Raw genomic sequence first — 70,454 nt, 5'->3', positions numbered from 1 at the left:
TGACACCCTAGGTGTCTGCACAATCGAATTGCATTCATTGTATGCATCACGTGCTCATTTTACTTGAAAAATGATCTTTTTATAAATATAAAAGGTTATATGTGTAAATATGATTTTATGCAAGGTCCTTTCTATAGTTTAATTTGAATAGGGTGTGCAATTATTGCTTTTGTGGACGGTGTATTTGCAAATTTCAGTGCAATCATTGCTTGGCAGGAAAACTTTCATTTCAGCCTAAGTTTAAAGTGAATTTACCTTGAAAAAAACAAAATTCCTTTGGATTCAAAATCCCTTCTATGTTTTTAAAAATAGCTCTTTATACTTTGGTCAAATCAAATTTTGCACAACATCAAAGTTGTAGATCTTGAAAAGTTGAACAACTATCATGTTGGGCACTTTTTCATCTGAGCTTTAGTTTAAAAGTTATCCTTGTTTTACAGTCTGGTCCCTAGAATTTTTAGAAATTGCAGACTAGTCCTTTTCCCCACCTCCAGCCTGCTTGCCTCTGTGCTCCACGTCGCCGGCAGACAGCGGCGCTGCGCCCGCCGCTGTGGAACGGCCGAGAGGCCACCTTCTGCCTGCTAGCTCCGCCCACGCGTCGCGCCCGAGCTTCCACCGCCGCTTTTGCCTCGCGCCGTGCCCTCTCCTCGCCTTGCCACGCGCCCAGAGGACTGCCGCCGGCCGCCACCTCGACGCCGCCATGGACAGTACGGGTTAGAGGTCGTCGCTCTCTCCTTTCACACGCATTAAAACAAGGAGGACCCCCTCCTTCTTTTCCCTTCGCTCATTTGCCGATTCCTCGCTCCCACGCCCCAGAACGCCGCCGCCGCTCCACCCGAACGCTGACGAGCTCACCCTCGCTGTCGAACCCCCTCCTCCGCCCTTCCCCGCCCTCAATCGACCCCACCATTAGCTTTGCCTCGACCTCGCGCAGCTCTCAGGCCTAAGCCCGCCCTCAGACCACCACCGGAGCACCCTCGCCGCCGTTCCTCTCCGCCGCCGACCCGCCTGCTTGCGTCGCGCCGCCGCTACAGCTCACCCCGACCCCGATTCCGAGCACTGGAAGGTGCAGCTTGGACCCCTTTAGCTCCCACGCCTATTTCCCCTCGCCGCCGACGAACCCCTCGCCGGGATATGGCCGGTCAACGCCTTGCCCCTGCTCTGACCTCGGCTAGGGATCTCGGGTGAGAAGAATAAAAAACCCAGGGGGTTATTTGAATAGCCCTAGACTCAGTTGAATAGTAGCAGCAAGGGCCCCTTTGTAATTTTTGCTGTAAACTTTGAAATTCCATAGAAATTCGTAGGAAATTCAGAAAAATATAAACTTTGATGTTTTGGAATCCTTGAGAGTAGCTCTATGCATTAGAATCAAAATATGGTGGATGTTTGTTGAAAGGTTTTGCTGTATAAATTTATTTGTGTCACTAGGTAAATAAAGACTAGTTGGTTTATCTTTTTCTTAACTGATGATTGAAGCCATGTATTGCTGTGAAATTTTTATGGTGGTTTGTTCTTGTAACTCTAGTATTTCTATAAAAATTTCGTGGTCAGTTCTCATGAGTGGGTGTGCCTTCGGCAGGAGGTGGATTCTGCCTTTTCAAAAATACGAACGAAATAACTTAAACATCAATTAATCCTAATCCCAGTCTCACAAAAACTCTATCCAATCTATAGATGGCTTCCCGACACGGTTCAAGAGCCTCCCACAGTCGGAACTCTGCAGCCCCTAGCGCAGGAGGACCGCAAAATGGGCATGGACAGGACCCTCTCAGAGAACACGAAGTGAGCCAGAAAGGAGGAGGAAACCATGGAGAAGTGCCACTGCCACCACCTCCACCTGTCGGGGACCTGGCACAGGCGGTAAACAATCAGACCCTCATACTGGAAGCCCTAGCCAATGCCATCGTCAATAAGCGGCCACGAGAGCAGACCATGAATGAAAAGCTGACAGCTTTCCTGAGAACCAAGCCACCCACCTTTGCCGGATCCAGCAATCCCTTGGAGGCAGATGACTGGCTGCGTGTGATCGAAAGGAAGCTCGAGCCATTCGAATGCCAAGACCGAGACAAAGTTCTTCTGGCAGCTCACCAACTCACAGGAACTGCCTTAGCTTGGTGGGAGAATTACTGTGCCGCTGCTGAAGATGCCACCACCATCACTTGGAACGAATTTGTGAAAGAGTTCCATCGCTACCATATCCCTGCAGCCACCATGAAGCGCAAGGCGGATGAGTTCCGCGCACTGCAGCAAGAGAGCATGTCTGTGGAAGAATACACCAACCAGTTCATGGAACTTACCCGCTATGCACCAGAGGAAGTGGATAAGGATGGAAAAAGCAGGACATGTTCAAGAAGGGATTAAGCCCAGAACTCCGGACCTTGCTTACCCCTCAAATATACCGGGACTTCAATACTCTGATGAACATGGCCATTCTCACAGAAAGGGCCAAAGCTGAAGAAAGGAAAGAAAACAAGCGTAAGTTCCTGGAAAGTAAGGCCCGCCAGCAGAACCGCTTCCAGAGACCAAGAAGCTCCAGCTATATTGCACCAAGATCTTAGGCCCCAATGCAGTATAGGACTCAGTCCCAAGTGACAGGCCCCCAGGCCCCTAACACAGAGTTTCGGAGCCAGAACACCATGAAAGCCTTGCAGAACAATGCCAGCCAAGTCACCACCAACAACAACAATGCTAGAGCCTGTTTCAACTGCCGTGAGACAGGGCATTACATTGCCAACTGCCCGTATGCCAAAAACAAGCCTGCTGCATCGGTCTTCTCCAACTCGGTGAATGGGCCTAGGCCACCTATATCCGGAGCCAACCGTGTCCCCATCGGTAGCAACAACAAGGGCAACAACAACAGCCAGCAGCCTTATGGACGAGCCCGCATCAACCACATCAACGCGCAAGAGGCTCAGGGTGCACAAGGAGTGGTACTTGGTGAGTTCCTAGTCAGCTCAACTCTGGCAATAGTATTATTCGATTCTAGAGCATCACACTCATTTATATCGTCAAGCTTTGTGGATAAACATAAAGTACCTACAGTACTACTAAAAACACCCCTATTAACCCGGACGCCCGGAGGTGACATCAAATGCCAATTTGGTTGTTTACGGGTAAGGATCAACTTAAGTGGGGTAGAATTTTTAGCCGATCTAGTAGTACTTAAGTCTAAAGGAATAGATGTGATTCTTGGAATGGACTGGTTGAGCCTACACAATGGTCTCATAGGTTGTGCTGATAAGGTAGTACACCTAACCAACTCAGATAGGATACAAGTAACCCGCCATACTGGGGGAAGTGGACCAAACCCAATGGTTTTCAGTATGGATGGGAAATCCCTAGGAGTTTTAGTTGTGAATGAGTACCCTGATGTTTTTCTGGAAGAACTCCCCGGAATGCCACCAGACAGAGATATAGAGTTTGTCATAGAACTTATCCCCGGAACCTTCCCTATTGCCAAGACACCCTATAGGATGGCAGCCTCAGAACTAGCAGAGCTGAAGAAACAACTAGAAGAGTTACAACAAAGTGGTTTTATCAGGCCTAGTTCATCCCCGTGGAGAGCCCCAGTCCTATTTGTCAAGAAGAAGGATGGAAGTATGAGGTTTTGTGTAGATTACCGTGCACTGAATGAGGTTACCATCAAGAATAAGTATCCCCTCCCTAGGATTGATGATCTTTTTGATCAGCTAAAAGGAGCCAAGTACTTGTCCAAGATTGATCTGAGGTCAGGATATTATCAGCTCATGATTAAGGGAAGTGACATCTCAAAGACAACTTTTGTCACCTGTTATGAGAAGTTTTAGTTTACTGTGATGTTATTTGGACTCACTAATGCACCTGCTTATTTCATGAACCTCATGAACAAGGTTTTTATGGACGAGTTGGATAAGTTTGTCGTAGTCTTTATTGATGACATACTCATCTACTCCAAAAGTGCTGAAGAGCATGAGCAACACCTTAGGGTGGTCCTGGAAAAGCTAAGAGCACATAGGCTATATGCCAAGTTCAGCAAGTGTGAGTTTTGGCTCGAGAAAGTAGCCTTTCTTGGTCATATTTTTACCGCAGAAGGAGTAGCAGTCGACCCCGAGAAGGTTGAGGCAGTTTCCAATTGGCAGCAGCCAACCAATGTTAGTGAAATCAGAAGCTTCCTTGGTTTAGCTGGGTATTATCAGAGATTTATTGAAGGATTCTCTAAAATCGCCCGGCCCATGACGGAGCTGCTTAAGAAGGAAAAGAAGTTTGTTTGGACAGAGTCCTGTGAAAGGAGCTTCCAAGAATTGAAGAAAAGGTTGACGACCGCCCCAGTGCTGACCCTACCGGATATCCATCGGGACTTTTGTCGTCTATTGTGATGCATCCCGACAAGGTTTAGGGTGTGTCCTTATGCAAGATGGGAAAGTAGTTGCATATGCTTCCCGCCAACTTAGGCCTCATGAGCAGAATTACCCAACACATGATTTGGAATTTGCAGCCGTAGTACATGCCCTCAAAATCTGGAGATATTATCTGATCGGGAATAAGTGTGAGATTTACACTGACCATAAGAGTCTGAAGTACATTTTCACCCAACCAGATTTGAATTTAAGGCAAAGAAGGTGGCTGGAATTGGTCAAGGATTACAATCTAGAAATCCATTACCACCCCCGGCAAAGCTAACGTGGTAGCCGATGCCTTATGCCAGAAATCTTATGGACCCAAAGATGCCCATCTGCAAGAGGAAATGGCACGATTGAATGTGTACATTGTCCCTCGAGGCTCTAGCCACAAGCTGAGTATCCAACCCACCCTGGAGGACAGAATCAGAAAAGCCCAAGGATCGGACAAGGATTTAATGAGAATCCGCAAACATACTGGAGAAAACAAAGCACCAGATTTTCGAGTAGACAAAAAAAGAACCTTGTGGTACAGGAATAGAATTTGTGTGCCCAAAGAAGGGGACTTCCGGCAAATGATCATGGACGAGGCTCATAACTCGGCATATTCCATTCACCCAGGGTCCACCAAAATGTATTTGGATTTAAAACAAAAGTATTGGTGGAATGGAAAGAAGTTGGACATTGCCCAGTTCGTGGCCCATTGCGACACATGTCAAAGGATCAAAGCTGAGCATCAGAAGCCAGCAGGATTACTACAACCCCTGCCTATCCCAGTTTGGAAATGGGACGAGATAGGAATGGATTTTGTGGTAGGATTGCCCAAGACCCAGAAAGGTTATGATTCCATTTGGGTAATAGTGGACCGGCTCACCAAAGTCGCTCACTTCCTACCCATACGAACCAACTATGGAGGAGAAAAGCTAGCCTAGCTCTATGTTAATAACATAGTAAAGTTGCATGGTGTGCCCAGCAAAATCGTTTCAGATAGAGGGACCCAATTTACCTCTAAGTTTTGGAAAAGCCTGCATAAAGCCATGGGCACAAAGTTGGATTTTAGTTCGGCCTATCACCCGCAGACTGATGGACAGACTGAAAGGGTAAACCAAATTATGGAGGATATGTTAAGGGCATGTGTCCTTACCTATGGTAAAGATTGGGAATAGAGTTTGCCCTATGCGGAGTTCTCATACAACAACAGTTATAAGGCAAGCCTAGGCATGTCGCCATTTGAGGCTCTCTACGGAAGAAAGTGCAGGACCCCTTTGATGTGGTCAAAAGTAGGGGAACGTACTTTAACCGGACCAGCTCTCATAAAAGAGACAGAAGACCGTGTGGCTGAGATTAGAGAGAAGCTAAAAGCAGTTCAATCACGGCAGAAGAGTTATGCAGACAAGCGAAGAAGAGAATTATGTTCTGAGGTTGGAGATTTTGTATACCTTAAGGTCTCTCCGATTCGAGGAACTCGAAGGTTTCAAGTCCAAGGAAAATTAGCCCCTCGGTATATTGGACCTTACCGAGTAGTTAAAAGAGTTGGAGCGGTAGCCTACCGTATTCAACTGCCCGAGGAAATGTCATATATACATCCGGTATTTCATGTGTCTCAGCTCAGAAAGTGCTTGAGGGTTCCTGAAGAAAAAATAGTACCAGTGGAAACAGTCGATCTGCAAAAGGATCTTCGGTATCAAGAAGTACCTGTCAAAATTCTGGACACTGTCACAAAAAAAACAAGGAACTCAGAAGTACGGATTTGCAGAGTGCAATGGAGCAGACACGGAGTAGGAGAAGCTACGTGGGAACGCGAAGATGCGTTAAAGAAAGAATTTCCCCATTTGTTCATAACTCAGTTGAATCTCGAGGACGAGATTCATTTTAAGTGGGGTAGGTTTGTAACATCCCGAAAATTTACCAAGACAAATCACTCGCTAACAATCATTTTCAAAATCTTTTTCGTCGCTGAGCTCAAATCATTCCAAATTCTTTCCTGCCCGAGCTCTTGATTCCCCGAAATCTTTTTCCGATGATCCGCCGTTCCGACACCTGAATTCAATCCCCGTCATTGTGTTCCCCTTTTTCTCGTTCCGCGTGCGCGTCGTCGACCGGCCGAACGTCGCAGCATGCGCGTGGACGACCTCCGCCGCGAATCGCACCAACAGCTCTCTCTCTCTCTCTTTCTCTCTCTCTCTTTCACTTTTCTTTTTTTTTCTTTTCCTCCCTCCTTCCCTTTCCTCCTTCTCCCTCCTCCTCCTTTCCTCCCACGCGCTGCACGAGTAGAGCTTGGCGCCCCCCCTGCGCCAAGCCCCTCCCTGGGCGCCGCCTCCCCCACTTGCGGCCGCTGCTTGCCGTCCCGCCCTCTGCGCGCGCCATACCCCCTTGGCCACCTCGCTCCTCGCGCTCGCCGGCGAAGCAGAGCCGGCAGCGCACACGGCGCCCCACCATTAGCCGCCGCCCCTCCCGCTTGCGCCGCCCCTCCGTCCTCTCGTCCTCTCGCCATCGCGTCCGCGCCACAGCACCATGCTATGCGCCACCGCCCAACGTCGCTTCATGGGTCACCGCCGGTCCCGCCGCCATTAACGAGCTACAGAGCTCGCAGTCCGCCGGCCAGGTCGCCGCCGCCCCCCCTGACCCCTGCTCTGTTCTGTCCCGAGGTAGAAGAAGGAGAGGGCAGTTTTGCCCAAAACCCCCTGCCCTTTCCTGATTTCCAATAAGAACCCCCCTCTCTAACTCTCTTCTAAAGAAGCCCTTCATGTTTCCCCTATTTAAGAAATAACCCCTCCACTATATAAACATAATCTCAAATAGGTCCCTGCTCCTTTTCAGAATACTTTGGATATTTTTAGAAATTTCAACCAAGTCCTTTCACTCCCGAGAATATTTACAAAGAAGCCCCTCTCTTATTTCTTCTAATGAAAAAGCCCCTCCACTATATAAAATATTTATGAGTAGGTCCCGGCCTAATTTTAGAGTTGCCCAAACATTTTCCAAAATTCTATTCAAGTCCTGTCACTCCCAGAAATAATTACAAATAGGCCCTCGGATCCTTATTTAGCCCCTAAACCCATCTTCGATCTATCATTTCATGCGCTAAAAATCCTCTGTTTGCCCCGAAACTTTACCACGCCATTTCTAACATAATTCCGGCCATGCGATTAAGAAATCTCCCAAAAATATTCTTTCTACCATCGTTTCTTAAGTTATTCCTGATTCGAGCTCAACGATAAAATGTTTATTTCTTTTTATTTATTGGGTGTTTATTTGTGTGCGCCGTAGATCATGGAGTGACCGAGGAAGAACCCTTCGACGAGCAGTATCGTGAGCAGGTGTGCGAGGACTAGTACCGCGACCCCGAACCCGAAGGACAGTACCTCAATCAGGACCTCCCGTAAAGCTTTGAAGACGGCAAGTTCAATCTCATCCTTTGATTGCATATTTTGACCCAGTTCTACAAACACAACCTATTGGCCTGCTTTACTAAATTGCATATGCTTTGACTACTAAAAACATAGTTGAATAGCCACCCCTTGATTTGTTATAACCATTCCTTGACCACCTAGATTAATGTCTAAATATGATTTATTCTATTTGGATGTTGATTGCTGCTAGAGCTCCACTTAGGACCTGGTACTCGTTTTATTACACTAAAAAATGGTTACAACATGCTTTATAAAAAGGAAAATGCGTGAGTATTGAGAAAAGGGAAGTTGGGTTATAAAGAATAAAATGTTAAGATGGGATGGATGAACGGCATTCCCTGGGTATATTGTCATGCGTTGGAGGCTCGTACCGTTGTGGTAGAGCAAGAAGGTTCGGAGATATCCATCCTATCACAATTAAGGACCGAGTTGATGTGTCATCTTGCCTAACTGTTGTCGGTCAAAACCGACCGGCGAGTAGCGACAGGCAACACGAAGAGCCGGGAGGCTGCCGGGGCGCTGGCTGGCACCGGTCCCTCGGTCAACAGCCCAGATCCTGGCACACGCCGACGCTTCCGGAGATGCAGGGCGTGCCACCTGACCTATACCCGATCAGGAAGGTGCGAACGTGCTTTCGACGATTTGCCTGCATGCACAAACACATGTAAACATTAGTCCGAGCCATGGTCGGCTCCCCGGGACGACTCTTACATCGGCTTTAAAGAGCCGATCGAGTCCCGGTGTCAGATCAGATTTGCATATCTGGATATTAATAGATAAAGCAAATAACTACAAAAACTGCTTCAATTAGATCTAGCTAATCCAATCCACGACGGTAAAAGCTTCACTGCTAGATCGGAACATCCTACACGTAGTTAGGCCTAACGAGCATAATAGATAACCAAACCTTAACCAGAATAGAGGCCTAAGAATAAGCGAAAGCCGATTCCTAGATCAATCCCTATTAAGATCAAGGCAAAGCATCTAATATGTCGCCGGATCGTCCAACCCGTTTGCAAGGCCTAACCTAGCAGATACAAAGCCGATTCTTAAGTATAAGAACAAACCATAATAGATTAGATCTACTAGATAGAAAAGAAGCAGGGTGTTATCTCTACGCGACTAACTCTATGCAATGAGAATTAGTGTAAGATTAATACATGATCACGTAGAGATACCATGATATTCGTAGATGATAAACAACAAGAGCATGATAAATTTACTAAAGGTCATGCTACGAACATCAGGATAACTAGCACTACTCGTCATCAAAAACGCTTCAGTACGAGTAATACCAAGGTAAAAGCAAGAACAATGCTGCCCTGATCGCAAGAAGTGATCAGGGCAGTGTTGACACAGAAGCGCGCCAACACACTCAAATGCGCTAGAACGCGCGAACGATCATCAACACGCCGCCGGGACGAAGGAAGAAAGCAATCTAGGGTTGGAAAAGACTAGGGTTTGAGAGGTAAAACTAATGCGATTTTTTTGTATTGATTCGATTGGGAATAACCTCAATCGGCCTTAGCCTTTATATTTATAGGCCGGGGAAGACGTACCCCTTCACGAGTAGGATTACATGAGGACTCTTTACAAAAAAACTAATTCTACTCGGACTGTACAGACCCGACCGGTCTAACCGGCCGGGCCGACCGGTCAGACCGGTCGGCCTCAGCATATGCCAAACTTGGCTGTCAACATATGCCCCCCTGCTTTTTGGTGAGATTCACAAGCCAAAAAGCAAGAACTATCCTGATGTACATGTTTTACACAGAGCATACAAGTCTTAAAACAAAACTAAGGGCGATATATAATACCGGCCGTCTTTGTCTTCATGCACTTTGCCATATGCTAGGATAAAATTTCTTCAAGTACCTCCCGTTGATAGCTCTAGGTAGTCGCTCACCTTGCACCGTCTCCATCATATATGAATTACCGGAGATAACCTTGATAATCTTGTAGGGACCCTCCGAACTTGGCGACCATTTGCCAAACTTGTTGCTTTTCATCCCAAGAGGCAAAATTGTCTTCCAAACTAGATCTCCAACCTGAAAAGATTTAAGTTTTACCTTTTTGTTGTAGGCTCTAGCCACCCGAAGCTTGTCCTTCTCAATTTCCTTCAAAGCCTTCAAACGCTTGTCGGTCACCTCATCAATATTATCCATCATCATATCATGATAATCAACAGCGGAGAGGTCATTTTGTTTTGCTAATCTATATGCGTCCAGATTCACCTCAACGGGTAAAACGGCCTCTTGACCATACACAAGCTCAAAAGGAGTAACCTTAGTAGCACCATGTCTAGATATACGATGAGCCCATAATGCTTCGGATAACACTTCATGCCACCTCCTAGGATTTTCTTCTATCTTCTTCTTGACAAGTTTGATCAAAATCTTATTACTAGACTCGGCCTGCCCATTGACCTGAGCATAGTATGGAGAGGAATTGAGCAATCTAATCTTGTAAGATTCCGCAAAGGCACGCACCTGTTTTGGTATAAATGAAGTGCCTTGATCCGTTGTCAAAGTTTATGGAATGCCGAATCTATGAATAATATGCTCAGTAATAAACTCAATTACCTCTTTATGCGTCATATTCTTCAAAGGAACCGCTTCGGTCCATTTAGTGAAATAATCCGTAGCAACCAACATGAAGCGATGCCCCTTTGAAGATGGAGGATTAATTTGCCCAATGAAATCCAACCCCCAACCTCGGAACAACCATGGTTTAATAATAGGATGCATCAACGCAGCAGGAACCAATTGCAAATCACCAAACCGTTGACATTCTTCACATCCTTTATAGTACTTGAAACAATCGGGTAGCATGGTGGGCCAATAAAAACCAGCTCTTCTAAGTAACCACTTCATCTTAGGAGCCGATTGATGAGTACCACAAATACCTTCATGAACCTCACCCATAGCAATCCGGGCCTGATCCGAGTCTAAACCTTTGAGGAGCAAATCTTCGGCAGTTCGACGATAAAGTTCGTCGCCAATTAAAACATACTTGAAAGCCAAACGCCGAATATTTCTCTCTGCGCCACGACCAGGATCTCTCAAATACGACATAAGAGGAACCCTCCAATCCTGGGCTTCGGCCGAGACGATTGAATCATCTTTTTTAGCCGAATCAGAACTAACAGCTGCATCACCGGTCAGACCGGTCTCTGGACCGGTCTGGGCGGTCAGACCGGTATCGCCGACCGGTCGGACCGGTGTGTCCAGAACCAGAAACTCGGCTTTCGTTTGCATCGGCTTGCGAATGTTGAAATATTTTTTCATAACATTATAACCAGATGCTTGCTGAGCCAGAGCATTTGCCTTTTCATTTTCTTCCCTCGGTATATGTTTAATAATAAATTCATCGAAGGAGGAAATAATATCAAGGCATTTATGAAGATATGCATTTAGAGAACCATTATAACACTGGCATACTTTAGATACTTGCTGCACCACCAGAAGAGAATCTCCAAAGGCTTCAACATGCTTCACGCCCATGGATTGCAAGAATTCCAAGCCAAATAGAAGAGCCTCATATTCAACTTGGTTATTTGTGCACTCTTCTTCCAATCGGTTTGAAAATTCAAAAACAGCACCATTCGGAGAAATAAGAACAGCACCAATCCCTTGACCATCATCACAAACCGATCCATCAAAGTACAACTTCCACGGTGTGCAAGTAATATAGCCGACTTCTAAATCATGCTTGTCATTAATCCGATGCTCAACAATAAAATCCGCTATAATTTGGCCTCTCATAGATTTTAAAGGTTCACAAGCCAAATCATACTCAACCAAAGCATAAGCCCATTTACCGATTCTACCACTTAAAATCGGTTTCTGTAACATATGTTTGATCACATCGGTTTGACATACTACTACGCAAGTACTAGATAATAGATAATGTCTCAATTTAGTACAAGCATAATAAAGAGACAAACATAACTTCTCAATAAATGTATACCTTGTCTCCGCATCAATAAGTCATCGGCTTAAATATGTAACAATATATTCCTTCCCTTCGGTCTCTTGAGTCAAAACAGCCCCAATAACCTTGTCTTCAGCAGCCACATAAAGTCTGAAAGGCACTCCTCTCCTAGGCGCTTTGAGTATAGGTGGTGAAGACAAATAAATCTTGATCTTCTCAAATGCTTCTTGCTGTTTTGCCCCCCAAGTAAATTCGGTTTCATCTTTTAACCGAAGAATAGGAGTAAAAGCATCGATCTTCCCGGACAGGTTAGATATAAATCTTCTCAAGAAATTTACCTTGCCCAAGAACTTCTGTAAATCCTTCTTGCATGTAGGGGCTTCAACCTTCTTCATGGCTTCAACTCTCTTAGGATCAATCTCTATTCCCTTCTCATGAATAATGAAGCCAAAAAAACTTTCCAGCCGATACACCAAAAGCACATTTGAGTGGATTCATCTTTAAACCATACCGTCGCATCCTTTCAAGAGCAATTCTTAAATCGGCTAAATGATGATCTAAACCGGCCGATTTAATAACAATATCATCAATATATACTTCCAAGATGACACCAATCAAATCATGGAAGATTAAATTCATAGCTCTTTGATAAGTAGCACCCGCGTTTTTCAAAACAAAAGTCATAACCACCCACTCAAATAAACCGACAAATCCCGGACATCTAAAGGCCGTTTTAGATATATCTTCTTCGGCCATAAATATTTGATTGTAACCGGCGTTACCATCAAAAAAACTAATGACACGATGTCCAGAAGCTTCATTGATCAACATATCGGCTATAGGCATAGGATATTCATCCTTGGGAGTAGCTTTATTAAGATCTCTAAAATCAATGCATACTCTAATTTTCCCCGAATCCTTTTTCTCAACGGGCACAATATTAGAGATCCAATCAGCATAACGACAAGACCGAATAAATCCAGCATCAAGTAAACGATTAATTTCAGTTTTAATTCGGTCATAAATAATGGGATTGAAACGCCTAACCGGTTGTTTATATGGTCTAAAACCGGCTTTAATTGGTAAACGATGCTCAACAAGATCACGACTCAAACCAGGCATTTCATGATACTCCCAAGCAAAACAATCAACATATTCCTTCAATAAATTAACCAAATCGGCTTTATATTCAGCCGATAAATTTTTGTTTGCAAAAGTCGGCCTAGGAATAGTTCCATCACCAATATCTACCTTTCTAAAGAATCGGCCGATGTAAACCCTTGACCCAGCTTTTCTAGATCATCAGAATCTTCAATGGCTTCACATATGTCGTTCGTGCGCACCCGATATTGATCTAGCCTCTGCTGCAGCCACTCTGCGTTGGACCGGTCTGACCGGTCGGAGTGTCCGGTCTGACCGGTCGGCCCTGTGCACTGAACGGGACAGGATCGGTCTGACCGGTCGGCACGGGCGGTCTGACCGGTCTCTTCTGGAGCTTCTGTTGTATTCATCTAATTTACATTAAATGATTTAGCCGATTATCCATCGGCTTTAGTACAGCAGAAACAAAACCATCCTTAGTGCAACTGATCAAATCATAATCGGACTGGTCCACGCCCAATAAACACTTGACGCTGTCGTGTGCACTAATGGAATCCGAATCGGCTAAAGCAACAAAGGATGAAGTGACCCCATGGACAATCTCAACCTCATCGCCGATCCACTGAACAAGAAACTGATGCAAGGTAGAAGGAACACACTGCTTTGCATGAATCCAATCCCTCCCAAGAATCAAATTGTAGTTACCTTGCACTTCCGCGACGAAGAAAGTTGTAACAAGCGTCTTACTTCCAATGGTGAGCTCCATGGAAGCAACTCCTTTGGCGCTAAGGGGCTCGCTCCCTCCAACACCACCAACGGTCATGTTCGTCTTGATCAGGTCTTCGTCTTGGCCATCGAGCTTCTTGTACAACGAGTAGGGCATAAGATTTACAATGGCCCCACCATCTATTAGCATGCGAGTCCCCGGCTTCCCGTTGATGTGTCCCTTCATATAAAGAGCCTTTAGATGATTATCTTTATCGCTTGGCTTCTAGAACACAGCTTCACGGGGCCCGAACTGAAGATGAGCCAAATCCTCCTCCGGAACCACGAAGTAATCCGAAGATAAGTGCACCACATTGATCTCCATATTGGTGCGCTCTGGAGACACTTCGTAGTCTACCAATTCCTCGTCTTCAGCTGTCGGAGGAACTACTGGGGCTTCATCAACAGAAGAAACCGAAACGGGCGGCACCGATTCGGCTGTTGCCTCTGCACTGGGCTCGACCGGTCTGACCGGTTGGTCAGAGCGGTCTGACCGGTCCTCTTGACCGGTCTGACCGGTCGGCTGTGACGGTCTGACCGGTTTTTCTGGCTGGTCAGCTGTCTTAGCTTTCCACACCTTGCTTTGAGGGAACATAGGCCTGTATCTGTTGAATTCCTCATCCCTCATCTTCTCCTTCTCCTGTTCCTTCTTTTCTTTGTTGAGGAGGCGCTGCAATTTCCTTTTTTGAGTATGAGTTAATCCTGAAGGGCACCATCTAGGCTGATGGTACTTATCCGCTGCACCCTTGCTGCTACCGGCCTCATGATCATTGGACATGACCGGCTTTTGTGAAGGAACATCAACCGATGTGTCTACATCCATCGGTCTTTTGCCCGTATCTCTTATGGGCACTTCGATTTCACCGATTCGAATAACATCGGCTTTGGGCTTTTCTGAATCAACCACGGTATTCTGCTCCCCCCTCTTTTCTTTGACGCGATACTCAAACCTTGGAACAGGAGCTTGACCCGGCTTCTGATGAGACCGGTCTGACCGGTCAGTGTGTACCGGTCTGACCGGTGCAACCTGCTGCCCTGGACCGGATTGGCGTGGTCCTAATCGGTCATGCACTGGCATCCTGGAGCTTTCCCCTTGATAATGTGGAGGATAAGGCATCGGGAAACACTGCATCCATATCTCCCCATGCTCCCATGCCGGATTTGTTGCATTTGAAGCCGGTGGCATCCACGGCATGGTAGCATACGTCTTTTGAGGAGGATATAACATGACAACATCACCTCTGTGCCTGTTGGATTCCCTCCTTGCGGACGCTTGACGATCTTGACGCGGCGGTGAACGCGGTCTCTTTTTTAACGGCCGATCGTTTTGAACGGCCTTTGTATACTTGTTCAACAACTGGTTGAAGGTGGGCTTTTGATTAGCAGTTCTTCCCAGCACCTTCACTTCGTTGGTCTTCCAAGTACCCACTTTCGGACGTTTCGGCTTGAAGGTCCGGGGACGGTCACCAGGGCGGTTAGACCGGTTGGAAGAACCGGTCTGACCGGTCGTGCCTGATCAACAGACCGATTTTCTGGTGGAGAACTTCCTTGCCCCCCGAGTCTGGGATTTCTGACAATGATCTTCAAAGTATCCTTGCCATCATTAGTTTTCTCTTTGACAACTTCACGAGCAAGGATTTTATCACTTGTATCCATCGGTCTTGGATCACCGATGACAACATGCTTCCCCTTAGCTCCTTCGGCTTGTTCCGGCCGAATGAGCACCTTTGGATTGTTCAATTACAACGTATGAACAGGGAAAGGAGCTTTGTCAATTTGCATCTCAGAAAGTACCAATCATCCTTCATTAATGGCCGATTGTACCTGTCGACGAAAAACATTACAATCATTAGTAGCATGAGATGTAGAGTTATGCCACTTACAATATGCATGTCGTCTAAGTTCATCGGGAGATGGAATAGCATGTGACAATCGGATGTTACCATTCTTAAGCAATTCATCAAAAATCCGATCACTCTTTTGAATCGGCTTGAGAGACGGAACCGAACCGGGTTTGGCCTTTGATGGCCAAACAAATTCAGCGGCATATACTTCCTTACTATCATCGTCCGAACCATCCGAATCAGGATCAAGAACATGTGTGTTGGACCGATGAGGCTTGAAAGTATCTTTAAGATTTTTATACTTAAATTCGGTGCCAATAGCTCGCATTTGCAAATGATTAACCGTAATGTAATCAAAACCTTCAAGTTTTTCCTTCAAGTAAGAACGCAAGCCATTAAACGCTAAATCCGCCAAATCCTTTTCTGAAAGAGATGAATTAAAACACCGATTTTTCAATGCTTTAAATCTTTGAAAGTAATCCAAAACTGTTTCATCTCGAGTTTGTTTAATCGATGTCAAGTCTAGCAATCGAACTTCGACTTCCCCACTATAGAAGTGATCATGAAATTTGCGCTCTAATTGATTCCAATTTAAAATAGATCCCGGCGCAAGTGAGGAAAACCAAGAGAAAGCGGTTCCAGTCAAAGACAAAGAAAACAAACGAACCCGCAAGGCATCATTAAGACCCACTTCTCCCAATTGCAAGACATATTGGCTAACATGTTCCCAAGTCGTACGAGAATCTTCACCATTGAATTTGACAAACTCGGGAATACGCCAACCAACAGGATATGAAATAAAATCAAACTCAGGAGGATATGGCTTTTGATATAAACGCGGCCCACCCATATCAATCCCAAGTTTAGATTTAAGTACTCCGGCTAAATCTTCTTTAAATCTACTAAAATCGGCCTGATAAGCACCACTAGCCGAAGTATTCAGAGAAGATGAAACACGTTGCATGGTAGGACTAGAGTAAGCCATGTTAGTGTTAGAAATCGGCCCTCGATGAGGTCCAGATCCCTGCTGTGACGTAGCATGAGGCCCTGTATACATCACCATCTCATTAGTTCGGCTAGGGACGGCCGAACTAGGGTTAGACATGTACGGTACAGAGCGCACTGGTTGCTGTCCTGTCATACCGGTCTGACCGGTCGAGTAACCGGTCTGACCGCCTGCACCGGTCTGACCGGTCGAGGTGATCGGTGGGACCGGTGGCGCATGAACAGTAGACGGCAACGAAGATTGCCCTGGAAACGAGTTCGGCAGCATCCCATAGAATTGATCTTGGGTAAAAGATGTGCCAGCCGAATCTGATTCCGTGAATTGAGCGCCACCCTCGACAGTTTTACCTTTTTTGAGCGCTGCAATTTCATCATTAAGCCCAGCAAGAATCTCTCCCGAAGCTACTTGCGCAGTAGATATTTTCGAATCTACCATGAGAGTGAATTGCCTAACTAATTCAGAGGGATCATTAGGAAGTACCTCGACCTTGTCTTGGTTTAACTTGAACGATGGCATCACGAACTCCCCGACCCTCTTGACTAGGCCTCCTCGCTCCTTCTTGAATCCCTGAAGAAACTTCTCCTTCAGGTGCTCTTCAGCGATGTGGTAGGCCTTGCGCTCCTCTTCAGTGAGCTCCTCCATGGTCGCCTTGATGATGTTGTCGTTGTGGATCTCACCATGAGTACCCATCTTCTTGGAGAATCTAGACTAGATCGGTTTTTTGAAACCAGATTAATCTATTCCCCAGCGGAGTCGCCAAAAAGTGTGTTGACACAGAATCGTGCCAACACACTCGAATGCGCTAGAACGCGGGAACGATCGTCAAAACGATCAACACCCGCGAAACCCTGGGCGGACCGGTCTGACCGGTTTCGCCGACAGGTCTTACCGGTGCAGGCAGGGGCTCGCTGGAAACCTAGAACAGCGAGCTCGGGAGAGACCCCATCGGAACTCGTGATCGTAGGGTTGCTCTGAGGTCGGCAGGCCACTCAGAACGTCTTCAAACGCCGCCGGGACGAAGGAAGAAAGCAATCTAGGGTTGGAAAAGACTAGGGTTTGAGAGGTAAAACTAATGCGATTTTTTATATTGATTCGATTGGGAATAACCTCAATCGGCCTTAGCCTTTATATTTATAGGCCGGGGCAGACGTACCTCTTCATGAGTAGGATTACATGAGGACTCTTTACAAAAAACCTAATTCTACTCGGACTGTATAGACCCGACCGGTCTAACCGGCCGGCCCAACCGGTCAGACCGGTCGGCCTCAGCATATGCCAAACTTGGCTGTCAACAGGCAGCATGGCGCTTACTTGGATGGAACCCTAGGATTACGGGTGGCGGTGCGCCGAGAATTTTTGTTGCGAGACGTGATGACGTTCTTCTTTTTTCATTAAATGAATAGGTACATATTTATAGTTTAGATGACTTGACCCGTAAGGCAAACTCTAACTAACAAAAGGAAACAATATATAATATCTAAATAACTAACTAAATCTGGACTCCTGCCTTTCGTCAATCTAGATCTTCATGAAGCTTCCAGATATCAGCCGAAACAATCGTGGCCGATCTTATTGTTTCGGCAATCCCCGTTGACTCCGAACGTATCTTGACGTGATTCCAGCAGCATCGGGAACCCCTGCTGTGGGGTCGGGCGAGGCAGACCTCCCACGCAGATGTCGGCTGGGATCGGCCGATGGCCGCATGTAGCACGTCGGAGGTGTCAACGAGTGCAGCCTCTTCCTGCAGTCTAGCTTCGTGAATAGACTGGGCTTCAACATGGATTAGGCCCATGACCCCATCTCAGCTTGACCCTTGAGTGCCCAATTATCATTGTATTTGGCCAAACTTATGATATAAGCCTGGCTAAGTGGACTCCTTTACCGTGGGCTTCTTCTGACATTTGGCCTACCAATCCTGGTCAAATTCTGGCGATAACACATGCCCCCCAAGTTTGGCCAAATATGACATAATCTTCTAAGCGCCAGCCATAAACCAAATAAGAACATCATCTCCTCAAATTGTCTTCTCAGGCCACTGATGGTCTTGCCCCCCGAGCCGATAGATCGGCTATTAGCCAACTAACTTTGTGACCGATTGCTTGAACCGACCTCACGCCTTCCTCAACAAATCTCAATGTTGTTGCAGACCGGTCCTAGTTTTCATATTCCATGGATGGCACTGACTTATGTGATCATCCTCGTGCTTCATCATCTCAGCATCAACACACACGACCTCTCTTGCAAAACAATCACTTGCCGAACCGACGCTACAAAGATCATTGTGAATCGGCTAAAAGCTGATGAATCATATTCGGTTAGCCAAACAGTCCACATAAACCAAACCATCATCATTGTGTTGTCGGTCAAAACCCACCAGCGAGTAGCGACAGGCAACACGAAGAGCCGGGAGGCTGCCGGGGCGCTGGCTGGCACCTGTCCCTCGGTCAACGGCCCAGATCCTGGCACACGCCGACGGTTCCGGAGATGCAGGGCATGCCACCTGACCTATACCCGATCAGTTCCTGCATGCACAAACACGTGTAAACATTAGTCCGAGCCATGGTCGGCTTCCCGGGACGACTCTTACATCGGCTTTAAAGAGCCGATTGAGTCCCGGTGTCAGATCAGATCTGCATATCCGGATATTAATAGATAAAGTAAATAACTGGAAAAACTGCTTCAATTAGATCTAGCTAATCCAATCCACGACTGTAAAAGTTTCACTGCTAGATCGGAACATCCTACACGTAGTTAGGCCTAACGAGCGTAATAGATAACCAAACCTTAACCAGAATAGAGGCCTAAGAATAAGCGAAAGCCGATTCCCAGATCAATCCCTATTAAGATCAAGGCAAAGCATCTAATACGTCGTCGGATCGTCCAACCCGTTTGCAAGGTGTGAGTTGCTTTGGAAAGGTGTCCGGCAGTTGTGCCATGAGCTACTGCGGATGAGGAGTCTGGTAGCATTAAAACTTGGATCCTTTGTGTAGGATCAAACCCACTCATGATTCCGTTAAGAAGGAACTGCTTTAAGAAATTCTTTTTCAAAACTAAACCCCTGCATGTGTAAAATCTAGCTTTACCGCAAATAAACCCCAGCCCTATCCTTGATTTATCCTGTGCATATCTGTGTTACCCCCTCCGTTGATGGGGTTGGACTTGTTGAGTACCTTTGTACTCACCCGATATATCTTTGTGGTTTTTCTCCAGAAGAAGATCCGGACTTTGTTGTTGAAGACATCGAGTAGAGGTTGCGTCCGAACCCCAACCTTGCCTGTGGTGTTGGCCCTCTGCAAGATGATTCTGCTAGCGCATCACTCTGAGCCCGAGCTGGAGACTGTCTGGGTCGTGCTTTGGTGTATCACCGTAGCTGTTTTATTACTTATTATCATTTGTATCGAGTGTCCGCCTCCTCGAAGGTTTGTACGATGACTGTACCATCTATTGAATAAATGTGTTATCAGCCTCCTAGGACTGATATTTGTATCACATTTGAGTCTCTACTTATGTGGGGACGCTTCACAAAGTTTAGCCATTATTGCATTTCCCATTCATGTGCTTGCAATGTAGCTATTATTTCCAGAAATAATAGGTACTCGTAGCTCTGATCTAGGCAGCATCAGTCCAAATTTGATCAGTGTAATAGTGAATTAAACTAGCTAGTGTTGTAACATTGAAAGGTGGATTTCTGGTGATAAAAATGAAATGCAGCTACTGAGGCAAACCTGCACTGTCCATATGCATCTGATAGTTGAAGTGAAAAAATAATACCTATATGCGAATGTTCTCATACACTAATACCTGTGCTAATTTGTCATCAACATCTGAGAAATCAGCACACTACATGTGTTATTCTAAGCAAGACATGAACCTTAGTTAAAACTGTCAGAATGAACTTGAGGTCGGTACTTACCATATGCGCTATGAACTTGAGACATCGGAATCGGCGGAACGGATGCAGAGGGTCCACCATCCCATGGCGCCATGGATGAAGTGGAATGCCTTGCAGGTTCTGCAAGGGAGTGTGCGCTGGCAGGAGGCGCGCATTGGTAGTACAAATGCGCCGGCCCAGACATGGCTCCGGGGGGGGGGGCATTACTGTGGGACAAGCGCCGAAGTACGGGGAGTGCTGCTCGTACCCGGAGTAAGGAAATGCCGGCGCATTGGGGCCTTCGCTGTCCGGCGGTGCGTTACTGAAACTGGAGAAGCCATGTGGCGGCGGTGGCATCCGGCGGCCGGTGCTTGGCTCGATGACGAGCTGAAGTAGGGGTTGAAGCCAGTAGAGAACCAGGGGTCCGGCTGTGGGTAGTTGCCGAACCCTTCGTCCCCTTGGCTGGCCATGGCACATAGCTGCCAGGGGTGCAGACCAGCAGGACGGGAGGACCAATGGAGGGTGTGGAGCGGATGAGGTTGGAGGCCATGGGGGAGGAGCTTGCTGGGGGGAGCACAAAGTTGCCCACGGACCCGGGGTGGAGCAGGGAACGGGGGATGGTTTGGTGGCAGGATGCCGGATCCCGCTCAAGGCAGCCACGCGCCGTGCAGCGGGTGAAGCATGGAGGCCGGCCGGCACACCAGAGCAAGGCAGGCGGCAGAGGAAAATGGGGGCACTGACCCTGGACGGCGGAGGCCTTGCAAGGGAGGGGATGAGGCCGGGACTGTGGAGGACACCGATTAGGGGCGGGTGGTGGCGGATCCGAAGGCCGGCGCGGCGGAGGGTGGGGGGGGCGAACACAGGCCAGCGGCCGCCGGTCCGGCCTCGACCTTGAGGCGCCTCTGCTGTGCGTCTTATGGCGGCGGTACGTACGCCAACCGCAGATCCGGTGTGTAGTTGGTGGCGGCCACCGGATCTGTGGAATGGACAGCAACACGGCGGCCGGCAGCGGCGGATTGCGGCGGTGCGTGGAGGGGAACCGGCGCCGTGGGAAGAAGGCAGAAGAGGCCTGCGGGGGGAGGCGGGCGCATCTTGCGCTGGGGCAGGCGGCGGAGGACGCCTAACACATGTGGCTATGGGCCCCACCAATGACCCCATCCCGTGGGCCCAAATTCCCCACTGTTAAAACCAAACACATGGATTTGATTACCGGGAATTTTTTTCCCCTCCCCCAACCAAACAAGTCCCTTAGGCTCGAACTTGTAGCACAGACACAGACACAGACCTAGACACAGAAGCGATGAGGTGACCTGACTTGACAATATGGATGTTGGTAGGTAGAGCCCTGCGGTCTCTAGGGTCTGGGCCTGTCTGATCTTTGCTAGGTCAACTCTGTAACTTTGACCAGTGTGCTTGCTGGGGAATGGATGGGCTATTTATGCTGTGAGAATTTACAACATGGTTAATAATAGAGCTAAATGATTGACTATAAGTCAAAGTATAAATGCCAAGTTATACAATAAGTAGTTTTTTTGTTTGTCTATAAAATAGTAATTAGTTCATACTTTACATTCTCGGTCCTATTCACTTTCACATCCACTTCTACTTGGACCCATATCTACCTGGGGCTCGTTCTCAGCTTGTTGCTTGCATGAGAGCCAAGTTATCATTTCTCTTCTTCCTTCTCTCCTCCACATCAGCAAAAGTGGTGATTGGCTTGGCTATAAGCCCATTATTGTACTTGCTCTTACGGATAGTCAAAGAGGCTATGGGCTGTAGGCGCGTAGCTAAAGTTTTCATTGCCGCCAAAAAGATTGGCGCTTTTGAGGATTTACTGAAGGTTTTGTTTTTATGACCTATGAGCAATGTTTTCAATAGCGGGCTATAGAATTTAGCGATAGGGTTCTCAAAACGCTATTAGTGCCGCTATGACACATTTTTTTTACGGCAGTTGTCATAGCGGCAGCTTTGCAAAACTGCTATAGCCCGCTATTTAAAACAATGTGTGTAAGTTGACTCCCTTGCATATGATGCCGAGACACCATTTACGCCCCGCCATGAAAATCGAGCTAGGCACCATCCTTTTTTATCCAAAATCTGACCCAATGTGATCTGGTCCAAAATTATAAATAAAAAATGGATTTTACCAAACACATCCCCAACCAACCACATGTCGGGTCGGGCTCGGGCCAAAAGATACGGCCCGCTGGTCAGGTCAGGTCGGGTCGGGTCGGGTCGAGTTCGGGATGAAGATAAAAACATTAGGTATTTTTTGACCCGACCCAAACTTGATAATGGATCAAGTCTAGCCGAGTGGTATGGATATATGACTAGCCATGGGAAGTAGAGCATTGTCAGGTTATTCAGTGCCGGGGCATGGGCATCTTGACGATTTGTTTTGTGATGACTGGTATCATGAGAATTTTTTGGTGAAACCAAGTTGGCATGATACGAATTGGGTAAGATAAGAATGCGAATGTGATGAAGTTTGAAAGCATCCATAAAGCAGATCTCAACTGTGGTGGAGGGTGTGTTGGAACACCGGCAGGAATTAGGATGCAGTGTTTTTGAGTGGTGGTAAGATCTCTTTAGGAAATTGCAACACTCTTGGGGAGTATGACGGATAAGTAGCCCTACAGCATCTTGGAGGCCAGTAAACAGGCCTTGGTGGCTTGGTCCTGTTGGTGGAAAGTGCCTCCGGAACGGACGAACACTACAACGGTGAGGAAAGAGCGCACCAGTCGAAGATAATAACTTCAAGCCAGAAACGAGGCTTCGCACAGTCAAATAAAATTCTCCCTCTGTATCCCATTCCATCCCATCAATGTACAGGGGTTTGGTATTTATAGGTGACGGTTCACCTACCACCCTATGTCATTACACTGTAATGCCCCCTAACAACTATATTCTCAGAATATTCCCGGGGCACAAGCGTATTTTTACATCATTTAGTAGATTACATCCAGGCCCCTTCTACCCATTGGGCCCATTATAGCCCATTTGGCCCAGACTCGCACATCATTGCTCGGAGGACAAGATCTCTTCGCAGCTTCCGAAGCGCTTGCTATCCGACGCCTTCCTTCGCTGGTCTTCAACTTCGCAATAGGCATCGTGGTCTTCGCCGTAGGCGCCTTAACTTTCGCCTCTCTTTGCTTGCCTTCATCTTCGCCTTTGGCGCCTTGGTCTTCGCCTCTCTTCGCTTGCCTTTGTCTTCGCCTTCGGCGTGCTAGTCTTCGCATTTCTTCGCTCGAAGCTTGAGGTCCTTCGATCGCTCAGTTTGCCGAGCGGGCAGAAGACCTTATTGTTGCATCCAAATTGTGCGTGGGCCTTTGGTCGATGGCCGAAGATGGCGCCCCCAAAAGTAGCCCCTCAGAGTCGTTGCCCATCCTTGAAGGGGCGATGACTTCGACTTTTTCTCCCGAAGCGCCACCCTTCGGCCTTCGACTGATCGCTTCGCGATCCGTCGAGGCCTAAGTCTTCTCAATTTTACTTGTTAAGCAAATGGACCAGACATCGAGGCGTATTGATAAATTCATTGATGAATTACTTAAAAACCTAAAAATAATTTTGACTTTTTCCATCGACGCGCCGAACGAGGCGTCTGGTGCGAATTTCCGTCATTGCCCCCCCCCCCACGCGCGCTCATTCCGTGAAAACTCTGGAGGGGTAAAATAGACTTTTCACGTTCCCCACCTCCTATATAAGTGAGGGCGTTCGGGCCGGGGGGGGGGGGTATGCTCCCATTGCCCCCCTGCTTTGAGCTCTTTCGCTTCTTTCTGTCTTTGAGTCTCTTTGTCTTCGACTGGCAATGCTTTAGCTCCTTTCCCTTCGCTAGCGCCACGGCTAACTCACCTGATCCTGCAATGGCTCCGAAGAAGAACAAGTTTCCGCCTACCACCTTCTTCGGCTAGATGAAGATGACTCTGGCCATGCTGGGAGAAATGGAGAAGCAAGGAGTTCTGACCCCTGGCCTCAGACGGGTTCCCCCGGAGGCAGACACCTATGCGAAGCCCCGAGAAGACGAAGTGGTTGTCTTTAAGGACTTCTTTCCCGCTGGGCTTCGCTTCCCCCTCGACCCCGCCGTCGTCGACATCTTCGCCCGGTACGACGTCTTTCTTCACCATATGACCCTGAACTCTTTTGCCCGCATCAACCTTTTAATGTGGTTGTCGAAGACCTGCCACATCGCCCCGACCCCGGAGAATTTCGCTCGGGTGATGCGGGTGCACTACAGGTTCCCCTCGACCCGGAGACGAAGCGCCACCCTTTGGTTGTCCGGAAGCTTGGCAATTTGGGAGACACCCCGAAGGTGGATGTGGCTCGCATCCCTGCCAACGAAGCATATATGACCGTCCTTTGCGTGGTGTCAAAAGTGCTCAGCATGCGTGACATAACAGAAGAATTCGTCGCATGCGGGTGCTTCCCTCTGAGTGAAGATTGGACCATTTCCTCCTGGGCTCCTTCGAAGAGGGAAGTTTATGGGCTTCCGATGCCCAACTTTAGTGAAGTCTTCGGACTTCGAAAAGAACTTAAGTATTTTTTCGCGAGGACATTAAGTACCTTTGTCTTCGTTTTCAGAAATAGATGTAGCGGAGGTGGAGACCCGTGCTGACGAGATGCTTGGACAAGTATCTGGGAATGAGTATGACTTACTGCTGTCCAAGCTTGCCGGTGCTCGAGGCAATCGGGTGTTTTCCTTCTTCGGCATCGAAGCCCCTCAATGTGCTGCCGGCAGTCTTCGGTTTTCGAGCAGCGATCGGGAGAGGAGATTCCTCGCCGAAGCCGGCTCCCCCTTCGGCTTTCCCCTTATGGAGAAATGCCTGATGTCCACTGGAGTGAGCCAAATTCTTCAAGACGTCGAAGACCTCTCTCTGAAGGCCTTCGTTGCTTCCCGCTGCGCCTCCCATCAACTCAGGATTGACAATGAGCGGACTTCGCATTTGGCAGGGGTAGAGGAGCGCATGGCTAGCCTCGAGAAGGAGAAAGCAGCTCTTGAGGAGGCCCTCGTTGCCACACGCGCCGAGGCAAAGAGCTATGCTGAGTCTGCCGAAATCTCCAGACAGGACGCTTGCGCAGCGGAAAAGGCGAAGGCCAGCGCTGAAAAAGCCAGAGCGGAAGCTGAAGAGGCCCGGAGAATTGCCGAAGATCAGCGTGCGCGCGGGAGGGACACTGTCCAGCGATGGCGCACTGCGATCAGCTCCGCAGTGGATTCAGTGTAGGCTGATATGCATGGGCTGCTTGGGAAGTTCGCCCATGACCCCCCAGAGATGTCGCAAGAGGAGACTGTCGAAGTGGCGGAGCTCTTCCGCTGGATTCGTGCCTCCTTGGCGATGGCCCGGTCTGGCGCCGACTTCAAGTGTGAGCTGTCCGCTGCAGTTGCAGCGCGCAGACACTTAGCGCCGCCATCTGCCGACTCCTTCCAGCAGAGAGTGGCAGCTCTTCAATGGGTATTCTTAAGGCTCAGCTTTGGCTCCTTCGTGACGTATCTTTTGAATGGCCGTCGCTAGATTCCTTGCACCCCGAGTCCCTTCCTACATTGCCGAAGAACATCGCCAAAAACTTCGTGAATATTTTCACGAGAAAGGCTGAGGACTCATCGACTTGGAACTGGAACGTATGGAAGATCAGGTAGCTCTTCGATTTCAGCGGAGTTTGATTGTTTTTCATTTTTCTTCTTCTAACTGACGAGTTTGTACCTTCTCAGATTCAAGAGAAGGCTGAGATCTTCGCGTGAGGTTTTCTTGGAGAGGCTGATGCCGGCAACCTGCGCAGCGGCGAAGGTGAAGTCCCTGGCCGAGGCGAAGGCGAAGTCCCGTTGCAAGGTGAAGACACCATGGGGCAAGCAGACGATGCGCCGAAGACCGGTGAGGTGTGATGGTCGAGAGCTGAGTGATGATGATTTCTTTTTTTATTTTGTAGTAGTGTCGCATTGAAAACAAAAGTATCATTGTATCTAACACCTTCGGTGTCTCCGCAGGACCCTGCGTTGGCCCCTGCGCGGATCACCGAAGGTATTGTTCCTTGGTGCCTGAACCGCGGGAATTTTTATGTTTCTGGTTTAACTTGGGAAAAAGCCCGTGCTCGCCACCCTTGGCTTTCGTTTGATGACTTTTGGTCTGATCGAGAGCGTGTATATGAATATCGGAACACCTATACGAAGTGTTTCTTTGCGGAATTTCAACGTGATCCCGAAAAGCACGCAAAAATTCTGTCTGAGCGCCGGCTTCGTCGTGAAATAAAATGACTTTTGGACACCGATAAGCCGTATAATGCGCCCATGGGCCTTCTAGAGCCAAAGCCGGAGCCTGTTGAAGACATGATTGCACCGCATGAATTCATGTTTCGTCGCAAAGGGATTTTTGACGAAGACTCTTCTTAATGTTACGGTGCCCTCGCTTGCAGGGGATGACTTTGAAGCGTTTCTTCGCCGGACTGCCGGAGAAATAATAGATATTGCGGTCCGCGAAATCATATCTGACTTGGACCACATTATCTTCGACGAAGAAACTTCAGATGTAACTTCGTGATTCGGTTTTTCTGGATTCTTCGATTTATTGCGAAGAGAAATAAAATTTGTACCTTTCTTTGCTTTCATGCGAAGTGTATATTTACATTTTCTTCGCTCTTATTGCGAAGTGTAATTTTTCTTGTAATGCAAACCACAATTTTGTGTATGCAATGAACATATTTATCTTTCCTCGTTTTGTCCTTCGACTGTGCAAACTTGCTCTTTACGAAGCGCCACCCCCCCTTTTGCACGGGCGAGAGGATGAACGTCATCGACGCCGCCGTCGAGTGTGTAAGTTTTGCGAAGCGCCACCCCCCCTTCGCTCGACTTGCGGGGGGTGACGAATTTTTTCCCGCGAGATTTCGTCTTTAGGCTTTGGCACAAGAGAATTTTACTAGCCTTAGAGTCTTTGCTCGTCAAGGACTTTCCTGCCTTATATTCGAGCGTGTAAGGATTTTTATGTCTTCGAATTTTTCGCCTTGGGCTCTTCACTCACAAGGGCTTCTCTGCCTTAGGCTTTTTTGCTCGTAAGGACTTTTATGTCTTCGAATTTTTGCCTTGGGCTCTTCGCTCACAAGGGCTTCTCTGCCTTAGGCTTTTTTGCTCGTAAGGACTTTTATGTCTTCGAATTTTTTGCCTTGGGCTCTTCGCTCACAAGGGCTTCTCTGCCTTAGGCTTTTTTGCTCGTAAGGACTTTTATGTCTTCGAATTTTTTGCCTTGGGCTCTTCGCTCATAAGGGCTTCTCTGCCTTAGGCTTTTTTTGCTCGTAAGGACTTTTATGTCTTCGAATTTTTTGCCTTGGGCTCTTCACTCACAAGGGCTTCTCTACCTTAGGCTTTTTCGCTCGTAAGGACTTTTATGTCTTCGAATTTTTTTGCCATGGGCTCTTCGCTCACAAGGGCTACTCTGCCTTAGGCTTTTTTGCTCGTAAGGACTTTTATGTTAATTTAGTTGGAAGTAAAGCTAAGGGGAGCGAAGCCCCTATCCGGGATTGCGTCTCGTGCTTACTTCTTTCAAGCGTCATCGCTTGCTTTGTGTGCCGATGACTCCCCTATTCGCTTGGCGAAGAGGGATAGACGCTTCGCCGCCTTCACCATATTCCTGTTCTTGCGAGATTTTTCTTTTCGGGGGACCTTGCTTATATTTCACAAGGGGTTACACAGGGTTCCGCCTCGTTAAAAACCTCACACCTCCGACGTCCAGAGTAAACGTGCGAAGGTTGTGTGCTCTTTCCTCACTGTTGTAGTGTTCGTCCGTTCCGGGGGCACTCTCCACCAACAGTTTGGCGCCCACCGTGGGGCTCGAACCCACGAACACAAGGTTAAAATAAAAAAGAATTGCAGAAATAAAGACTAAGCTATTGAGCCCCTTCGGTTATTTTCCTCTGCGAGCTCTTACACCATTCCTACACATAGTACTTTTGCAGCATGTCTTTGTTCCATGAGTACGGGTCTTCGACGCCTTCCATCGTGCAAAGTCTATAGGCTTCTGGTCTCACCATGGAGGCTACAATGAATGGTCCTTCCCATTTCCTATACATTTTACCCTTCTGCTTTGCCTTCGGGATTCTGCGAAGCACAAGATCTCCTTCTTGAATTTCTTTGGGCTTCACCTTCTTATTCTTCCACCTTCGGGTTTCTTCCTGGTACCTGCCAAGATTGATTGCAGCTTGTATCTTTCATGCCTCGATCGTGTCAATCGAAGGCTTTATGTCTTCTTCTGTTGCTCCTGCCTCTTCGGACGTTCTCCAAGATCTGAGTTTGATTTCTTCTAGCATTACAGCCTCTTCGCCATACAATAGCTTGAATGGAATAAATTTTGTGGTCCTTGATTCCGTCATGTTGTGGGACCAAATCACCCTTGGTAGCTCATCGACCCATTTTCCCTTCGGCAGCTCAGTGATGTTTTTCTTTATGCATGTGAAGACGATGCTGTTGGCCCTCTCAACCGCACCATTTGATTGCAGGTGATAGACCGAAGTGAAGCATAGCTTCGTCCCCAACTGTGTAGTAAAGTCTCTGAATGTGGCGTAGTCAAACTGCTTGCCGTTGTCTACGGTGACCTCCTTTGGTACGCCGAAGCGGCATACAATATTTTGCCAGAAAATTTTTTGCAAGGCTCCGGCAGTGATATCTCTGAGTGCCTTAGCCTCGACCCACTTCGAGAAATATTCCACTGCAACTACAGCATACTTGTAATTTCCTGGCGCCGTGGGCAGGGGCCCAACGATGTCGATGCCCCATCGTGCGAGGGGCCACACCGGAGGCAACAATTGTACTTCGTCTAGTGGAAACTTGTTGTATGGTGCATGCCTTTGGCAATTTGGGCATTTGCGGACAACCTCGTGTGCGTCTGTCACCGTCGAAGGCCAGTAGAAGCCTTCGCGAAAAGCTTTGCCTACCAATGCCCTCGTTGCAATATGTGACGAGCACATTCCTGTGTGAATCTCTTCGAGCAACTGTCTGCCTTCTTCGCGGGAGATGCACTTTAGGAGGGGCGCACAGACCCCCCTCAGTACAGATCTTCGTTAATGATTCTGTAGTTGAGGGCACGAAGAGCCATTCACTTCTCTTCCTTGTCGTCCTCCGGGATGAAATGCCCTCGAAGATAGGCCATTATAGTGGCCCTCCAGTCCTCGCTGGTTATGGCGTTGATGAACTTTATAGGCTCTTTGGCGCAATTGACAGAGCCCTGCTTCAATGTTTCGAAGAACACGTCAGGTGGCAACGGATCATATTGAGCTGCGGCCTTCGCCAGTATATCGGCTTGCTTGTTTTGTGATCTTGGGAAGCTTCGTATGCTAAATCCGAGAAAAAACTTATCCATGCTTCGGACAGCTACTAAGTACTTTGACAGCTCCGGCTTTAGTGCTCTATTGGATTTATTGATGTGCCCTGTGATTAGCTCAGAGTTGGATTTGATGGACAGCCTTCGCGCTCCCAGCGCTCTTGCCTTGCGAAGACCTAGGAGCAGGCCTTTGTATTCTGCAACATTGTTTGTGCACCCTTTGAAGTCAAGCCTCGCTGCATATTTCAACTGTGTGCCCGAAGGGGCAGTGAGGATTGCCGAAGCCCCTGCCCCATCTCTCTAGTATGCCCCATCACATTCAAGCTGTCATATTGATTCTAACTTTGGTGATTCTTGCGAAGGCATCGCTGGAGTCCCGTCTGCAATGAACTCTGCCAAGACCTGGGACTTGATTGATGTTCTGGGGACGAAGTCAATTGTGTGCTCCGCAAGTTTTGTGGCCCATTTGCCTATTCTGCCGGAGGCCTCCTTGTTTTCAAACATGTCCCGAAGAGGGAATGAAGTTGGGACTTTTTATCTTGTGACTCTGGAAGTAGCAACGAAGCTTCCGCGAAGCCATTACAACTGCGTAAGCCATTTTCTCCATTTCAGAGTACAATAGTTTCGAGCCACTTAGGGCTTCGGAGACAAAGTAGATCGGAACTTGCTTAAGTTCGCCTTCGATTTTTCGCTCTTCGACAAGCGCTGCGCTAACCGCCGCCCCCGAAGTGGCGATGTACAACAAGAGCTCTACCTTCTCCGAAGGGCTGGACATGATTGCCAAGTTTTCTATGTATGTTTTCAAGGCTTCGAAAGCCTTCGCTTGTTCTTCGCCCCACTGCATGTTGCCAGTTGTGTAGGAACGATGTAAGAGCCTGCGGAGGAAAATAACCGAAGGGGCTCAATAGCTTAGTCTTTATTTCTGCAATTCTTTTTGATTTTAACCTTGTGGTCGTGGGTTCGAGCCCCACGGTGGGCGCCAAACTGTTGGTGGAGAGTGCCTCCGGAACGGACGAACAGTACAATAGTGAGGAAAGAGCGCACCAGTCGAAGATAATAACTTCAAGCCAGAAACGAGAATTCGCATAGTCAAATAAAATTCTCCCTCTGTATCTCATTCCGTCCCATCAATGTACAGGGGTTTGGTATTTATAGGTGACGGTTCACCTACCACCCTATGTTATTACACTGTAAGACCGTCCACAGCGATAGGAGGAAATGGAGGAGTAAATCTACTGTTTGGCACTGTAGATGCACTGTTTGGCACTGTAGACAGAGAGGGCGTGGGAAACGAGGCAAGAGCAAATTTGCTCTTGCTCTTGCCATTGTGGACAGCCTAATGCCCCTTAACAACTATATTCTCGAAATATTCCCGAGGCACAAGCATATTTTTACATCATTTAGTAGATTACATCCAGGCTCCTTCTGCCCATTGGGCCCATTATAGCCCATTTGGCCCAGACTCGCAAATCATTGCTCGGAGGACAAGATCCCTTCGCGGCTTCCGAAGCGCTTGCTATCCGACGCCTTCCTTCGCTGGTCTTCGACTTCACAATAGGCGCCGTGGTCTTCGCCTTTGGCGCCTTAACTTTCGCCTCTCTTCGCTTGCCTTCGTCTTCACCTTTGGCGCCTTGGTATTCGCCTCTTTTCGCTTGCCTTCGTCTTCGCCTTCGGCGTGCTGGTCTTCGCCTCTCTTCGCTTGCCTTCATCTTCGCCTTCGGCGCGCTGGTCTTCGCCTTTCTTCGCTCAAAGCTTGAGGTCCTTCGATCGCTCAGTTTGCCGAGCGGGCAGAAAACCTTGTCGTTGCATCCAAATTGTGCACAGGCTTTTGGTCGATGGCCGAAGGTAGCGCCCGCAACAGGTCCCTCTTTCCCTGCAAAAAAGCTTAGAGCAATTCTAATAATCGGCGAGTAGTCAGCGAAAGCCAATCAGAAAAGAGAGAAATGGAGAGAGACAGTGGGACGGGCGTCTCGCGACCCGCCCGCGCACAGCCGGCGAAAACGGAATAGAAGGCTGCGATTGGATGAGATCTCTCCTATCTATTAAATGTCAGCGGGGTCCACCATTCTCACGCGCTCGGTCGCCGTGCCAGACGCCTGCAGGCGTGATCATTAGACTTGCTCTTATAGGGGTCAGCCAAAGTATCACTACCCCAAGGGCCAAAACGCAGCGACTCGGCTACCCCTTGCGACTTGTACTATCGAGCTCTCGACGGACAGTGCACCCGTTCTCCTGTTCCTGCCGATGCCGCGCGCGTCTTGTGAGCAGTACGCAGCTCTCAAGAAGTAGTGAAGCGGGAGAGCGCCCGTCCGTCGGTGTCCCTGTCCAAAAGTTGTCTTCTCGCCTTTTGCCTTTGCCCTGCCGCCCGGCCGCAAGCCTGCAAGCCAATAGGACAGCGCCCTGCCTGCAGCTAGGGCCTAGGGCGAGTGGGCGACTGCATGCGAGCTAGCACGGCCGCCTCTCCCTGGTCCGGCGGCCGGACCAGGGTGCCGAAGAGAGAGGGAGAGGAGGGGGCATGGCTGGCCGCTGGCGGTGGCGGGACAGCCGGCCGAGGCCGCGTGGGCATCTTGCTGCTGTGTGTACCTGGCTGCGCGTAGCCTGCTCCACCCACCGTGCATGTGTACTGACTCTAATTTCTCATTTGCCGGACCAGGGTGCCGAAGAGAGAGGGAGAGGAGGGGGCATGGCTGGCCGCTGGCGGTGGCGGGACAGCCGGCCGAGGCCGCGTGGGCATCTTGCTGCTGTGTGTACCTGGCTGCGCGTAGCCTGCTCCACCCACCATGCATGTGTACTGACTCTAATTTCTCATTTCCTGAGCACTCTCTAGCTCTAGCGCTTGCAGTCTTGCTCCGATCCGGCGCGGCATGTAGCACTGTAGCAGCGCAGCTCAGCTATTCGGCAGCCTTGTATAGTTGTGTCCCATGAGAAGCACTGTTCATGGCAGCGCTTGAACGGGGTGAAACGCCCTTGTTTGGTTTTAGTAATTAAATGACAACTTAGGTGGACTAATAAGTATTTATGTTGAGATACACAGGTGATTAGTCCACACAAAGACACTAGTATGAGCAACATGTGCCATGGAGGAGAAATTGCTAAGTGTTGAAGCTATACTCATATAGTGTGATGTAGAAACTTATTGCATATGAGACATGACATGGAGTCATGTGACCAAAGTGGAGAAAATCAAGACAAGGCTTCGATTGATGGACCGATTGCAATGGTGAAGGGCAAGTCAAGGCTTTGAAGCAAGGGACCGCGAGGCGGTGAAGCTTGAGCAAGACTTGGCACTGATGGACCGAGGCGACGGTGAAGAGCGAGCAAGGTTAAGATCGATGGACCAAAGAGGTCATGTGATGATATGGAGTGGATCATATCATTCAAGGAAGATCAAGCCAAGTGTTGACTCATGATGATGATCAAAAGGCTTGATAGAGTTTGGTGCTTGTGTGGCATCAAAGATGAAATGAAATGCGCAAGGCAAAGGTATGACTTGTAGGGCATTTCATTTCACCGGTCAAAGGTTGTGTAGAGAAATGCATGACCGAATTTAGGATAGATGGACATACTATCAAAAGGGGCAAACTTGTTTGCATACCGGTCATCTAGTGGCACTTGAGCGATTTAACATTGCGATGTTGCTAGGATCGAGTGGCGTGGTGAGAGCAAGTGAAAATTCTTTGAAAAATATTTGTGAAAATACTAACAGACATGTACATGGTGGTGTACACTTGGTGGTGTTGGCACATTTGCAAAGGAGAAGGTGTTGGAGTTGATGCTGATCAACTTGGAAAAGAAGAAAGGCATTTTGGTGTTCTCCAGACACTAGGATGGCTCTTGGAGTGGAATACTGCTTTGATCCATTGTGCTTTGGATTAAGTATTCATGTGGGTTGTGTAGCCCTCTGGGTAAGCTTTCCAAAATGTCCAAGATTATCGAAATCGGAGTTTGGAGCTAAAAGTTATGAGCGTTTTACCGATGGTCGGTTTTGCTGGAAATAGACCTGCGGACGGTCTGCTACTGGGGGGCGGACTGTCCGCTGGTTCCTGATTTGAGCTCGAACTGAACCATTCTAGTCACTGGGTGTTGTTCCAATTGACCTGCGGACGGTCCGGCCCTTGGGGCGGACGGTCCGCCACCTGATGAAAATTCTTGGACTAAAACTCTGCGGTTTCTGGTGTGGCGCACGGGTTGAACGGCGGACAGTCCGCCCCTGGGGAGTGGACGGTCCTCCGGTCACTTCCAGATTTAGTCAGAGACGTTGTTTCTCTGAGTGTTCGGGGGTGTTTGAACCGCGGACGGTCCGCCCCTAGGGAGCGGACAGTCCGCGAGAAACTGTAATGGTCGACTCTGACACGTATTAATTGTGTTTCTAGCCGTTGGTTTTGAATGGCGGACGGTCCGGTCTCTGTGAGGCGGACAATCCGCGAAACCTCTGATTTCACGAGATTTGAGTGTAACGGCTAGTTTGGGGCCTCCCTCTATAAATAGAGGGTGTGGCCGGCCATTTGAGGTTGCTGAGCACCTTGGGGACTTGGTGTCCTTGTGTGAGAGTGCTTGAGAGTCCTTTACTCACTCTAACTTGATAGTAATCATCCGATCGAGTGAGAGAGCGATTCTAGTGCGATTGCTTTGAGAGATTGCATCGAGTGGCACTAAGTGATCGTGTTGCAAGCCGGTGTGCTTGTTACTCTTGGAGGTTGCCACCTCCTAGACGGCTTGGTGGCAAGAGGCTCCGTTGAAGCCCGCAAAAAGATTGTGCGGTGCTCCGGAGAATAGATTGTGAGGGGTATTGTGCTCACCCCGCGGGAGCCGCGAAGAGCAACTCTAGTTGAGCGAGACGTGAAGAGCAACAAGTGGTCCGGCCGGATCATGTGCTAGAGCTCGGTGTGAGCACTCCACGTGGGAGAGTGTGACTTGAGAGTCACCACTAGCAAGAGGATCGGCGGCAACCTTGGAGATTGTCTCAACGGGGATTAGCTTGGTGGCAACCAAGTGAACCTCGGGATAAAAATCACCATGTCAATTTTGTCTACTCTTCTCGGTGGTTTGCATTCTCCAAATCACAAGCCTTGTATTTACATTCATGTATATCTTGTGCTTGTGTAGTTGCTCTCTAGTGATTAGTTAGCTTGTGTAGCTTGCTAATCATCTTCTTTCTTGTGTAGCTAGAAGTAGAGATCCTAGTGTAACTAGTTAGCTTGTGTAGCTTAATTAGTTGCTCTTGCTTAGATTGTGTAGCTAAGCAAGTTGAGCTCTTGGGTTTGGATTGTGTATCCTTGTCCTTGAGCATCTAGTGAGCTTAAGTTTGGCTTTATGCTTTTGCTCATTAGAATTGTGTAGGAGCTCCCCCGGTTTGTGAAGTACTAGTGTTTAGGCTTGTGTAGCTTGGCATTAGAATTGTTAGGAGAGCTCTTGCTAGCTTGGCACTCCATTTGCTTTGTGTAGGATTTTTTTGAAGGTGCCTTAGAGTCATAGTTAGAGGGGTGAAGTATTGGCTAAGCGAATAGTTTCAATTCTGCATAAGTTTCGGTTAGCCGGCACAATTAGTTTTAGAAAAGACTATTCACCCCCCTCTAGTCCGCCATCTCGACCCTTCACGGGGGACTAGCTTTTAATTCCAGCGTGCATATATGCATGCACGAGTGACGAGGCTAACTAGTAGTACAAATTGCATGGGGTAGCCCCGCAGTAGTACAAATTGCATGGGGTAGCCGACGGGGTGGGTACGCGGTCGGCGTGGCTCCGATTCCGTCTTGAGTAGGCTCAGTTTTTATTTATACTATGTCTGTATTAGATTACTCCTTAGTCAAATTTGACAATTTTTGATCAAATTTATAAAAAAATAATAACATCTACAATACTAAATTTGTTTCATTGAATTCACCATAACGTATATGCTGATAATGCATATATTGGATATTATAGTTGTTGCTATAGTTTTCTATAGACTCGGTCAAAGTTCAAGTTTAACTTAGGACAAATTTAATACGACATGTAAATAAAAATGAAGGGAGCATTTGTGAAAATGGAGCTGTCTGGATAGTATGCTTGGCTAGGAGGGTTCCTCCAGCTCCAGAAAAGAGAGTTTTAAGGTGAATTGTCCTTTTGTGCCCTTGGTTGCAAAACCACATCCTAATTACAACATTATGCATCTCACTAAGTGGCAAAGAAATTCACACCAATTCAATCAAATTCAACCTATTTTCTTGTTGTCCTAGTGTTTATGAAACAAATGAAAGAAGGAAGGCGGCGATGAGGCGGGAGGGGGGCTCAGGACGCGAGGGAGGCGGGGGTGGCAGTTGCAGGTGGCGGAGGGGGATCGGGATCAAGATTGGAGGGAGGTGGGGGCAGCTCTAGCAGGCGACGGTTGGGGCTCGAGACGGGAGTGAGGCGGGGGTAGCAGGTGTTGGAGGGGGCTCAGGTGGGGAGGAGGGTTGGGATGGCGGCGGAGTGGCTCGGGAGGGGAGGGGTCGTGATCGGAGGGAGGTGGGATGAATCATTTTTTCTGTAGTGAATGGCTTTGGTAGGTAACTAACCCAGAACTTCACATCTAGACCCAATTTGAGGGGTATGGAGTTGCAAAAGAGGCGCTCCAGAAAAATGAACTATAGCTCTACCAGCTCCATGGAGTTGGGCGGCTACACCAATTCTTGAAAAGTTGGAGTGTTTGGCTGGCTCCACTAAGCTCTAGGATGGAGTTTGTAGTTGGAGCCATGCCAAATATGATCTCTATATATAATTCCTCCGTTTTATTTACATACACGTCGTATTAATTTTCTTCTAAGTTAGATTTATCCAATTTTGATGAAATTTATAGAAAAATACAGTAATATTTACCATAGCAAATTTGTTTCATTGAATCGATATATATTTTTGATAATGTCGTTATACTTTTCCAATAAATTTTGTTTAAACCAAATCTAATGTGACATATAAAAAAACCCAGAGGGAGTCCAATACACTCCACCTGTCATGCACACAGCAGCACAGCAGCGTAGTACGTATGCTACTCCCTTGTTACTCTCTGCAAACTCTTGCACAAGTGACTGATGGGTGATGGCCGATGATGGGGTCGGTCGGTCGTTGGGGAGGTTTGGAAAAGATGATGCGAACGTCGCTTCGGGCCGGCTTGGACCGGTACGAGAGGCAAAGATCGTCCCACCAGCTAGCTGCTCGCCGATGCGAACTGAAAAGACTGCGCTTATCTTGCCTGCTTGGCCTGAAAAGAAAAGAATCACCGTGGAGAGAGATCGGGACAAGACAAGGAAGCTAGATAGAGAGAGAGGGCGAGGGGATTTGCATGGCAGGGCTGGATCGGAGTGGGCACGAAAGGCAAGCCGTGTACTGTACCTAACGAGCTAGTCACGGTTCCCCGATCGAAAGCTCGTCTCAATTAGCTTTAGCTTTCCTCGATCTTTGACGACGCACGATACGATCCAGGGCCCGGCCGCCGCATGCATCGCTAAAGTACAAGCACCGAGCGGAAAGGGCACACGAAAGGAAAGGCGCGAGACGGCGACCAGGGATCGGAGCCTCGCCAGAGGGAAGCCTGCACCGGCGGTGCACGCAACAAAAGCCGAGCGCACACATCTTCTGCGGCGCGCCCCTGGTTCCTCCATCCACCGGACAAAAGCGCCGAGTGGAAACGAACAAGCCATCCGCCCGCCCGCCGCTCTCTCTCTCTCTCTCTCTCTCTCTCTCTCTCCAATTCTTGTACTAGCTGAGAGTGTTGACGACATCTCGTCGGAATGCGCTAACTGAACTTGATCTATTTACAGACTCGATTCACTCGATTCAAATCGTGGATTTCTGGAGCCGAAAATGTGAGCACCCGGTCTGAATCGTTTTGTATGTGAGATGCGGTTCAGGGTTTCCAAGGGTGATCATCAGGTCCAGCGACCCTGGACTTAGAGGAAGGGTTGGGGCAGCACGATTTTCCGGGAGATAAGCCATGTAAAATAGCATCTGGAAGCATGGAGCATTTGCGAATTGCCATCCCATGAAACAAGCAGCCAAACAGGGTTGGGGCCGCAGGATTGATCCCGAGCTGGAGTAGCTGATCATCCTTTTTTTTCCTCTCTGATGTGAGGGATTCATGGCCACGCACGGCCCAGCACCCAAAACCCAACCCACGTGCAGCTTGCGGTTGGACCAGGCCTAATCACTTCCCAAACGCTAACGGAGCCCAGCAGACCACTGGGACCATGCCCCCAACCCCCAAACCCAACCGTCCCGCGTCGCAATCGGCCCGGCCCATCACTAAGCTGCCTCAGTACCTCGGCAGAACCTACTAGACCCTTCCGGTGGGGACCCGCGGGTCGTCCCAATTTCCTGGGGACGCGTCCAGTAAAACCCGGCCAGCTCATCCCCTCTGGCGCCCTTGTTCGGATCCTGCCGTCGCCGAGCACGTGGCAGCGTTCTCCGCCGACGGGACGCCGCGAGATCTCCGGGGTCCATCACCGCTCCCGTCACGTGGCCAGTTCCTCAGCCGCGGGGCCGCGGCCGCGCGTGATTCTTCTTCTTCTTCTTCTTCTTTTATTTTGAAAATGCCGAGCACCCGTGACGGGCCACGGGTTTGGGTCAAATCAAGCCAGCGCACGCGGCGCCCCCCCACCGAACTTTTGGAGAATTTTTTGCCGCGGGGAGGGGAACGGGGGCCGGGGGCCCGGCCCGAGTGCGTGCGCTGGAGCGTGCGTTCCGGCGCCCGCACGGCACAAGGCTACGCCGCAGACGGGCACGGCTCCGCTCGCTCTGTGGCTCTGGTTTCCTGGGGAAGTTCCGTGGCGGGATCGAAGTGTGCAGGCGCAAGGAGATAGGAATGCCACTCGCTGTCCGAGTGTGCAATCCGGAACGGCGCTCTTCGGAGCCAGTAGAGCACGCCGCTGTCCGCTGGCTGCTGCCATGGAAGAAGCTGCGAGGGGCAAACGGACACACGTATAATCCCTGTACTTTCCCGGGTCCAGCCAGAGGCAGAAAAAGCAGAACCGTGTTCTATGCTTCCAAGGTCCAGGGCCTTGGGATCAGCGGCGCGGCGCTTGGGCCTGGTCGCGGCTCCAGCCCCCGCGCGCGCGTCCTCGGCTTCGGCAGCGCGGCGGCCGTGCCCGCCGTCCGACGGCGACGAGGCCGGGGAGGATGAGCTTCTTCGGCCGCCCCACGGGCAGCCGCTGGAGGAGCGGCGGTGGCCTCGCCGCGGAGAGCAGCAGCATCGGTAAGAATCGATAGCAACCTTGCATTCCAGGCTTCCAGCACTTCTGCGCTCGCTATGCTCTTGGTGAATACGTAGTACCACCTACCTGTGCTGCGACCATCTCCGTTTCAGCGTGGAAGAGCAGTACAGCACCATCGATCATGCTCATTGCTCGCTCCACGGCGCATCACTTGAGTGCGTTCCTTTTCTTTCCCGATCATGCTCATTTTTTTTTGCTCAGGGTAATGCTCCAACCAATCGTCGAGGCGCCATCAATAATTAACAAAACGACACGTACGTATGGGGCAGAGGCGAACCCAACTACTCTACTGTTGCCACGCAACACGATATGGTTCGTAGACCAGACCCACCCGATCGGTCGTTGGCTCGGTGCGCCTAGGGGTGGTAATGGGCCATGGCCCGTCTCTTCACAGCCCAATAAAGTCCTTAAAATTTTTAGTTCAAAAATACATATGTTTGGAGCCCGGCCCTTTTAGGGCCCGATCTTTAGATTTTCTAGTTCAAAATGTTGGGCCCTTTACCACCCCTAGGTGCGCCCAAGACGCCAAGAGGTCATGCTCGGTACTGCCCCACTGGTCGCCCTGTTCATGGTCCGGATTTAGCGGTTTTTTTGAACCAACCCGTCCAGCCCGCAATCGAGCCAAACCGAGCGGTTTGAGACCGACGGTTTCGACGGGTTTCGACGGATTCAACCGTAGTTCCGAAGCACATATATTGGTAATCGCGTATTCGCGTAAGAAAGTTTCGACTTGCGAGAAAACTATCTTAGTGGTGGGAAAGGAGCAGAGCTTCTTCAGTGATGCCAAGGGCAGGTGGACGGGCGGAGCTCGGCCTCCGCGGCAACGCTGCGGGCGGAGCGACGCTTGCTGGTTGCTGCGGGTACGACCATTGCCGAGCGTCAGGTAGGTGGAGGTGAGGCAGAGGCTGTGGGAGGCAAGGTGCGCTTGACTGATGTCGCGAGACTGGTGCAAGGTGTCGACTGTCACATGGAGCTAGCATCACGAGCACCATCGGAGGTCCGCCGGCCCGCGACGCAGTACGGTACGGTGGAGCAGAGGCGTCGAGTTCGGCTGCCACCGCCGCCGCTGGCGGAGCTGAGGCGTTGTGTTGCTGCGACCGGGCGAGCGAGAGTGTCCGACGAGCGGCGCAGACATGCCGAGCTTGGCGGCGGCCGCCAGCGTGGGTGGAGCGGAGGCGCCGCACGCCCGCACCACCATGAGCGGTCGGGCCGGCGAGTGGAGGACGCCGTGGAGTGCTGGGAAGGTAGACGCAGCCAGCGAGGCGAGGCACAGGCTTGCGCGGCCTCCGCTGCAGTACAACAGCGAGCAGAGAGACTGAGGTTAGCAGCGAGCAGAGAGACGGAGGTTGAAGACGACTAGCCTATTACGCTAATGAGGTCTGCAACATTATCAACTGCCACTGGGTTAAGCGGTAGAAGCCGGACCAAAGCTAACCCGTAGGGGCATACAAAAACGGTTTGATACGGGCCGGTTCCACAGGTTTGGTGGGTTGGAACCGGACCATGTACAGGCGACCCACTGGCCACGGCAACCGGCCAACCACTCCAGCAACTTGGGAATCCGACGGCCCTGATCCCGCCACCGCGCGCCCGATCCAACGGCGGAGGCGCCGTCCGCGGGAACACGCCCCTGCGGCCGCGCGCGCGGCGGAAACACCGAAGTTTCCAGCCCGCAAACAGTTGCCATCGCCGTAATTAATCCCCCCCGTCCCGGACAAAGAAAGATAATTAAAAAACCCACCGCCTCGTCCTCGATTCCTCCGCCGCATCGCCGCCGTCTCCTCCGCCTCCCTGTCTGTCCCCTCCCCACCCCCATCCTGTAAAAGCACCGGCCATTGCCGCACCGAGCTTCCCTCCCCTCAAATGCCCGAGACCCCACCGCGGCGACGCGCCCCACCGTCCTCCGATGGCTAACGGGCTCCTCCTCCGCGCCGCCTCCCCGGGCCTCCGCCCCGCCGTCGCGGGAGCGGCCGGCTCCTCCGCTGACTCCGGCCGGGGACACGGCGTGGTGACGGTGAGCTGCTCCCCCGCTTGATTACCCATTTCTGAGGCTTCTGGTTCGCCAGGATTGCCTTTTTGTTCACCTGTGACTCTGTGAGGGTGCCCGCAGATCGGCGATTCGAGGCCGCGCGTTGGTGCTCTGCGGGTGGGAGGATCTAGCCGGTGAGTTGAATCAATTTAATCTATAATCCTGGAGCTTATGACTGTTGGTGCGCGATCGGACCAAGCTACGTGCACCTTTTTGCTTCGGTCGCTTGTGTTGCTACCTCCCCTAAATATCTGATGCGATGTGCAAATTTAAATGTTTGAACTATGAGCTCAGCCTTTTGGGTGCATCTCCTAGAGCTAGAGCCTTTTGCCTGTTCAGTTTGCTTGATGAACGATTCCTACCTGTATCCCGTATGTGTTAAGCTTGCGTCGTCCCAGTATCTGTTCCTCAACGTCGATGCCTCAAACACACGGGGGTGGGCTGTGCTGCGGCTGAAAATAGATCCGAATTTGGGGATTTGTGTATATCTCGGGACGTGTCGCTTAGTAAAGAACAGGATTCTACAATTTAGAGCAACCTTCCACTCTTTTAGGATTTGAATTTGCTGTGTCAGTGGTACACCCTTGTCGGGTGGAAACATTTTGGTGGATGGATGTATTTCTATCCCCCTGTGGAATAATTAAAATATTGTTAGTGCTTGTTGAGCTAGCGCTTGGTACAGCTGGACTTGGATCCTATTGTTAGGATGCCGATGAGCGATTCCGATTTAAGCCTATCCTAAACATCTCTTTCGCTTAAAGTATTTATGGTATTATGAGCGAGTTAGTATTGTTCAGTTGGTATGGTGATCTAGTTGGAAAATTGTAGAAGCAGTGCAATGATATTCTCCAGGTACGAAAGCTAACAGAGTTAACACTGTAGTAGACATTTAGCTACCTTTTCTCAATTTAATCTTGTATCTAGTATTTTGTGACCTGCATATGTTAGATAAAGTTGACCAATTTTATTAGCTAGGTGCCTAGGACTCTCCATTTTCCTTATATGCTGAATAATCCTGCAGAGAAAGATGATTTGACCTCTGGGTAAAAGCTCTAGCCATTAGAAAAAAGATGTCTTTATGATCCTCATTGTCTAAATTTAATGAGCTTAGGCAGCAAAATATTGAAATAAAGTTTTCTTTCACAGGAGAGAATTCTCATTTATCACAACAGCCGCCAAAGATCATTCTGTCTTGACCCGGCAACTTCTAGATTCGCGACATGATACAGTAGATGAAGTAGGTACAGAACATGATCCGTTCATTGAGTTGAAAGCGAGGTTCATGGACTTCAAACAGCGAAACTATGTGTAAGTAGATCACGAAGTATACAGCTTATCATTCACCTTCATATTTAACAGTTGTTTCTTTTTATTTATTGACACTGTTGTTTCTGAACTGTGGACAGGGAAAAAATTTCAAATTACCAAAGTTTGGCGCAACAGCAAACACCAAAGGTACATGATAGTGACTTTAGCAAATCGTTGTAATATTGACACTGTGGAGTCTAATGGGATACTTTTGGTTTTCTGTTCTCGTGTGCAGTTCATGGTGATTGCTTGTGCTGACTCCAGGGTCTGCCCTACCAGTATTTTGGGGTTTCAGCCTGGGGAAGCATTTACAGTTCGTAATGTGGCAAATTTGGTACCACCATATGAGGTATTATAATTATTTATCTTTATGTTGTAGTTGAGCTTTTAAACCAATGCATTTCGTTGTGGAAGTACTGACAGTAAACCAAATATCATAATACCAGCATGGGGGTTCAGAGACTAGTGCAGCACTAGAGTTTGCTGTCAATACACTCCAGGTACGAATCTATTGTGATATATATTTAATCACTGATTTGTCCCTTTTCTTCCACCTTGTTGAAGGAACATAAAAACATTATTGGGATTTGACACGTTTACATTCATTCTCTCAGGTAGAAAATGTATTGGTGGTAGGTCACAGCCGATGTGGTGGCATCCAGGCACTAATGAGTATGAAAGATGATTCGACCTCTGGGTAAAAGATCTAGCCATTTGTGTTACATGTTACTCTGATCTAGCCGATGTGGTCTCTGAATTTCTTCTTTATTTATTGATGCAGAAGCTTTATTAAGAACTGGGTTTCAATTGGGAAGAGCGCAAGGTTAAGCACAAAAGCTGCAGCTGGAAACTTGAGTTTTGAAATGCAGTGCACACATTGTGAAAAGGTGATTTTTCTCTTATAAGGGTGATGCATGATTGTGAGCCTTGAACTTTTACAAATAATGGGACCCAATTTAATGCACAAGATCAATTCAATTCCACAGCTTTTGCTATTTCCAACTCATCTCAAAATCTTGCTTGCTGATACTCCCTCCATATAGGATTTAGATGACGTTTTGGACAAGATTTGAGTCAGACATTGGGAATATAAATCATGAATAACTTTTAAGTTAGTTTGAAAAAGTGAAAATTATATGAATAGATTTGTCTTAAGAAACATTTTCATAAAAATATACATATATCACTTTTCAACAAATATTTTTATAAAAATAAGCGGTCAAATTTATGCTTTGAAGACCCTGTCACTGTCCTAAGCATCATCTATTTCCTATATGGAGGGAGTACTATTGTTCTTCCCTGTTGTAGTTTGTATGAATCCTAGGATTTGATTTGGATGTCTCATAGTAGTTTTACAATTCAAATATATTATAGCAAATACTCTGGCTACCATTTAATTGACATGACATGTCACACACTCCACCTGAGAAACTATAGCTCCCAGTGCATAATTGTAATTGTGGCTACAAAATGAGCTCCAATCATCTTTCTCCTCCGCCAGTCGTCTTCCTCCCCACTCTCTCAGCCTGTCTTGGTATTTATGATATCCATCCCAATGGATTTCGTGTAGTTTCTTACATTTTGGTTTTTGTGCAGGCAACAGTCTCTTGCATTTTTCCTCTCTTTAAATCCATTGCCGCATCAGCAAAAACGTCCTATGGGGCAGCATATTAAATGTTATGGAAACTAACCTAGTCAAAGCTTTAGGATTGCCCTTATTCATTATGATAGCTATAGTGTGATGCGTAACTAACCACATGATGCCTGATTCTCATATAATTGAAGTGCAGCACTTCCGTTGCCTGACATGTATTGGTTTCTTTTTTCTGTTACAGGAATCAATAAATAGCTCTCTTTTGAACTTGTTAACATACCCATGGATAGAGAAAAGGGTGAATGAAGGTACTCTGAACCTTCATGGAGGCTACTACAACTTTGTAGATTGCACATTTGAAAAATGGACATTAGTGTACCGTGAAGGACTCAAAGGCGGAAGCAAGTATGCTATAAAGAACAGGTCATCCTGGTCTTGATCAATGAAGGCCTTATTTACTTGGGTAAATTTCACTCTGCCCTCTGCTGTTCAGCATGGTTTTGCTTTGCCACCACGATGTTCATTTTCATTGCACCTTGCTCCGTTGTGGTACTGATGTTCTGCGGAAGGGAGTCCCTGTATCAAGGAATTGTTACATGGATGGCTGTTGACGCCGCCCATTGTCATGCATGGCACTGTGCCACTAGCTTGATACGCTTGAACTGTATGTTGTATCGCAGACGAACATAAATGCATCGACATTGTGGCAGTTATTTGATACAGAGACTCGCAACTGTAGAAGGACAAAATCACAATGGAGTGAGGTGCAACACAATGAACAATATGGTAGCAAAGTGAAAGTCTGTCGAGCTGCCGGGGACACAGTGAATTTTATCCAACTATTTGTATGTTGTTTTCTGATTGAAACCATTAAGTAATTATGAATAAGCTGCAAGAGTCGGTCATAGCACAAATGCATGTAGTCATCGCCACATTTGGCGTCACCGTGTGTTATTGTAACATTTGTACCATTTGTTGTGTATCATTGTAACTGTGAGACACAAATATTATAAAACATCTGTATCTGTTACTCTGTTAGTCTTATGGCTTAATGGTCTCGAAAACTTGGTGATAGAGCTCAAAGATTTGCAAAACCAATTGGAATAAGCAGGCAATGGAAGTTTTTGTGATTTTCTACATGTTACAACTAAAAAGGTAGCAGACATGTCACAGAGCCCTTCCCTTTCTTTCCCTTGTGTCTCCCATCAGGTCATCACTCACTCCTACAGTGCCAGGGTCCTACTAAACCCTTGCGAGGTGCCCCGAGAAGCGCTGCCGCTTGTAGCACTCGGCGGCGAGCAGCTCCTCCCGGCTGAGCAGCACGGCCCGGAGCGCCGCCTGCAGCGCCGGCCGAGACGACGTGCCCTCGCCGTCGTGCTGCCCGCCGACGTCCAGCTCCAGGACGCTCCGCGTCCGCCCGCCGACGGTGGCGATCTCCGCGCGCACCGCCCTGGCGCTGACGGACCGCACGGCGCGTCCCAGCTCGGACATGAGCCCCGGGCGGTCGGCGCAGCACACCCACGCCCTGACGCGCCTGGCCCTGTCCCTCTCACCGCCGGCGCCGCCGTGGCAGCAGCAGTGCTGCCCCTCCTCGACGCCGACCTCGTCGCCTTCCCCCGGGACGGCCACGGCTGCGCCCGCCGCCGCGGCGTCCGCCTCGCCCCGCAGCTCCCGCACGTGCCGCACCACCTCCCCGAGCAGCGCCGCCTTGTCCATCTGCATGCACAGATTGTCCATGCGTTCACCACCACGTCGCACGCATTCCAAGAACCGCTCTCTCGGGAGTAAGGCAGGGACTTACCCTGGACGCCGCGGGCACGAGGGTGCGAAGCGTGGCGAGGTGGGCGTTGATGCGCTGCCGCCGCTTCCGCTCCGCCTCGCTGTGGCTCCTGCTCGGCGCGCTCCGCGTCGCCGGCGGCGGCGGCGGCGAGCACTCCCCGTCCATCGCCACGTCCGCTTCGTCACTCCTGACAGGCACCATCGTGCGCTAGCACCTTTGAGCTTGGGTTCAAAACCGAAAACAGGCGGGAAGTCGATCGAGAGGGCTAGTGGATTGATCTCGTACGTGGGCACACGCCAACGCGACGGCTGATCTCGTTTGCCGCCGCCGCCGGGTGGTGCCGATCGGTCGAGCTCGCTGTTAAATAAGGGAGGCCCGGCCCCCGCGGCTGCCGACACGGCCGGCCTCGCTGCGCAGGCGCCGGCAGCGGCAGCGGCAGCGGCTGTGTTGGCGCATCGGCCTGCGGCGCGGTCGGGTCCGGAGGAGAAAAGTTGCTTGTGGTCTCCGTCGGTTTGACGACTTTCTCTCTTGGGAGGAAAAAAAGGCGATCGGCCGGCAGCCGCGACTGCAGCGGCTTCACGTCTGTCGCCGGGCCGGGGCGAGTGAACGAGACTACTGAGCTCTCGAGGTCGTGGTCTCGTGGGTGATCAACCGGGGTCCGAGTTCTCGCCGCGATCACTGCTGCGTTTCTTCGGAGTGAAAAGAAGCGTCTGCCGACGGCACGGCGCGGCGCCGCAACAGTCGGTCCTTTCCCCTGATCGTGTTGCACCGTCTGATACGCCGACTGTCGGTTCTTGGCAGATACCGGTGTGCTTATCCTTGCACGATCGGCCCTGTGCTTGTGGTATTTTTTCTCTCTGTACGATGGAACTTTGAGGTTTGCCATCTGTCCAAGTGTCCATTCCATCCATTCGTACGGATCCGGGGCAATTATTTAGCCAATTACCCTCTCAAGCCAAACGGGAGAGTTTTACGACTACGAGCTCATTTCTATGTACAGTATTTGTTGCAGCTCTGGCAGATGGCCTACCGAAGATACTATTACTATATGAGCTCTGTGCTGTCTGTTCTGGCCAAGCTTGCATGCGTTCCGAAGGCGAGGTACTGGTGCACGGGGACGGGCCCCGTCCAAAGAGCGCCCAACTGCTTGGCGTAAAACCCCAACAGTGGTCAAAACTTCCTCGAGCTTTCGCCGTCGCTTCCCAAGATCCAGTAAGATGGTCGAGGCCAGCCAGCTTTTTCACCCCGGCCGGCAAAACGGCGAGCAAAAGCGCGCGGTGGACGACACGAGATGACCACTCGCTTTAACCGTGTCCTCCATGGCGGCATGCCCCCCCGGCCCGGCACACTGTAACAACGAGCGAGCACCAGCACCACCCCCGCTTTAGGTTGCAAGAAAGCGACGAGCGGCCGAGCCCAAGTAAGGAAAGCGCGGTGAAAAGCTCTTGCAGGCGAGCACGCCACGCCACCGCCACATCATGGCGCGCACAGTGGCATCAGGTCTCCGGCGGCCTCGGTCGTCGGCCGGGTCCGGCGCCCACGGGCAGGCATCGACGGCGGCGGCGCGCGCGCATCTCGAGATCGGAGCCGGCAGGAGGATGGCATCGCGCATAACGGCGGAACCAGGAGGGGGGGGGATTTTTTTTAATCATTTTTAATCTAATATTTTATAAATAACCTGTACCGATCTAAATTTTCGAAAACTAGTCCTTTTGGTCGCGCCAAGTTACGTGGCGTGACTCACTGAAGAGTCATGTCACATGCTTTGGCGTGACCAAGCTGCCACGCCGGCATACGCGCGATGCGGCGGATGACGTGGCAAGGCGGAGTCACGCCACATGATTTGGCGCGACTGAGTCGCGCCATGCGCCGTGGCGCGACTCAGCTGAATATAGGCCCACCCGTTAGACGGCCTCTTTCTCCACCTCCCTTTCTTTTTTCCTTCACTCCCCACCCGACGTGAACTCCATGGCACCGCCTGTCGCTGTCCCCCTTTAGATCCACTCGATCTTCCACCCGATTCAAAGGGGAAACGAAGGGAAATCGATCCCTGAAGGTAGCTCCTCCACTCTATCCTATTGGTTTTCCTCCATTTCTTGGTTTTGTTAGGGTTTGAGTTGGCTAGAGTTTAGGTAGGGTTTGAGTTGAAATGGGGGATTGAGTACGAATCAGATAGGATTAGTTGTGGTGTATCGTGCAATTGAACGATGGTGACACTTTTGTATCGTGTAATAATTGCTGCATGTATCAATTTGGAGGTGATAATGTTGTTTAGATTTTTTATTACAAAGAGCTATAAAGTGTGAATAATAGTCATAGTAGCAAATCTATTTTATGCGTATTTTGGTAAAAAAATTTATGTTATGCTATATATAGTTATATTATCTTAATCATGTATGAAGTAATGAAGTGTGTTGTACTTATAATGAAGTAATGCCATATATTGTTATATTATCTTCTTCATTTTGTGTATATGTATATGTGTAGATGGATCGTTTAGTTCGTTTATTCTCGGGTGGGACGATTAAAGAAAATGGAGAGTTTGCAAGAATGAGGCAAGAAGTAGCAAGATTTGATGTGGCACCTTCATTCGATGATATAATGTGTCGAGTAAATTCATTATTCAAAGTAGAAAATAAGCATATGGAGTTAAGGCTTTGTGGTAGGTTTGATGCTGGAAAGGAAAGGTCACACTATGTGATGATGCCAATTGATTGTGAGAATGATTGGTTGTTTTACAAAGAATTGGTCAGAGGTTCGCAAAGTGGGTTGTGCAGAGATAGTGGTTGATGTGTGCAATCGTAGTATGGATGCCTCTGCTGAAGATGGTGATGATTACCCCATTGAACATGTAACTCAAGAAGCCATTTCACCGGATCATGATTCAGATGCACCCGAGGAGGAAGATAAAAGTTATGGTGATGATCTTTCTCATGACTCAGATGATGATGACAGTGGTGATGAAATTGAGTTTGACACATGACGTGCAAACAATAATTTCGATGAAGACGACTTTGACAATGAGGAGGTCGATGATGATGACATATCTCAGGGCTCGGAAGAAAATGAGGGTGGTGAATAGGACAATGATATGGTACTTCCAGAAACAGATGGGACACATATTTGGCAACAAACACATGGGCTGCCGTCGGTTAGGGTGTCCCAAGCATCTGCATTCGTTCCAAGAATAACCGAAGCAACTCCATTCGTGGCACGAACACCAATAGGAGATGAAATGGCAGAAGAGACAGTTAGAGAACATAGATAAAAAATATTTGGAAGACGTATACCTGTTGTCGGTCGAAACCCACCGGCGAGCAGCGACAAGCAACACGAAGAGCCAGGAGGTCGCCGGGGCGCTGGCAGGCACTGCTCCCTCGTCGACGGCCCGCAATTCCGTCACGCGCCCGGAGATTCCGGAGAATGTCGGGCGTGCCACCTGACCTATACCCGATCAGGAAGGTGCGAACGTGCTTACAACGATTTGCCTGCATACACAAACACGTGGAAACGTAAGTCCGAGCCGTGGTCGGCTCCCTGGGACGACTCTTGCATCGGCTTTAAAGAGCCGATCGAGTCCCAGTGTCAGATTGGATCTGCATCTATCCGGATATTGATAAATAAAGCAAATAAGTGTAAAGCTGCTTCAATTAAATCTAACTAATCTAATCCACGACGGTAAAAGCTTCACTGCTAGATCGGAACATCCTACACGTGATTGGGCCTAATGAACGTAATAAATAACTAAACCTTAACCAGAATAGAGGCCTAAGAACAAGCTAAAGCCAATTCCCGGATCAATTTCCTGTTAAGACTAAGGCAAAGCATCTAATACATCACCGGATCATCCAATCCGTTTGCAAGGCCTAACCTAGCAGATATCACGCCAACTCTTATGTACAAGAGCAAACCGTAACAGATTGGATCTACTAGACGGAAAAGAAGCAGTGTGTTGTCTCCGTGCAACTAATTCTACACAACAAGAACTAGCATAGGATTGAAACGTGACTGCACGAAAAACAACATGATATTCGTAGATGATAAGCAACAAAACACAATAGATCTACTAAAAGCCATGCTACGAACATCAGGATAACTAGCATTACTCGCCATAAAAAATGCTTCAGTACGAGTAATACCAAGGTAAAAGCAAGAACAACGCTGCCCTGATCGCAAGAAGCGATCAGAGCAGCATGGCGCTTACTTGGATGAAACCCTAAAATTAGGGGTGGCGGTGCGCGGAGAGTTGTTGTTTGCGAGACGTGATGACGTTCTTTTTTCTATGAATAACATAGGGTACATATTTATAGTCCGGAGACTTGGAAAACAATCTAAACTAATGTGTCCATATCGGACTCTATCTCTAACTCAATCTGAACTAAATCTAAGGATACATGGCCCATATGGTCCAAATGCTCGCGCAGGAGCCGATTCGTAAGCCTTCTTCAATCTCTTCATTAAGCCCATCTTGCTTTCGGCCCATAAATTAACCCTGTTAATTTATGGCGATAACAATACCCCAATTGACTACAGTTGAGTTGAGGCAGTTGAAGGCTGTGCATGTTGATGTTCCAGACGTATACATCTTGGAGTGTAATTGACATCTCACCGCTGGGAAGGTGGAATGTGTGTGTCTCAGGCCTCCACCGGTCCACCAGAGCTGTTAAAGCTGCATTGTCCATAACGGGGAGGCCCTCCTTGACTAGCCACGCCAACGGGAGGAATCCAGCCCGTTTTAGGTACGGTGCGTACATATCGTCCCACCGCAGAGGCTTGTGAAGGCGGGGGCGTATAGGCTTCAAAACCTACAAAAATATCAATGAACTTTATAATAAACTAAAATCAAATTAATAACTTGATAAAAATAAAAACGAACACAAGTTCACGTGCGTACGCTCTTTTTGTATCTTGCCATGGTGTCGCTCATCGTAATGCATCTCCAGGAGAGGGTGGCGCGGGTGGTGTGCCATCTACATACAAAAAGTAATATATAATAAGCAATCCCTTTGTTTCGTCAGACTTGTACTATGAACATTGGTTCATGAATGTAGCTGCATGTTGTGGTCATGGTTCATGAATGTTTCAAAGGTTCACACTCATGACTCAACCCTGGCCCTTTCAAAGTTCCAAAGCATAGCAATGGCCCAGGGAAAAATAGGTTTAGACATAGTAGGCTAGACTCATTGAGGGAAAAATGAGCACCGGAAAATTGAGATGGAAAATTGAGAAAAATAAGATTTAGCCATAGTAGCAACTACCAATATTCTGATAATTTATTAGCAAGTAGTAGGTATAAGCAAGCATGAGCACTGGAAATTTGAGATGGAATAACTAGAATCCTCTTACTCACCTCTGTAATCGAGGGAACCAGGGGCGGATCTGGATCCGGCGACACGAATGGCCCTGGCGGAGGCAACAATGGCGGCGGCCGGTGGCGGCTGGTGCTCCGCAATGGCAGAGGTAGGGGGCGGGCCGTGCAGGGCCCCGGCGGCCGGTCCGCAGGGGGCGCGCGGGTGCAGGGCGCCGGGGGCCGGTCGCCAGGCCGTGGGTGGGGGGCGGCTGCAGGGCAGGCGGCAACGCCGGCCGCGGGCAGGGGAGCTTGCTGCAGTGCTCCTGCGGCCGCAGGTGGCGAGCGGCTGGGTGGGTCGCGGGCGGCGGTCGGCCGGGTTCCCGAGTGCTCCTGGACACAAGATAGAAGATAGGGAAGTGAGGAATTGGACTAGGGTTTCTCGGTGGGCCGAGTCAAAATCGGCTGAGTCACGCCACGGCGCATGGCGCGACTCAATCGCGCCAAAGCATGTGGCGCGACTCCGCCTTGCCACATCATCCGCCACATCGCGCGTGTGCCAGCGTGGCAGCTTGGTCACGCCAAAGCATGTGGCGTGACCCTTCATGGAGTCACGCCACGTAACTTGGCGCAACCAAAAAGGCTACTTTTCGAAAATTTAGATCGGTACGGGTTATTTATAAAATATTAGATTATGCAAAAATATTTTAACACGCCCTGTTGTTTGGAAGCCCAATGTCCAGTTAGCAGCCCATCCCATGTTGCAATCCCTAGTAGATAGCCCAAACAAGCAACGAGCTGCAACCGGACGCCGCCGTAGCGGTCTGCAGACTCGCGGCCGCCGTAGCGGTCTGCAGACTCGCGGCCGCCGCCGCAGCCAGGCGCGCCGCACGGTCGTAGCGGCGCAATCGGGCGCCGGCCGCCGCCATGGCTATTGGCTTGCCCTCCCCGCCGGCAGGTGAAATCGCGAGCCTCGACGACGCCGGGCCGAAGCATCGTGCGGATTTTTGGCTGAACTCAATGATCTTGAAACTGGAAGGGGAGCTAATCAAATTGGGACTTTAAAGTGGTCTGGTGATACTAGATGGAGCTCACATTATGATTCTGTGTGCAGCCTAATAAAATTGTATAAACCCACATTCTTGGTCCTCAAGGACATTGCTAATACTAAAGGTCCAGGAACTTCACAAACAGTAAGAGGGAAGGCTGCTGGTGCTGTTACATTGATTATGTCATTTGACTTTGTATTTATTTTGCATTTTATGAAAGAACTGATGGGAATCACAGATTTGCTTTGCAAGAAGTTACAACACAAGTCTCAAGATATTGTGAATGCTATGGATGATGTCGCCACCACAAAGAAGTTGCTTCAGAACTTGAGAGAGCATGGTTGGGACAATCTAATTAGTGATGTGATATCTTTTTGCATGAAACATGGAATTGCTTATCCAAACATGGAAGACTTCTATGCAGACTTCATTCGATCTCGTGTAGCTAATGAAACTACAGTTGAGCATCACTACAGATATGATGTTTTTACAGTTGCAATTGATCAACAGGCACAAGAATTGAATTGCAGGTTTAGCGAACAAGCAACAGAGCTTCTCATGTTGTGTACTTCTTTGGATCCTCAGGATTCATTTAGTTTATTCAACATTGATAATGTGTGCACTCTAGTTTCAAAGTTCTATCCCGCTGACTTTTCGGAGCAAGAAAGAAGAACCTTGAGATGTCAGTTACGGCATTATGAGCATGACGTACCTACTAATCCAAAGTTTCAGAATTTGACAAGTGTAGCTGATCTCTGTCGGCGACTTGTAGAAATTAAGAAGGTAGAAGATTATTATTTGATTGATAGGTATTATCCATTCTACATTTCTACTCCTACAGTTCTACTTTGTTTAAGTTTAGTGGTCCCTTTGATCCAATAGAAGCACTAATCTGTACTAATCTTTCTCATTCATCGTCATTTTTGCAGATTGATTCGTCTTGTTCTTACTCTACCTGTTTCTACTGCAACGACAGAGAGTGCATTTTCAGCAATGAAACTTCTCAAGACAAGACTTCGCAACAAAATAGAAGATGAATTTCTAAGGGATTGCATGTTAATCTATATTGAGAGGGAGATTGCTATTAAGTTCACGACAGATTCAATTATTGATGATCTCTATGCGAAGAAGAACCGCAAAGTTCGACTAAAATGAAATCGGTTGTTTTCACTAACCCACCTTTTTGTAAAGTGTAGCTAGCTTTTGTAATATGGTTCCTGGCTGCATGAATGAACAATGAAAATTTGGTGTCAACTGTCAAGTACACCTAATCATTGTATTCTCCATATCCAATGAATATATATTGACTTAGCCTCTTGATCGTCGTGCACGTACGCGAGAGTGGGGGACACGGCCGCCTGGCCTTCAATCCCTTTTGCCCCGTTTCCGGATGGCACGCCGCGGTGTGCAGCCAGCAGGAGGGGGGCGCAGCGCAGTGTCGCGATCCTGCCGCCGTCAATGGCGTGCAGTGCAGGGTCCGCCGCCGAGGAGACATCGCGTCATTGCTTGTCCGGCAGGGGCGGGCCGGTGGCGAGTACGGGGTCGTGCAGGCATCGATCGCGTCCGTCGGTCGTCGGGGGGAGAACGCGGAACAGAACAGCAAGCCCGCTGGCGACGCTGGGTCCGCCGAGGACGATCTGCGAGTCGTCATCCCACGTCGTTGGGGGTCCCCGGCCGATTCATCCTCGGACATGGGCTGCCGGCGAGAGGTTTCCGGCATCTTGCGGCAGTTTTACTACTGCCTCCTCATCCTGAGCGTTCCAAGCAATTTGGCTTCCAGAGTGTACTGCTTCAGCTATCTCAAGTTCTCAACGGCAAGGTGTTGGGCGCAGATTTGACCGCAAATTTGGCACGAGTGTAACCAAGAATGCAAGTTACCTTGGCAGTTGCAGGACCTGAAAGCCATCAGAAAACAACCAGGTAAGCTCTCATGGGTTGTGATCCTCAGTGTACAAATGCACAGGAAAATACATCGCGCAATACTGCTGCACTAACCAGATACCCTGAACTTTTTGTTTATCTAAGACGACATCACATACTGCTCAGTTTATTATCTTTGATTCCGAGGAGTTTATCCGTGCATCCCTTTTGAGCAATTCAGGCAAATATAGTTTGATAGTCCACTAGTCATGCCGACCAATGCTGTAACTCTCTTCCATGGAAACCAGAAATATCAATAGCTTACTTGGAACAGAGCACTGTTGAGAACACACTTGTTACAGTAGAACAAGCAGCAAAGGTCTGACCCAATGTTTCTGCACCGCATCAAAACAAGCACTATAGCATCTGAGCAGCTATCGTCATTCATAAGCTGGAACTTACCCTTTTCTTGGTCTTCCAGAGCATAGGCGAACATTTAAATCTGCAACACATTGGTCCCTCACCATCTCGCCATCACCTGAGTCTTTGATACAGTATTTGCTGTATGTTTGAGCATGTAGGTGCAGTGTTTCCTTCATATTTTGGACCAAAAGTTGGGGAAACATTTCTTGCTGACGAAAACCAGTAGCCAACATAATTTCTTCATTCAAAGTAATTGATGTCTTCCAGATCATGAGAATCATAATCAGAATACTCCACAGACTTCCACAGATCATGTAACTCAGAAGTCACATGTCTCAATATAATCTGTCTTCACTAGCTAATTGCTAAGAACTCACACTAGAGAAAAAGAAATGGCTCCTGAATTCAAAAGAAAATGGAAAGGAAAACCTTGCAGAAACAATTTAATAAATAAACTAAATACTATCTCTTTTTTTCCCAAGCAAGTTGGGGTAGGCTAGAGATGAAACCCGAAAGAAATAAGTTCAAGGTTCAGGCACATTGATAGCTAGTCTCCAAGCGCTCCTATCCAAAGCTATCTCTTTAGAGATATTCCAATCCTTAAGGTCTCTCTTAACCGACTCATCCCACGTCAGTTTAGGTCTACCTCTACCCCTCTTTACATTATAAACTAAATACTAAATAACAAAGCATGAAGCCCTGAGCTATTCATAAAACATGCTTGATCCAATCATCCAAAACAGCCTATCAGCAAAGCAAAAAGATGATAACAGAGTGGTTCAATGGAGAAGGTACAATGTCCTGGTGAAATCATCGGTGTGTACACTTAGTCTTTTATCAAAGTTCAGCAGAATTAAATTGCAATAATTCTTATACAACTAACTAATAAACATTAAACATGAGCTATTTAGTATCATGATGAGAGAAATTAATAATTGTCATAAAGGCAATAGAGTTCCATCATGCCACGATGCAACAAGGACAGGCAAACTGCAAAATTCTGGTACCAGAAAATATTTCATGAGCAGAATTCACATTAAAAGAACAGAGCTTTAAACCATTTCATTTAATGCAACATTCCTACACAGAGCACATGTTACAATAGCACCAAACTCAAATGTACAATAAACAGTACCCGCCGCATTCACCTATCATTTTAGAACAACTCAGCTGTCTCCAGACCAGCTGTGAAATTAGAAAGTAAGCAAATACAACAGCTGACAGCTAAAGCATAATAGCAAGTACGTCAATGTGGCACAAACAGGAGATTAGCATTATCTAGAAAAAGGGAGAAATCTTCCACTGGAAAAGAAGAATTCTTCCATCAATAAGACCGCAATGCTCCTCATGAAAGATCCTATCAACATAAAATGAGAATTCAACCTGCTTCAGTTGATCTAAATGGCAATGTTATTGAATGCATATTCCAACTAATCAATCTGGTCTATGATCATAACCATCATCTTCATCATTAGCATTCACAGTTTCTTCTTGTTCTTACTACCCTTGGGGCGACCACGCTTCTTTGCACCCACCTTCACTCTCATTGGTTTCGCTGGCGGCGTCACGGCCGGAACCTCTACTGGTACCTCTACTACTGGGGCACTAACTGGTGGCACCCCATTCTGAGCATTATCCTGAGTATTACCTTTCACACCACCAGTGCCACCAAGCCATGGCGCATTCGGCTGATCTGGTCCCCGTGGCTGTGAATTGATCATTCTTTCAAAGCCAGGACACCCAGGGAACCCAACGGGGAAGAACCCCCAGGTGCAATAATACATGTCGGTGCCCGGCACAATAGGAGGTGGATCTGCCATTGCCTTGGCTACAAATGTCTGGCGGCAGCTAGGGCACAGCAGCTTGCGAGTCTCATATTGGCGGTCATACTGGTGCATGTGGCAGCAGGCTGAGCACACTGTCCAGAAAGTTGACGAAGGTGCGGCACCAGACTGCACTGCTGGGACTGTTGCAGCAATCGGCGTTTGGGGAGGAGATGGTAGCGGCGGACTTGGTTGTGTTTGTGAAGCAATTGGTGGTGGTGGTGGACTAGGCCGTGGAGCCGGAGCAACTGTCAGTGGTGCTGGCCGTGTTTGGGGAGCAACCGACCGCTGAGTTGGCCGCGGAGGGGAAGCAACCGGCGGCAGCGTTCGCCGCGGAGGGGAAGCGACCGGCGGCGGAGTCGGCCGCGGGGAGGGAGCCACCGGGGGTTGTGTTGGCCGTTGAGTGCGAGCAGCCGGCGGCGGAGTTGGGCGTGGGGAGGGAGCAGCCGCCGGCGGTGTTGGGCGTGGGGAGGGAGCAGCCGCCGGCGGTGTTGGGCGTGGAGAGGGAGCAGCCGTCGGTGGAGTTGGGCGTGCAGGCAGAGGAGACTGCGAGTGCGGCTGTGGTAGATTTGGAGCGGGGGAGTGGTATGCGCGAGCGGCGGCGGCGGCATCGAGCTCCGCGTCGAGAGCGGATTTACGAGGGGGATCGATTAGGAAAGCCAAGGCATCGACGACGAGGCGGGCGGCTTCGGCGAAGGCGGGCGAGCAGGGGCGGTCGGGGCGGGAGCGATTGAGGAGGGTGACGAGGCGGCGGTACTGTGCGTGGATGGCATCCGGGTGGCGCGATGCGGGATTCGCGGGGTCGAGGCCGAGGACGCCGTAGGGATCGGGCTGACCGTTGGGGCGGCGGTGGCGCTGGGCCGCCAGGAGGGTGGCGGCGGCGGCGTGGAGTTCGTCGGCGCCCGGGATGTGGGGATCGGAGGCTAGGGCCTGTGAGGCGAACTGCCTACACCCTTCGAGGTCGCGCGCCACCAGGAGCTTCTCGGCCACGCTCAACCACTGCTCCGCCTTCCGACGCAAGGCGCCGGCGCCGGCGCCGGCGCCGTACGGATCCATCGGCACGGCGGAGGGGTGGTGGGCTGGGGTTCCCGGGGAGGCGTGGATAGATCGGTGTGGGAGGAGTTGAGTGAGGGTAGCAATGTTCTCAAGTAAACATCCCCTAACCTGCGGTAATTCAGTGGGGGTTTATAGGATTACAACAATGAAGCACATAACCGGTTTGGGGGAAAAATACCCTTCCCCTCTTCTAATAATTTCGAAACAAGCCAAAGCATAAAAATGACTAGAGAAAATATCTAGTGCAACACCACCATTAAAAAAATATCTAGAGCAACATTTGGTTACTGTTTGAAGCTGTTTTTTCTTTTCTTTTGTTAAATACAAAAACAAATGTACTATGATATGTGCTAACTACCACGTCAAATAGTTAAGTTAGTGTTGTCGGTCAAAACCCACCGGCGAGTAGTGACAGGCAACACGAGGAGCCGGGAGGCTGCCGGGGCGCTGCCTGGCACCGGTCCCTCGGTCAACGGCCCAGATCCTGGCACATGCCGTCGCTTCCGGAGATGCAGGGCGTGCCACCTGATCTATACCCGATCAGGAGGGTGCGAACGTGCCTTTGACGATTTGACTACAAGCACAGACACGTGTAAACATTAGTCCGAGCCGTGGTCGGCTCCCCGGGACGACTCTTGCATCGGCTTTAAAGAGCCGATCGAGTCTCGGTGTCAGATTGGATCTGCATATCCAAATGGTAGTGGATAAAGCAAATAACTGCAAAAACTGCTTCAATTAAATCTAGCTAATCTAATCCACGACGGTAAAAGATTCACTGCTAGATCGGAACATCCTACACATAGTTAGGCCTAACGAGCGTAAAAGATAACCGAACCTTGACCAGAAAAGAGGCCTAAGAACAAGCGAAAGCCGATTCCCGGATCAATCCCTATTAAGATCAAGGCAAAGCATCTAATACGTCGCCGGATCGTCCAACCCGTTTGCAAGGCCTAAACTAGCAGATATTATGCCAATTCTTAAGTATAAGAACTAACCATAACAGATTAGATCTACTAGATAAAAAAAGAGCAGAGTGTCATCTCTACGCGACTAATTTCATGCAACGAGAATTAATATAAGATTAAAACATGACCGCGCAGAGATGACATGATGTTCGTAGATGATAAGCAACAAAAGTACGATGAATCTACTAAAAATCATGCTACGAAAATCAGGATAACTAGCACTACTCGCCATAAAAAACGCTTCAGTACGAGTAATACCAAGGTAAAAGCAAGAACAACGCTGTCCTGATCGCAAGAAGCGATCAGGGCAGCATGGCGCTTACTTGGATGAAACCCTAGAATTAGGGGTGGCGGTGCGCCGAGAGTTGTTGTTTGCAAAATGTGATGACGTTCTCCTTCCTTACGAATATTATAGGGTACATATTTATAGTCCGGAGACTTGGAAAACAATCTAAACCAACGTGTCCAAATCGGACTCTATCTTTAACCCAAACTGAACTAAATCTAAAGATACATAGCCCACATGGCTCAAACACTCACGCAGGAGCCGATTCACAAGCCTTCTTTAATTCCTGCTTTAAGCTCAACTTGCTCGCGGCCCATTAATTAACCCTATTAATTTATGGCGATAACAGTTAGTGATTGAGATAAACTTTCCCACGTCAAGAGGCGAACTACCGCACCTCAAGTGAATCGACACTTCCATCCTTACATTGGCTGTCAGTGTCCGTGAACTTGTTCTGTTGTGGTATCGTCCATCCTCTTCTCATCTTGTTTCTTCTCTACTATTTTTTCTGCCACGAAAAAATTGAGGTGTAATGAGGCAAAACAACATAAGTGGAGTCTCTCAATCTAATTCATCAATTGAGTTAGGCTACGGTGGTGGTTATTAATATCATTCCCTTCTTGACAGCATCATAATGAGGCTTTACCATAGTTCTAAATTGAGGCTACGTAGGTGGAACCCTTGATCCAGTGTAATCTAGATTAAACAATACTTAACTTCTAATATCATGTGTTCTCAAAAAAAATTCTAGTATTCGGCCCTCTCTCTTAGAGTTGTGATTTAATTTCAGGCTTTCACATGTTCTTGAAGTAATCGTAAGATTTGTTGCTCTAAATTCTATAAGCTTTCTTAGATAGCAAGAAGGAAGGGTTCTTGTGGTTCCTAGCGGATGGATGGAAGATTTATTTTTGCCTTTTCAAGTTCTATTCTTTGTGGTTTTATCTCCAAGAACTAGTTATGATTTGGTACTTTTAGGTGATCGTAGTAATGATGATATATATATTCTCGATGTGCTGATATGTTGTTGATGTATATGTTTGGAGTGGCACTTCGATTATCTAGAATGATTATGTCGCATGCACTTTTTAAAACTTGGTTTCTAATAATAGCAATCAACTCCTGCCCTTTTTCTAAAGAAAAAACTATGTACTTCATATGTATTCAAACCATTAGGATTTTTTGGGCTTAATTAACACATGACTCCTGTTATGTGCTTTCTTCTTCCTTCAATGAAAGTTCACCCTTTTATGACAGATGGGTTACAAGTTTTATGTACCTCGTCGTCTATAGTAAGTGATGCTAATTAAATGATGGAAGGCATACAAGAAATCACAAAAGAAAAAAAATTAAAGATAAATCTCCATTGTTATTGAATTTATCTAGTGTTTTATTCCATATGTCCTGAAGATATTAACTTTTCAGGATAGATTGATGCAGATATTGCTCCTCATTAAATGCTTCCAAAACCAACTGATTAACTGAAATTAACTGATAATCCAGCTCTTAAAAGGTAGGAGCTCGCACCAACTCTACAAAATTTGTTGGCAAACTTATATGATTTAATGGTTGGAGATGTTGTTAATAATTTATTGGTTCCCATCTCTTTTTGTAGAAGCAGCATAAAAACCATTTTAACCCAAACCATTAGTAGGGAGGCTGGCGATCGCGAGAAAACTCTAGAAACCATAGTTGTTGATCGAGCTCACGGTTGAACTGTCCGATCAATCTCCGGCCGAGATCCGACGGTCGAGCACATGAGGGTGACGTAGTAGTTTGGCCCGATTTGTGTTTAGAGATTCGTGTTTAGAGATGCCGGGTATAAAAATCTGTAATTAAAAATATTTGGAGACTTTTCCGAACGCTCTCTTTCTTATTTTTCGTCTCTATAAAACACGCCCTTTTTCTGATCTGAACTCTGACAAAAGCCACTTCAGAATGACAGAATCCATCGCATGCTAAGTTCACTCTTGAAGAAAGAGAATAAAAAGATCCCCTAATAAAAGGAGGAAAATCCCCTCAAGGCAGATCGATCATTGTGGCCCATCATGGACTGCATGTATAGGTTGCCCCTCTTGATTGAAAGACGGAGCAACCCCACTGAATATGAACCATCTTAATTTTCCAGGACCAGATCCTGTCCAAGGGGCATGCATCGGCCATGCTGTGTTGATGCTGCCGCTGATCCATAGCGCTTCCATCACTGCTGGTGCTGGTATGAGTTCTGCCATCTGCGAGGATGACAACTACCTGTTGCTCCACAGCGGTCGGCAAACAGTAGATTGCGAAATTTCATTCCACAGTGAAGCAGTCGAAATACAGGAGCAGGTGTCGGAGAATTTAGTTTTGCACTCTCTCTCTCTCGATCGAATCTCTGGAAGAACCTGCTTTACTTGTTATCCACATGGCATGGAAAAAGTAAGGATCATACCTAGGGTGTGTTTAGTTCATTTTGCAAAAATGTGTAAAGATGTAAACATGGCATTTGAAGTACTAAATGAAGTCTATTTGCAAAACTTTTTGCATAGATGGGTTGTAAATCGCGAGACGAATCTAATGATACTAATTAATCCATGTTTAATCAATAATTAGCGGATGGTTACTGTAGTATCACTGTTGTAAATCATGGATTAAGTAGGCTCATTAGATTCGTCTCGCGATTTACAGCCCAACAATGCAAAAAGTTTTGTAAATAGACTTTATTTAGTACTTCAAATTAACAAGATTCCTTTTCACTTTAATGCGTTTACGGCTTTTTTGTGTTTACATGTAAAAAACTAAACAGGGCCCTAGTGAGAGATTGTACTCCAAGTAGCCCTATCGATTCCAGAAAGTTGCCGTTAGTTCAGAAGTCCTTTCACACATCGATGTTCTGATGAGACACTTCATTTTTGTGCACGCACCTACCTTCTCTGAAAGCTGTAACATGCATGGCATCAGAGTTCCGACCCTTTATGCATGCCCGGTACTTGCCTACTTGGGTTGGGATGCAGTAGTCCGGTTGACAAATTCTCCAGATTCGCTAACCCGTGGCTTCGCATTTTTGGGCAATGTAAATGATAAGAAAACACAAAGAATCAAAGCATTTTGCTGGTACAGCAGAATCACTTGCCTTTGTAGCTCATTTCCTCAATGAGGTGTTCATACAAAGCAAATGGTGTTTGAAATAGTTGGACATACTAATGGTAGATTGAGAACTCCATACTCCTGAGTATATGGACTAGAGTATCTGATAGATGATATCCACAAGTAACTTTATTATCCATGGCGTGGCTATGGGATAGGAAGGGGAAAAGAAGATACATATAGACACCGTTTTGTATGTTGTTTTCCAATTGAATTTCACCACTTTTGCTAATAACAAAAAATGTATTTGACCAAGAAACACCATTGTATGACATGCTTGATTTGTACTATATGTCAAAGATGAAACAATAATGAATCTATCTCATATTCTTTTTCGATAACTCGCAAAGCTGAGCATCTTTTCTTCTTAGATGGAAAAAATCTACTTTATTTGTATTCAATGAAGCTTCAGTCTTGACATTTTTGTTGTCCAAACTCCAAAGACAGCCTAGCCTTCAGCCTTCATGCCAAACTTAAACATGTAGAAGGAAAGTGGTGCCCAAACTCGATAATTCTACCCACTGTGCCTAGCTACCAGATTCCACATGGCTCACTTAAGAGCGAGAAATTATTATGGTAATAGTACGTGCTAACGTACATGATCCATGACACGTTGACAACGCAAACCCTGGCCTAACACTTCCCGTGTCCTATCTCACAATAATAGAGCAAAAATCACTAAACTGGAATGATTCATCTTTTCTTTTCTGAAAAGAAGAGAAAGAATGCGCACGGTAAAAAAAAACTTTATTACAAGGTTTTTTTATTAATCCTCTATAACTAATTCATTCGCACCCTGGATTTGATCCCACGATTCACAAAATCAATTACTATCTAACATGGAAATATACACCATCTAGTTCACAAAATCAATTACATATATGTTCAGAGTCACGAAGTGAAAACAATTAATATATATGTAGTAAGATGCCCTATATATGTATACATAGTAGTAGCAGTAATAATATGCATGGTTTGCTCATTTCATCCTTACTAGGAAAATGCTCAGCTCCGGCGCGCCGCCACCACTTTCGCCGCCGGCGTTGCCACCCTCCTCGGGGTTGATCATGTAGAAGGCCTCCGAGTCCTTGGACCCAACGACGCGCTCGACGCGGGCGCGCACGTACGTGAGCTCGCCGTCGGGTCCCGCGGGCGCGCCGCCGCCGTCCTTCTCGGGGGCCGCCGGGAGCACGCCGGCGCCCATGGACACGCCGCGCAGCAGGCGCAGCACGTGGCGCTCGTCGTCGGAGGCCTCCTTCCTGCGGATGGCGTACCCGGATTTGCGGCCGTTGCAGTAGACGGCCCAGACGTACTCCTCCACGAGGCGGCGGCGCGCGCTGCGGGTGTCGCTCTCCAGCGCCAGCTTGACCACCCCGGACGAGATCTCCCGGTGCAGCGCGCTCGTCAGCATGGGCAGCTCGATCAGGAACAGCGGCGGCGCGCGGGTGTCCTCGTGGATGGCCAGGCTCACGCGGCCGCGCCGGTGCCCGAACAGCGTCACCGTCGTGGCGTGGTCGGCCAGGAGCGCGCGGTTGTGCTTGCCGAGCAGCGCCACCATCTTGCACCCGGAGGAGAGCATGGGCATGAGCTTGAACATCTTGAAGATCCCGCCGCCGCCGCCGCCGCCGCCGCCGTCCGAGATCTTCGTACGGCGCCCATTGGTGGACGACCGGAGCAGCGCGCGCAAGGTGGGGCCGTCGATGAAAGACGGCATTTTGGGGAGAGAGTTCGAGCTGGTGAAGTGAGAGCGCCGTGTTGCTTTTCTCTGAAGCAAAGGGGGCGCTCGTGAGGATATATAGCCAGCCATACGACAGGGGACGGGAAAGAAGTTGGAAGGTCTCGTTGCTGGGCTGTTCATTGACATTGCTATTGGAGTCTTACCGATACCCATGTTGGATTGTTGTACGTTGGATCTGAGTGTAACCTGACAACAGATGCTTCCACGGTTCCATCCGAGCTGTAAGTCTATAACAACCTATCTAGAGGCTTCACTATAAAGTTGTCATTCTGGACACATTGTTTCTTCCATAGAAAAAAAGATTGGCGCTCTCTCGATTTGACATGCGGAAGCACCCGGTCGGATAAAGGCAGATGATGGCAATGTTGATTGTGTAGGCCAAAAAAATGTAGGCTTCTGATCAATAGCGCAAATTATGTGTGGTACTATTATACGAGCGCAATGCAAAGAAGTGTGGTTTTTGTTAAAAACTTTAGATCGCCTAGGAGTAGGTCAGAGGGTTGAAACCTTTAACCGTGGAGAAAAATCTTGCTGGTACCCGCCGTTGCCACCTGCCATGGCGCCGCTGCAGACGTCGAAGTCCGTCGGAGTAGAGGTGCAGTGTCGGCGTGGAGCAGAGGCGGCTCGTCGCGGTGCCTCTGCCGGGACTGGTGGCGGCTTTCCATCGCTTCAGCGCCTCCCTCTCAGATCGGTCTAGGGTTAGGACGGTGGGAATAGTGGCGGCGACGAACCTCGTATCACGAGCCACCAACCCCACCTCTCTGTTTTATATGGCACTGCGCGATGGGGGCCCACCAGCCGTGTTGGGCTGGGCGTCCCCGATCAGGACGCGAGTCAAGGGCCCAGATGGCCGTTGGGCCAACTGGTGGAGATCAATCCAACATTCTCCCCCTTGATCTCACCTTATTCTTTCAACTTTATATCTTTTATTCCTTTTCATATTTCATCACAGATTAATGCATAGAGCAGCTTCATCGTCACGATCAGTTGCCGATAGATTCAGCAGCTACAATACACGTCTCTGTTCTGAAACAGATCCTTTAACTTTGGACCCTTTATTGTCCGGAAAACATAGGCTATACCATAAACCCATGTCGACTGTGTGTTCTCTATACACACTGGGCGGCAAGCCTTTAGCAAGCAGATCCGCAGACACTTTCTGTCATTTATACTCAATGCATTTCATCATGATTCCAGACTTTCTCCTTTACAACGTATAACTTTGTGTCAATGTGTTTGGCACCACACTTGACTCATTGTCATAGGAGCATACTACTTTAATGGTTATTGTTGTTGTCAACCATTATCAACTCCGGGTACAGATTCCCTTAACCATTTTGCCTGTCTCTCGGCCTCGTATCATGCTATACCATGCCTTTGCATCACATTGATGATAATTGTTTCATTTTGGAGCTTTTCCACACAAAACCTCCAAGTGTGAAAGTTAGTGACAATTGTGGATTTCGCTACACATTTCACATGTTCTACTTTTGTACTCACAATCTTTTGAGAGTACTTGATCTTTCCAACTTAGCATGAGGCCGACATTCTCAATTTTATTCCAGTGATCTATATCTGGATTGAACTTTTGCCAAAATAACCCGGATAAACAAAATATGTCAGGGTAAGTTCTTTACTTGCGCGCCTATAAAGCTTCCAGCAGCTGAAGCATTTGGAACTATTTCCATTTCACATTGGTTCCTGGAACACTAAGATTCCCAAAACTATTACCCTTGACGATAGGAATAGGCATGAGTTTATTCATATGCATACATCATTTCTTTAGAATCTTTTCCAAGTATGCCTTTGTAGTAACCATAATACCCCTTCCTTTTAACTCGATGAGTTTCAATTCGTAGAATGAAAACCCATCACCGAGATCAAAATTTGAGGACAAGAATTCTTTATCTGAAATAGCATATTAACACCACTACTATTGGGTAGGGTGTTATTTTTAAGTTGTGGAAATAAAATTTCTCATTCTTTAATTTTTTTAAAACTTTCCTTTAAAACTATTGACCTCCTCAATCTCTTTAAACCCAAATTTTCTTACTATTTCTATGAACTTTAGACACCACCATCTCAAGTCTTTAAATGGGTTTCTTATTGTGGTATCTCATATATTCTTTCTTTCCATGACAAAACGTCAAGTAGTGTCATGTAAACATTTCTTCTCTTTGTGTGATTTTTTTGTCACAAGCCTTACGTTATATCTTTCACCATTCCCTCTAGAGTCACATTTCTCTTTTTAGGTCCATTACAACCAACTGCTTTTCCATGGATTTAGCCCATAGAATTCTCGTGACTTCTTCAAATGAGGTGGAATCAACCTCCATTTCTTTTCTTGGCTCATTGTTTTATATATAGGGCTGTTGTTGCTATTTGCCAAAAGGCAATGGACTCTATAGGCTCTTGCATAACAAGACCCTTCTTTACTTTATTCATTTTTTTTGAGAGCTAACAACATGTGTTGTATACAACATCAGCACGTATAAGAAACTTGTTGTTCTTGAATCATCGAAGTGGGCACGTATTTCCGCTTCTCTTCAAGTCTTAGGTATCTACATACCATGCTCCCCCAGATTTTGCCATCTTTTGTAAAGATAGCGTATCAAAAAATCTCTTTATTTGGGTTCTATCTGTTAAAAATTTTATATGTGCTCTGTAAGCACCATCTTACTATTTTTGAGTGTCATCCAGCATGAATGCTGAAATTTAGCTATTTCTTTACATAGGTGTATCAGTATAGTGACCGTTGTACTCCCCCTGACGGTCACATTCATTCTTTAATAGATCATCTCTTGCTTTCAATGCACATTACAGGGGAGTATTTGTCTTAACTGTCTCATATTTCTCCCCCTCGAAATGTGGCTTGAACTTTTCTGCCACAATTTCGAAAACTATTCACAATTTTTGTGAATGAGGAAACTTTAATTACTTACTTCATCCATATGATTACGTCATGCAGAACAAAGTAATTCTTAATTCGTATGGGAGTACTTTTTACTCATTTCACTTTAAGAACTCAACAGAGTCCTTTATTTCATATGACAGTTCTTTTTCCTCATTTCATTTTAAGGACTCAACATAGTCCTTTATTTAAAACCTTTTGCAAGCCACGCTCGCATATCATTCTCATCTTGAGGTTCGTATGTAACATTTCATTCTTTTTAAACTCATTGAGTGATTAATCACTATGACACAATAGAAGTGCCCGACCAATTCTATAATAGTTTAAGAGCTACTCCAAAACTTTTCTCCCAGTGTGGGATAAACTAGCACATGAGTCATCACAACTTTCTCCCGCCATGCAGGATTAGCACTATGCCAACTTTACCCCGTCATGCGGGTATTATTTCATACGTTTGGTTCATATCAAATTCAGAAATAAATCTGAATATTCCATGACACACATGCTTAATCCGACGTTGGTCAAATTAAACATGTATGACTTATCACAACTTTGACTGAACTCAAAATAAATTCTTTTTGATAGAAAGTACATAAGAGATATTTTTCAAACTGAACTCTTATTACTCTATCTTCTTTTCTTTGATCAATATCCATGAGTACCTTTTTTTCTTTCTTTTAAGCCATTCTTTTACAGAGAATACATTTTCTGATGCAATGACTTTCTTTCTTTCTGAGTCACAAGTACCCAGTTCATTTTCTTTTGTCCCTTCAAGAAGGACTACATGCAAAACTTTGTCTGAAAAGATAATAATAAAAAAATTTAAGTTCTATTCTATATCACCGTTGGGCAAAAATAGAATAAAACATCTTTCCTCTACATTAAAATCGCATCACTGTTGGCCAGAAACAGAATTAATGTATGGAAAACACAATTAACTTTGAAACCATATATCTGTTCCTCAAAATTAAATTCTTCAGATGGTTTGAATTTAATTAGAGGATGATTAACTTTATTGCAGCGGAAAAAATAAAATACATTTCTTTACTTTAATAGCAGTTCTTTATATATTCTCTCAAAAACGTCACTTTGATGCAACATTTGCAAAAGATTTTAAACTTTAAGCTATGACTCATAAAATTATAATATTGTTATCATCAACGTTGGTCAGAAAATAACAATGCTATAATTAACTTTAAATTTCTCTTCTTTGAGAATTTTTTTTATGATTCCTTTTGTAAGGACAAACCAATGCTCAACCTTGAGACTTCAATTGGCGAAAAAATGCCAAAACTTTAACTTTGAATGTGTCTTTAACCCATAGGGAAAGACTCATTTAAGACTTTTATACTATTCTTCCAAATAAATCTTCTCGTTGGTTCCGACTTAATTGAAAGATAACATCATTGTAGCAGCGGAAAACTTTTTCTTTACAGATACAATACTTTGTACTCTTTAATTGTACTTTGTACTTATTTTCTCTCTAAACAATTTATCTCGTTGGTTCAAAATTGAATAGAGATAAAACTGTACAAAACTTACTCAAATTAAACTCTTTAACCATGCTCTTAAAATTTAATTGTCCCGTTGGTTCGAATTAAATTGAAGGAGCAACCATTTAAGCTTTGCAGCGAAAACATGTAGGAATTCTATTTTCAGAAGCATTACTGTACTCTTTTATCTCTAAACAATATACATGTTGGTGCAAAATTGAATAGAAATTAAAACTATAATAAAAAACATCAAGAAAAGCTTCTGAAATTAGAAAACTTGAAATTTTCTTTTCTGTTGAAGCAGCCCGCTTGCGATTTTGGCCCGCGGCCTGCTCGCGCACGCCATCCTGGGCCTTTGGCCCGACAGCCGACGACCGGGCCGCCAAACCGGCCCGGCGCGGCTCGCCCTCCTTTCCCTCACGGGCCGCATCCCGGCCCACGAGCCGCCCAGGCGCCGCTCGCCATCGGATTTCGATCCGACGGCCGTCCGGCCATTTCGGGGGACCAAAACCGGCAGGCGCCAGTGCTCCCCCCAAACCCTAACCATTTTCATCTCGGGCCCGACCGGCGGCGCCGCCGTCGGCGGCGCCGCCGTCGGCGGCTCTCTCGCCCGCTCGGTCGAGCGCCGCTGAGCTCGGCTCGGCGCCATGGCGCCGCCGTGCGTAGGCCGGCGACTTTTCTTCTCTCCTCCCCCTTTCCGTCCGCAGTGCACAGAGGCGCGCACGGAGCGGCGTCCGCCCGTGGCGGCCGGAGGAAAGCATCGGCGCCACCGCGGTGCCTCTCGTCGGCGCGCGCGTTCGCCCGTGGGTGAGCGCGCCGCCGTCGAGCGGCCGTGCGGTGGTGCTTGAGCCCGAGCTCGAGCTCTCGCGCTTGTGAAGCGGCGGCTCGGTTCCTTCACCGCGCGACGGCGGTCATGCATCGGTGAGCCCGACGCCTCTGGTGCTCTTCCTCCCGGCCTCGACCGGAGGTGGTGGTAGCGGTGTGACCCAGGTGAGTCCCGCCGCACCTCTTTCTTTTCCTAGGGTTAGGGTTTGACTTCTATTCTACGATTTGCATCGAAATCTCTCTGTTTTCTTTCGATTCGAGGTCGAATCCAACTTCCCCTATCTTGATCTACATACTAGATCCGGCTCTGATACTAATGTTAAAAACTTTAGATCGCCTAGGAGTAGATCAGAGGGTTGAAACCTTTAACCGTGGAGAAAAACCTTGCTGGTACCCGCCGTTGCCACCTGCCATGGCGCCGCTGCAGACGTCGAAGTCCGTCGGAGTAGAGGTGCAGTGGCGGCATGGAGCAGAGGCGGCTCGTCGCGGTGCCTCTGTCAGGACTGGTGGCAGCTTCCCATCGCTTCAGCGCCTCCCTCTTAGATCGGTCTAGGGTTAGGACGGTGGGAATAGTGGCGGCGACGAACCTCGTATCACGAGCCACCAACCCCACCTCTCTGTTTTATATGGCACTGCGCGATGGGGGCCCACCAGCCGTGTTGGGCTGGGCGTCCCCGATCAGGACGCGAGTCAAGGGCCCAGATGGCCGTTGGGCCAACTGGTGGAGATCAATCCAACAGTTTTGTGATAATTTTCCGGGCATAGATGAGAAATTTTGGTACAATATATGTTATCCATGATGTCAAACTACCAAATCTCACCCTTTTAGTGAAGCCTAAGGTTGATAGCACGACACACTTCATTTCTTCCACATCTAAGCAACCTATTCATGATGAACTAGTATATGATCCCTCCCAAAAAAAAAAGAAAAGAGCAGGGATCTAGGGTGAAAGCTGGATATCAAAACCACAAAAACCAGCAAACCGTGCTGTTATTGGTGTCAAACATTCAAGTTGGCTAGTTGCACTTCCTGACCCCACATTAATATTGAAATACTATATCAAGATGTTGGCCATATGTTGCCATGTCAATGTCGTGTCATCCAAAACCATTCTAAATTTAAGTCACGTTTGAAAAATGAATGATGGTTTTGATAGATGACAGTTGAAAACTGGACTTAGCCCATAGTTAAGGTTTAAACACCACATTTAAATTATTCAGTTAGCATTTCCCCGCAACCTAGTGAGTCGAAAAGCGTGGAAACACATCCTGTTAAGAAGCTGTGAATGGTACCTAGCTACGTGCTGGCCTACTCCACTTCCACGAAGGTTTCATCAACAAGGTCATTCTGGATCATGGAAGGCCGATAGGATCGATGGTGATATGCACGACGGGCGGCCACTTGGGGTGGTGCAGGATGGAAGAACGTGGTTTCCTCTTCCCATCATCCATGACCCTGAAAGTTTCCGTGCTAGGCTCTGTTCGCGTAATGGTGTTTCTCATCATCATCTCAAAACGCAGGGGCATTTTTCATATGCGCATGTGTGCACAGGACCTATCCCAGCCATTTATATTATTTGCATCAGGATTCGTGCTACAAGGGGGTATGTAGATAGGGAAAAAAATTGCTAGTGACAAGAATTAATGGTTATAGACGCACATCATCTATCATGAAAAAGAGAGATGTTTGAGATGAGTCATACGTGCACTGGTGAATGTGTCTTTGCCTTTTACCCCATCTCAAACAGCACTAGCTATAGATAAGAGGTCACTTCTCACTTGAACCTTCATTTCTCTCATCCGTTTTTTTTTTGTAACTGATAAACTGCATCTGCTTCATGCTTATCTCTGAATCCACGAAGCTGCCATTCAGTTTGCCTTACACCTGTGATCTGCCCGTCCAGTATAAAGCGATGTGGCCTGAGAGTCCAATCAGGATCAAAAAGATTAGATGTTTTTTCTTCAAAAAAGTTTAGATGTCAATCAGAGATGCAGAGGCTTGCACAGGCACGCATGTCCTGCACGTACAATGATTTCCTTGTTTCCTTGTCAGCGATGCATCGGTCGAGGCA

At 47.9% G+C, this 70,454-nt stretch overlaps 5 protein-coding genes across 5 annotated transcripts; 2 read left to right on the top strand and 3 right to left on the bottom strand.

The window, feature by feature from the left end:
• The first annotated feature begins 38,319 nt into the window (after positions 1 to 38,319).
• Positions 38,320 to 40,544, top strand: LOC120681569. Its single transcript, XM_039963103.1, has 4 exons — positions 38,320 to 38,813; positions 39,034 to 39,182; positions 39,344 to 39,388; positions 40,355 to 40,544. The coding sequence occupies exons 1-4, from the start codon at positions 38,599 to 38,601 to the stop codon at positions 40,525 to 40,527; spliced, it is 582 nt and encodes a 193-aa protein (XP_039819037.1). The 5' UTR covers positions 38,320 to 38,598; the 3' UTR covers positions 40,528 to 40,544.
• A 32-nt stretch (positions 40,545 to 40,576) lies between these two features.
• On the top strand, positions 40,577 to 44,801 carry LOC120681556 (beta carbonic anhydrase 5, chloroplastic-like). The gene is made up of 10 exons (XM_039963080.1): positions 40,577 to 40,846; positions 40,943 to 40,995; positions 42,008 to 42,169; positions 42,268 to 42,316; positions 42,405 to 42,518; positions 42,616 to 42,669; positions 42,784 to 42,866; positions 42,951 to 43,056; positions 44,005 to 44,226; positions 44,444 to 44,801. The coding sequence occupies exons 1-9, from the start codon at positions 40,739 to 40,741 to the stop codon at positions 44,200 to 44,202; spliced, it is 927 nt and encodes a 308-aa protein (XP_039819014.1). The 5' UTR covers positions 40,577 to 40,738; the 3' UTR covers positions 44,203 to 44,226; positions 44,444 to 44,801.
• LOC120681565 (transcription factor bHLH30-like) lies at positions 44,715 to 46,082 on the bottom strand. Its single transcript, XM_039963092.1, has 2 exons — positions 45,565 to 46,082; positions 44,715 to 45,479 (listed from the first exon to the last, which is right to left on the bottom strand). Exons 1-2 carry the CDS (start codon positions 45,742 to 45,744, stop codon positions 45,006 to 45,008), a joined length of 654 nt encoding a protein of 217 aa, XP_039819026.1. The 5' UTR covers positions 45,745 to 46,082; the 3' UTR covers positions 44,715 to 45,005.
• Positions 46,083 to 55,198: 9,116 nt separating this feature from the next.
• Positions 55,199 to 57,153, bottom strand: LOC120681547 (vegetative cell wall protein gp1-like). Its single transcript, XM_039963069.1, has one exon. The coding sequence runs from the start codon at positions 57,039 to 57,041 to the stop codon at positions 55,641 to 55,643; it is 1,401 nt and encodes a 466-aa protein (XP_039819003.1). The 5' UTR covers positions 57,042 to 57,153; the 3' UTR covers positions 55,199 to 55,640.
• A 3,931-nt stretch (positions 57,154 to 61,084) lies between these two features.
• LOC120681537 (protein MIZU-KUSSEI 1-like) lies at positions 61,085 to 63,199 on the bottom strand. Its single transcript, XM_039963057.1, has 2 exons — positions 62,410 to 63,199; positions 61,085 to 61,208 (listed from the first exon to the last, which is right to left on the bottom strand). Exons 1-2 carry the CDS (start codon positions 63,127 to 63,129, stop codon positions 61,107 to 61,109), a joined length of 822 nt encoding a protein of 273 aa, XP_039818991.1. The 5' UTR covers positions 63,130 to 63,199; the 3' UTR covers positions 61,085 to 61,106.
• Between the last annotated feature and the right edge of the window lie 7,255 nt (positions 63,200 to 70,454).

This window comes from Panicum virgatum, chromosome 2K (genome assembly GCF_016808335.1).
Source record: "Panicum virgatum strain AP13 chromosome 2K, P.virgatum_v5, whole genome shotgun sequence".
Classification (NCBI taxonomy): Eukaryota; Viridiplantae; Streptophyta; class Magnoliopsida; order Poales; family Poaceae; genus Panicum; species Panicum virgatum.
The sequence above is the reverse complement of the archived record's forward strand: the minus strand, read 5'-3'. Positions and strand labels throughout refer to the sequence as shown.

Bases quoted from the DNA above. Each gene is read 5' to 3' on its own strand.
- LOC120681537 (XM_039963057.1), bottom strand. From the start codon at position 63,129: ATGCCGTCTTTCATCGACGGCCCCACCTTGCGCGCGCTGCTCCGGTCG. The intron at 61,209-62,409 runs GTAAGGATGAAA...TGCATGTTACAG, and splicing joins CGGAGCTGAGCATTTTCCTA to CTTTCAGAGAAGGTAGGTGC.
- LOC120681547 (XM_039963069.1), bottom strand. From the start codon at position 57,041: ATGGATCCGTACGGCGCCGGCGCCGGCGCCGGCGCCTTGCGTCGGAAG.
- LOC120681569 (XM_039963103.1), top strand. From the start codon at position 38,599: ATGCTTCCAAGGTCCAGGGCCTTGGGATCAGCGGCGCGGCGCTTGGGC. The intron at 38,814-39,033 runs GTAAGAATCGAT...TTTTTTGCTCAG, and splicing joins CGCGGAGAGCAGCAGCATCG to GGTAATGCTCCAACCAATCG. The intron at 39,389-40,354 runs GTCGCCCTGTTC...GGCGACCCACTG, and splicing joins TGCTCGGTACTGCCCCACTG to GCCACGGCAACCGGCCAACC.
- LOC120681565 (XM_039963092.1), bottom strand. From the start codon at position 45,744: ATGGTGCCTGTCAGGAGTGACGAAGCGGACGTGGCGATGGACGGGGAG. The intron at 45,480-45,564 runs GTAAGTCCCTGC...CTGTGCATGCAG, and splicing joins TCGTGCCCGCGGCGTCCAGG to ATGGACAAGGCGGCGCTGCT.
- LOC120681556 (XM_039963080.1), top strand. From the start codon at position 40,739: ATGGCTAACGGGCTCCTCCTCCGCGCCGCCTCCCCGGGCCTCCGCCCC. The intron at 42,867-42,950 runs GTAAAAGATCTA...TTATTGATGCAG, and splicing joins AAAGATGATTCGACCTCTGG to AAGCTTTATTAAGAACTGGG. The intron at 43,057-44,004 runs GTGATTTTTCTC...TTTCTGTTACAG, and splicing joins AGTGCACACATTGTGAAAAG to GAATCAATAAATAGCTCTCT.